The 66,676-nt window shown below is 34.8% G+C and overlaps 3 protein-coding genes and 2 pseudogenes across 7 annotated transcripts; 3 read left to right on the forward strand and 2 right to left on the reverse strand.

Annotated features, from left to right (window-relative positions):
- The first annotated feature begins 3,631 nt into the window (after nt 1–3,631).
- Nucleotides 3,632–8,634, forward strand: LOC124838316 (transcription factor MYB33-like). Of its 3 annotated transcripts, none has more exons than XM_047313885.2 (5): nt 3,632–3,997; nt 4,067–4,172; nt 5,378–5,748; nt 6,778–7,777; nt 8,031–8,634. In XM_047313885.2, exons 3-5 carry the CDS (start codon nt 5,395–5,397, stop codon nt 8,342–8,344), a joined length of 1,668 nt encoding a protein of 555 aa, XP_047169841.1. In that variant the 5' UTR covers nt 3,632–3,997; nt 4,067–4,172; nt 5,378–5,394; the 3' UTR covers nt 8,345–8,634. The 3 variants fall into 3 exon arrangements, with proteins under 3 accessions (XP_047169841.1, XP_047169840.1, XP_047169839.1); XM_047313884.2 differs by having other exon boundaries at nt 4,088–4,172; XM_047313883.2 differs by having other exon boundaries at nt 3,632–4,172.
- Nucleotides 8,635–15,736: 7,102 nt separating this feature from the next.
- On the forward strand, nt 15,737–16,779 carry LOC148196875 (putative disease resistance RPP13-like protein 1; annotated as a pseudogene).
- Nucleotides 16,780–18,839: 2,060 nt separating this feature from the next.
- Nucleotides 18,840–22,715, forward strand: LOC124838319 (putative disease resistance protein At3g14460; annotated as a pseudogene). The gene is made up of 2 exons (XR_015780353.1): nt 18,840–21,996; nt 22,581–22,715. The product of XR_015780353.1 is annotated as a putative disease resistance protein At3g14460 (transcript).
- On the reverse strand, nt 21,937–27,415 carry LOC124838318 (uncharacterized). The gene is made up of 9 exons (XM_088093155.1): nt 26,664–27,415; nt 26,287–26,402; nt 25,960–26,054; nt 25,393–25,541; nt 24,388–25,026; nt 24,127–24,275; nt 23,589–23,804; nt 23,081–23,230; nt 21,937–22,836 (listed from the first exon to the last, which is right to left on the reverse strand). The coding sequence occupies exons 1-9, from the start codon at nt 26,848–26,850 to the stop codon at nt 22,513–22,515; spliced, it is 2,025 nt and encodes a 674-aa protein (XP_087949281.1). The 5' UTR covers nt 26,851–27,415; the 3' UTR covers nt 21,937–22,512.
- Nucleotides 27,416–30,941: 3,526 nt separating this feature from the next.
- Nucleotides 30,942–60,358, reverse strand: LOC148196876 (SAC3 family protein C-like). 2 transcript variants are annotated; one of them, XM_088093153.1, is made up of 8 exons: nt 60,072–60,358; nt 52,555–52,655; nt 43,963–44,184; nt 38,751–38,972; nt 38,565–38,650; nt 38,051–38,147; nt 32,128–32,220; nt 30,942–31,506 (listed from the first exon to the last, which is right to left on the reverse strand). In XM_088093153.1, exons 1-8 carry the CDS (start codon nt 60,301–60,303, stop codon nt 31,342–31,344), a joined length of 1,218 nt encoding a protein of 405 aa, XP_087949279.1. In that variant the 5' UTR covers nt 60,304–60,358; the 3' UTR covers nt 30,942–31,341. The 2 variants fall into 2 exon arrangements, with proteins under 2 accessions (XP_087949279.1, XP_087949280.1); XM_088093154.1 differs by lacking the exon at nt 38,751–38,972.
- Nucleotides 60,359–66,676: the final 6,318 nt, after the last annotated feature.

Below are 66,676 nucleotides of genomic sequence, written 5' to 3' on the forward strand. Positions count from 1 at the left end.
GGAGGACATAAGCATGGACTTTGTCTTAGGATTGCCAAGAACTCAAAGGGGGTATGATTCTATATTTGTGGTAGTAGATCGTTTTAGTAAAATGGCTCATTTTATACCCTGCCACAAAATAGATGATGCTAGCTATATCTCTAGACTCTTCTTTAAAGAGATAGTGAGATTGCATGGCTTACCCAAAACTATAGTGTCTGATAGAGATATGAAGTTTCTAAGCCATTTTTGGAAAACTTTATGGGAAAAGCTTGGAACTAAACTTCTATTTTCTACTACATGTCACCCACAAACTGATGGGCAAACTGAAGTAGTAAATAGATCTTTATCTACATTATTAAGGGTAATATTAAGAGGAAATAACAAATCTTGGGATGAACATCTACCTCATATTGAATTTGCTTATAATAGAGTAGTCCACAAGACTACTAATCTTTCTCCTTTTGAGGTTGTTTATGGTTTTAACCCTATCACACCTCTTGATTTACTACCTCTTCCAGAATCATCTTCTTTTCTTCATAAAGAAGGTGCTTCTAAAGCGGAGTTTATCAAGAAGTTACATGAGAAAGTTAAAATCCAAATTGAAAAACAAACTCAAAAATATGCAGAACACAACAACAAAGGGAGAAAGAAAATAGTTTTTGAAAAAGGAGACCTAGTTTGGCTTCATTTGAGAAAGGAAAGATTTCCCTCTCAAAGGAAATCCAAACTTAGTCCAAGAGGAGATGGTCCATTCAAGGTGGTCAAAAGGATAAATGATAATGCATACATATTAGACCTTCCTGAAAGTTATGGTGTCAGTCCTACTTTTAACATCTGCGATTTAATTCCTTTCACAGGAGATGATCAACAGGATGAAGCAGATCTGAGGACAGATCTTTTTCAAGAGAGAGGGTCTGATGGAAGACCATCTAAGATGCACATTGGACCTCTTACTAGAGCCATGACAAAGAGGATTCAAGAGGAAGAAGGACCACATACTATTTTGCTTCTGTGGAAGGTTACTTATAAAAATCCTTCTTCTCTTAACTAAAGCATTTATACTTTGTTTTGTAGGAATTAATAAATCTTGGAGACTATGATTGAGCCATCCAAGAAGATAAATCAATAGATCAAGCAAAAGAGCCAAAAAGAGGTGCTTACGGCATGCACCAACATTTTCCACGTGAAATGGGCTGATGTGGAAGGAAGCACACACCTTGCTTGATGAGCTGGAAAGAGGCATGGACCTTGCTTGATCAAAATAAATCTGAACCATTTGAGTTTAGGAGGGAATTAGAATTAGAAATTAGGCTCCTCTTCACCTATAAATAAGAGGGCCTTTTCCTTGTATTGATTCACTTTTGAGCTTAATAATATGCTGCAGAAATTGTTTTCCAGCTTTTGTGCTCTTAAGTCACCTTTGAATTACTACTTCTCCTCCTTTCCTCAAGCTTCCTTCCTCTGTATGAAGGCCCTCTGAGCTGTGAGGCTTCACCCATACACCTTTCCTCCATTAAAACACATCAAACACTGCATCATTTCATCCATCCGCTGCACCAATTTTCATTACTGGTTTTCTCTGGTCTGGAACCTCTTCCTACACATTCCCAGCTGGGAATTGGTCTCCATCAGGATCACTGCGATTTTTCATTTGATGATGAAACTTAATGATTCTTTGTGTAGTTAATGTTGCAGATGAGGTTGCATGTGATGTTATGTATTGTTATTTGTTAATCATATCTTGTATTGCTATGATTGGTGTTATTAGTAGCTTACCTCGTACTTGTCTGTGTTTATGTTTGTTATTGGAATTATCAGCGATGATCGTATAATATATTATACGTGAGTAGATGATGTTGTAGATGTTCCAAAGGCATGATGGATTCGTGAGATGATGGGAAAAATTTAAGTTTTTTTAAAAGTTCTTTTGTTAGAATTTTGAGACAATATAATTCAGAATTATCTTTATTCCTTTGAATATTTTAATTCGTGAATAATGTAATTTAGACATTGCTTTTGGAACGTATATGATTTTCAATTATTTTCACACGTTTAAATATTGGAGTTTTTGAAAAATATGTTTCCACACTATGAAAGATTTTGAAATGTTCGGTTTTTGTAACAACTCGACACACCCTGAATTTGGGGCATTACATCGAACGCCTTCATCAAAGTTGTTACACGCTCTTACCACCTTTGCCTTTTGAAGTTGTGGATCTGCTCCCTTTTTCATCATGCATGGTGGCACGTCTCGCAACGATTCAGAGCATTAGACTCTTTTTCCTCTTTTAGGTTCATCGTGCGTGGTCGCATGTCCTATCTCCTCTTGAGACAACTATTTAGAGTATCAAAGTTACTTTTTTTTCTTTTTCATGTGCCTTGATCGAGAATCTTGGATTTATATAAAAACTTAAATTGTTAAATATTAGTTTATTTGTATTTCTAGGGTTAATAATGTAACATTTAGTTTTTATGTTTACTAAAATTATTTTTAAAAGTATAAAAATTAAAATTTCAAGGATTATTTTATAAGTTAAAATTTTAACTATAGTAATTTATTTTACAAAGCTCATAATTGATCTAAATTTTAATTTTTGTTTACTTTTTCTCTAAAATTATGTGATTACTTCTCATTACTTTTTCAAATAAGAGAACGTAATTTAGAAAACAATAAAGTTTAGGATAATTTGATCTGATCAAATTATATTTTTGAGTATATTTTATTTTTTCTTAGATCTTAAATTTATCTTCTTTAGTGTGGTTTGTATGCAGTGAGTTCTGTATCTACATACATGTGATATCTGAACTTAATAGATTAATCTATACTAATTTAGGTCCGTACTTATATGTTTTATTTGTGAATTAGGTTTCATAGGAGCAAGTTAGGAATGCTTACATTTTGAGTTATTTCCTAGGAGAGCATATAAAGTGACGTTGCAAAAGCTAGACTGTAATTGATTCTATATTTTATGTATTTACGAGTTTGTTGTGATCTTTTTTTTTAAAAAAAAAGTTATGTGTTTTATTTATTTGTATTTATTAAAATGTATAGAGATATACATTTATTAAAAAATTAGAAAAAATATGAATATTATTTACTAAAATAAGCAATGAGTATATCTATTTTAACAGTAAAGAAAGTACGAATGTAATTTAGTATGATTTTAAGAGAAGTAAAAATAATTTACATTTTAAGAGAAGTATATCTCTCTTGCATTCCTTACCTTCTTAATGCAATACGTCATGCTCTTTCATAATTTTTTTAATTCCTTAAATAACAGTGGAATATTATATATTAAGATCTTTATTTGTGCAATTTACTTTTTCCTTACACATAGTCTTATGAAAACTTATTGATTATTTACATGATAGTACAAAATTTAGAGTTTTTTATCTTTATAATATACTACGACATACATAAATTATCAAATCACAACCAAATAAATTAATGATGAAAGAGGAGAAATTTGAAATTATACTTCTTCCAAAAAAAAATTCTAAAACCGATTAAAGTGTGTGGCACATTAATTAGAAACCTCTTTCATTATTCGTAGTGCAAACACCCATTAACTAATAAATTAATGAAGAATAAAAGCATTAAGGTATAAAATTAATGCAAGAAAGAGAGAACTGAATAAGGAAGAGTACAAAACACACACAACATTGGTTTTAGAAAACATTGAAATTGAAGAAGTGAAAGGGGGTGTAGTGTGTGGGCGCTACTACCGTTTCGTTCCCTTTCTCTCTCCTACTTCCTCTCTTCACTCCTCATCACACTTTCTCTCTCCACACACATCCCAATGTGATGTCGTTCTGATCTTCAATTTCCATTTTCCTATTCTTCTTCCCAATTCACGCTTCGCTTTTCCCCAATTCTAATCATACTTCCAATTCTCAGATTTTACGATTCTGCCCCTCGCTCCGATCCGAGGCTTGTCTCCCAGGGCTCCTCAAAATCAAACACAAAACACGAATACGAGTTAAACGCGTCGTATTGTGACCTTCGTCGCTTTCGGTAACAACGTGACTGAATTTGGAATTAATTTCGTGTCTTTTTGTTTGTTTGTTTTGATTTCGGGAACAGGGTTTTCACTGTTTCATTCAGCTTCCGAGCTCAATTGGCGCTCCTATATTCGCCGCGCGCAAAACGAGTCGTTTTGGATTCTAGTGTTGCGTCGCGTCGTATTCAGGTATCGTCTCGTAGCGTTTCTGTTTTATTTTATTTTTATTTTATAGTTTTTCTGCCCTTCTTGTTTTGTTTTCTTGCTGGCCTTAATTTGTGTGGTGGGATTTTCCGATCCATTGTTAAATATTCAGGTTAAAATCAAAAGAATTACACGTTCTTTGTTGTAAAGAATTACAGACAAATACTGTCACAATCAGAAACCCCAACAAACTTTGAAAGACAGAATCGCAGTTCGTAATAGATAACGAAAGTATATATAAATGTATTTTCCGTTTAATTTTTATTTTTCTCAATATTGTAATAACTGGTCAGAATCGCAGTTTTTTTTTTTAAACATTTGGCTTAATTAATAACAAAGTATTAAATGAAAAAAGTTTCATTTTTTTAATCTTTGCTTGGGTTATTATCAGTTAATTTGCTAATTTTGTAATAAATGGTCAGAGTCGATGATTGTTTTTGAAGCTTGGGCTTAATAATTGACGGAAGTATTATATGCATTTACTCTTTGCTTGCTTGGGTTGTTAATTATATATTGTCATAAATGTGTACTTTGTTGTGGTGACCGGATTTGGGGTGTTGGGTTGGTGGGAAGAATGAATTCTGTAATAAGTGTGCATGCTTGGTCTTTGTGGGTTTTGAGGGATGAAAATTATGCTGTGTTTTTTCGTGTGCAATGATCACGTGATAAGTGATTGGGTATATTTGATTCCTGATCGGGTATTATGGGTAAGCATGATTAGTATCGTGCTTAAGTGGATTGTGATGGGTTATTTCGCTTTTTATTGGGTCTGGAAAATTTGCATTTCAATATTCAGTGCAGAGCATCATTAAATACTCGGAGTCAGGTTTTGATGAAGTAGAGAAACTTTGCTATTGGGTATTTATGCTTTTACTACTTTACCCGATATAATATGATGCTTGTGATTATTTTCATTTCAATTTATTTACTGTTGTAATTCCTTTTTAGCTTTTAAAGTGTCTTCATCATAAAGAACATTCCTTGTTTTCTGTGTCGTGTGAATCATTTAATGGAATTCGGCTCGTTTTATCTTGATGAGGTTCGATGCTCCTTCCCCTGTGCAAAAGAGATATCTGAAAGTAAAGGAATAAAAATAAAGGGATGTGGAGCAGGGACTTTTCTTGGTTTTACACTTTTTCAATTCTGTAAATTTTAAGGATTTCCTTCGTGGTTGTGAAATATTTGGGCAGGAATCATAAAATATAAGATGGGACGAGTGAATAATGAAATTGAGGATGAAGTGCTTCCCAGTGATGTGAGTGCAGCACAGTCAAATGGTGAGAGTTATGAAGGAAGTACCAGTGTTGTTCTGAAGAAAGGGCCGTGGACATCAACTGAAGATGATATTTTGGTGGATTATGTCAACAAAAATGGGGAGGGGAATTGGAATGCAGTTCAGAAGCACACAGGGTTATTACGTTGTGGAAAAAGTTGTCGGCTGCGATGGGCTAATCACCTAAGGCCAAATTTAAAGAAAGGGGCGTTTACTGCAGAAGAAGAGCGGTTCATTGCTGAACTTCATGCCAAAATGGGAAACAAATGGGCACGCATGGCAGCACATGTAAGCATTTTTTATATAATTTGTTTATATGCCTTGTGTATGTAGTTGTAATTTTTTGAGGTTTTTCTTGAAATATTTGAATTCTATTCTTTATTAGTGATGTCACCGCTGTAATGTCTAGTATTGTATCGAGGAAGTTCTATCTGTGGAGAGTTATCTGCAAATAGACTATAATCTGACGTAGGGGTCTACTCTAACCAATGTGGTAGAATACAGTTTACATGTCTTTTGTTAGATTTCCAATTTTATAACATCGCTCATTCTGTTTAACTGTTATTTAACGGTGTAATAAGTTTGTATGTCAACCTTTTGGCAATATAAAGTCTTACAATATCTTGTAAGCTTTTTTCTGGATATTATCGGGCATGTTAAGGAAGTTGAATAACCATTATTGGTAACATGGGAGACATTTATTTCAACGCAGTTGTTAATTTTATGTGTTTGTAAGTGATTTGTAATTCTATTACATCTACAACTTCAATTTCAAATTATGTTAGTAATAATCTTACATATTAACGTAATAGAATGCGTCATGGTAACTGTTCATTTTTAAGGGTTAGAAGGTTGCCCGTGTCACATTCTATTGGATGTTGTTGGATTTGTGCCCCTTGACCAGGAAAAAAAAGAGTCTAATATTATCATGCCAAAATAGAGAAAAGACAATTGTATTAATATAGTAAACTTGTTCAGTTGATAATGGATAAGTGCGAACTTCATCATCTACGTTAATCATAGTGAACTGGACTGTAACTCATTCATTTTTAGGATTAAATTAATTGCAAAGAAACTCATTGCTTTTGCTTTTTCTTAATTCTCACGGCTTTCAAAATTGAGGGGTTTAAATTATTCAAGCTTCATGAGTACATATCTTAGTATTTTTCTATTGGAACATTTGAAGTATGGCCATCATTCAATGCGTCTAAGTTTTTATTATTGTCGCAATCAGTTTCTTCTACAATTGTTTCGTCTCAATATTATTAGCCCTTTTTCCTCAATCTGTTATAAACGTTTAATTTCTTTTGCTTGTAGTTGCCTGGTCGCACCGATAATGAAATAAAGAATTATTGGAACACCCGGATCAAGAGGCGTCAGCGGGCTGGGTTGCCACTTTACCCTCCAGAAGTGTCTTTGCAAGGTTTTCAAGAGAGTCAGCGTAACCAAAGCAATGGTGGACTTAATGGTGGCAATAGAATGCATCTTGATATGTTGCAGAAAAATAGTTATGAGATACATGGTGCTATATTTGATAGTCTGAAGGATAATCAGGGAATCTTACCTTATGCACCTAAGTTTTCCGATGTTTCTGTTTGTGGCAATATGCTGAAAGGTCTTGATTCTTCTTCTCAATATTGTAGCGTTATGCCACCAGCATCACCTAAGAACAAGCGTCTTAGAGAGTCAACAATACCGTTTAATGGTTCCAAGGATAAGAAAAACAATGGTCTATATCCATTTTGTCAAAATCGGGACAATAATTCTGATAAGATTGCACACTCATTTGGAATGCAAACACTCCTTGATCCTGGTCCCTCCTCACACAACTCAATGTGTTACAGCCATTCACTTTCAAATGGCAATTCCTCTACTTCTAAGCCAACTTTTGAGGCTGTGAAGTTGGAGCTCCCTTCACTCCAATATCCAGAACTTCATTTAGGTAGCTGGGGTACATCTCCCCCACCTCCCATGCTCGAGTCAGTTGATGATTTCTTTCAGTCTCATACACCAATTAGTACACTCGAGTCAGATTGTTCTTCTCCACAAAATAGTGGCCTGCTGGATGCCTTACTTTATCAGGCAAAGACTCTGAGCAGTTCAAGGAACCATTGTTCTGACAAAGGTTCAAATTCTTCTACTGCAACCCCTGGTGACAGAGGTGACAACTCTGCTTTGAATGTGTACGAGACAGAATGGGAAGATTACGCCGACCCTGTATCTCCCTTTGGTGCGACTTCAATATTGAATGAGTGCCCTGCTCTTATAGGCAGTGAGAATTCATTGGACGAACAGCTATCTCTCCAGACATTTACTGGTTAGTAATTTTCAATGTGCTATGGGGAATAATTATTGAGAACATTTCACATTTTATAAATCTTCACACACTTCTTTGGCATAATCTGAAATTTCTTAATTATTTTGGAGATTTCATGTTATAGTATGAGTCCTTAGGTACTTGGTAATACTTGTTTTATATGTTGGAGTCGGTACATCACTTTGAATTCATTTATCAGTTTTAATGAAACGACGCATGTTAGGTTTTCCTTAATTCCTTAATTCATGTGCAGGCAATATTCCAAAATTAGAGTTTGTTGATCAGGTTTGGACTCCGGACAATGAAAATCAAACCTTGTCCTTCTTGAATATCACTCGTCCAGACTTATTGTTTGCTTCAGATTGGCATGAGCTAGGTTTTGGGCATGGCAAGAACCAGGCCATCACAACTGATACAACAACGACCCTTCTTGGAGACGATTTTGCCGCTGACCATAAGCATATGACTTCTGGAACTTCTCAGTCAAGTCAGGTGTGGGGTTTTGGTTCTTGTGCATCGGCAGCCAATAATATGCATGCCCTCTGTCACCTATCCGATCTTGGTTAAGAACACTTCATAGATGTGTGATTCTTTTAACAAGATTGTCCAATGTCAATATTTTCTGGACTGAAGAAGATTTTATGAGTGTGATTTATAGTACCAACAAAAGGGTCAGACTAATGCTTTCTTATGGCTTTGTCAATTCTTTTTGGGTGTTGCATGCATTGTATACCATCATGAATCTTGTGGACACAAATGCTTTTGCAGATTCTGATTAAATTGTTTAACTGCATTGCAGTTGAAACATTGGAATGCATATGGTTGGATGGGTTAAGAATGTTTTACATTTCTTTGCTTATGTTTTTTGTTTAAGCGGATAATTTATCATTTATCCGTATGATTAGGTCAAAAATTATTAATCTGTCTGAAAATATCTTAAGTTTCATTTATATTTTTGGGTCATGGCTAACTTGCAAAGTCTTAAAAATGGGTACATGATAAAAAAAATTGGCATGTCGCCTTTATCATTTAAGCAAAAATTTTCTTAATTCGTTCATCGTTTAGCTGGCTCATAATGGTAGAACTTGGTTGTTATCTAGCTAACAACATTATCTATGTTCCTCTTATAATAAAAATAGTTTAAACTGTTAAATTAAATTTCTGTGACCAAACTCTTTATTACGTGATGTAATATTCCGTCTTCATAATATTTTTCAAAGTAATAAGATCGGCGAACTAATTACTACTTGTGTCTATCTATGTTAGTATCTTTTTATCCATTATAAATCAATATGAAGTATCAAATATAGAATGAATACGTACCTCTTACTGTTATTACTATTATTTTTTAGAAATGAAGCACTTTTTTTCCCTCATCAGTCAAGAAAAGGATAAGACAAAAAATAATTAGGTTTAAATACAACTTTACTCCTTATTTTAGTTTATTTTGTTAATTTGGGTTATATTTTTTTTCAGATCTCAATTTTCATTAATTTGATTATTTTTGGTAATTGTTTAAATTGTTAATGAAATATGAAATATGAAATATGAATAATTGTGTCACGTGTAGTTTTACTAATTTTGTTAATTTTTATTAATTTAGAAAAAGTTATTCATGTATAAATTGTATTATGTGCTTAGTAGCACATGTCAAGTTAGTATCATCGTCAATGTGAGTGCTTTATATTTAGTTAAATCACAATTTTTGATAATTTTATTCAATTAAGTCTTAATTTTTGTTAATTTTATTCAATTTAGTTCTAATTTTGTTTCTAAATTTTATATTAAATATTACATTTTCATTAAATATTTCTTTAATTATTTTTGAATTAATTATGACTATATTATTGGAATATAATTATTAATTTATGTTTGATTTATAAAATAATGTAATATTTAACCGATATAAATCAATAAATAATTTATACCTTTTTTAAGATTATTAGGTATATAAAAAGATTTTCTATATTTATTTTGATTGCAATCGGTATATAAAGATATTTTATTTTATTACAATATTGTCACCATACTTCTTTCTATACATGTTTTTATTATAACTAATGTAAAAAAAAAAATTATATTTACAAAACTGTCATCACGTCATGTTCCATATCTAGTGGATTTTTAACAGGTATAAAAAATCGTTATAAAAGTTATATTTTATGCTAGTGAAGAATTAAAAATCAATTCAGAATTTGGTTTGAGAAACAACTTGGTTCTAAATTTTGGCAATATTTAAGGCTTGAAGGTGGGAAGTTAAGGAAGGTTTAAGGTTAAAACTACAAAGGGTATAATAAGCCATGAAGTGTATCAGAAGGAAATTTTGTAGTGAGAGGCTACAATGAGGCAGAACATTAAAGATAGTTAGGCAAGGTAGAGTTTTCTAAGTAAGAAGGAAAAATAGTCTTTTTGATGATAATGAAGCATACTAAGAGTTATATATCCAGATGAAAATTAGTAGGAGGTAGTTGGATCTTGTCAGCAATAGCACCAATTAAAGTCAAGAATAGAAGGGAGGTTCTAAGTTAAGTGGCTCACATAAGAGAAAAGTTTGATCTTGAACATGAGTTTGAGGATTTCAAGTGCCAAAGGAAGAAGTACATCATTAAGATTGTTCTTGTAAGGAAGTGTAGATAATAATGCCAAAACACAGTCAAAGGTAAAAAGAAGAGAAAAGATTTGGAGTAGTTGGAAGGGTGTTTGCAATATTTAGTGTTGAAGTTGTTAGCATAAATGGTCATGTTCAACATGTATGTTACATAAATGGTGGTTGTGTTAAGCATTCTGGTTTGGTTGGAGCAACACACTCATTTATGTTATATACATTGTAAACGGGTTAGATTGTATACAAAAGGAGTTAGAGTTTAAGAGGGTGGTTTTGTCATAGCTTTAATCGGCGAAAGACTACTTTGGGGTGTGACGTGCCTCATGGTGGTCAAAGGACCTATAAAGTCAATTTTGATGTGTTTCCTTTGAAAGTTTGGGACATAATCTCATGAATGAAATGGTTTCCTCCCAATCTCATTTTGGCATATTGTGGTACCAAAGAAGTGTTGTCCTTGTTCGAAAGGCTAAGTCAGTGGTTGCACATCGAGTGTAAATCAAGCTAAAAGGAAATGTGGATGAGTGTTGTCTAGTAAAGGCCAAAGAAAAATAAACACAAGGGATCACAATGGTGAAAGACTTTTTAGATGTGTTTCGAAACAGATACTAGGACTACCACCTAGAAGTGGTGAGGTTCACTATTGCATTGGTATTTGAAGCAAAACCAACGTCAATAGTTCCTTATTAGATAATTTCTATTGAGAAAGTGGAGTTGAATAAATAGATGAAGGAGTTGTTAGGACGATAATGGTATAATCTTGTGTGTCATTATAGTATCTGCAAGGTTGGTAAATCTTAAGGAGAAGTAAGTGTGTGTTGATCTATTCAAGTGTAAATTTTGGCTAAGGGAAAATTGGTTCTAATGAGTGAAAACAATGTTGAGGAAAGATAATGTTAATGTTATCTATGAGAAAGGAAGTTCTAATGGGTTATCAAGTTTATATAAGTTTTGAATGAAGTTTTTCTAGATGGTCGTTTTATTGTCACTAATAACACAAAATGATCATTCTTTTGAGTAAACAAAGAAATATGGATGTATATGGATCAAAGTTGTATATTGAAATGATGGTAAAATATGTTTATTGACAGTGTGAGGTACATGAGAAGAATTATTTTACTTATGACTTGATAATTGATGTTTTAAGGAGTTTATTAAAACAGTGAAGATGTTGTCTTTATAAGACTTAGTTAAAAGTGTTTAATGATCATCCAAAGCTAGAAGTGTGAGTTATGTAAAGGAAGTTAGACATGAGAAAAAGGAGAGGAATTATGCTATTAAAAGGTAGGTTATAGTTATAATTAATACTATAATATTTTTATAATATTAAGTAAGATTAATAAGTATTTTTATTATGTTTTATAATATCATATTAAGTATAGTAATTATAATAATGAAATCAATATTATATTATTATTATTCTTGCAATAAAAAAGTATTATTATTAATATTGAATACTAATATTTTATAATAAAATATTATTAATAATATATAATAATTATATTATAACTATTACTATTAGAATAAAGCTGAAATAATATAAAGAACTATTACTTTAGTAATATAAAGAACTATTACTTTAGTAATATTATTATCTGATAAATTAATTATAATATTATTGAATATGTATTTATTTATCAAACTATAATAATTATTTAAAATATAATAAATAGTATTAATAGTAATATTTTAGTTATTGTAAGAATAATTATATTATTAATATTAAAGTTATGATTATTAATTTTTTATATTTAATATATAAATTTTTTTAATTTTGAAAAGTTTCAAAAAAGAAAATAAAGGATAAAAAAAATCAATAAATAAATAAAAAGGAAAAATTATTCTTTCAATAGATAATTACTTTGAAAAATATTATGAAGAAGGAATCTTACATCTACGGGTGCGCAGATAGAACTGAATTGCATTGTACTATTAAAATCTGTATTGAACTAAAATCTAATTCGTCTAAATTGAACTGAGCTGTTAAACAGTTCAGACAAACTGAACTGAACTGTTTTTTGTTTTATCAAACTGGACTGAACTGAACTATACTAAATTGTACTAAACTACAATATAAACTAAACTGAACTACTAACTATACTAACTTTAAACTAAATTGTACTAATTTTAAACCGAACTGTACTAATTTTAAATTGAATTGTACTAATTTTAAACTGAATTGTACTAATTTTAAACTGAATAGTATAACAATACATGTTCTTTTTAATTGAAATTTATTTTAATATTTATTTTATTTTATTCATAAGTGTCTTACAAATTAACTTTTTAATTATTTGATATTATTATTTTCTATTTTATTTATATTTCTTTTATTATTATATGTGTATGAAAATTATTTTATTATTATTTATTTATTTTATTTTATTTTATTTTTTATTTTTTTATTTATATTTATTTTGTCATGAATATTATTTTACTTTTATATTTATTTTTTTAATTTTTTATTTATATTTTTTTGTTTTATATGTGTACATAATTTATTTTATCTTTCTATCTACTTATTTTATTTCAAATAATTTTTTATTTATATTTATTTTGTTGCCTCATAAAATTGTTTTATTAATCAATTATTTATTATTTATATTTTATTATGTAAAAATTAAACTAATATTTATTAGTTCTTATAATATAATAAAAGATGATACTAGAAAAGTTATTCTTATAAAACGTTTGTTAATTTTTTTGTCGTTTGATATTTCTATAATATTAATTATTTTTGCTATATTACTATTTTTTTATGATATTTCATTATAGTCATTTAATAAAATTTAATGTTAAAAAATATATTTTAGTTTTAGTATGTAAAATACTATCATTTAAAAATAATAATATTGATATTTATTTTAAAGTAAGTTGATTTTTAAAATAAATAGTTATTTTAGTGTGTGCGCTTACACACATTTTAATATCATTAAAAGTTTTTTTAACATATCTTTACATATTTAATAATATGTTAAAGAATATAATATATTTAAAGTATTATTTTTTTATATAGTCTTTTTTTTTTATGATTTCTCTTACTTAATCATTTAAATATATTTTACTTTTATTACTTAAAATAATATTATTTAAAAAGTAATATATGTTTATTGATAAAAAAATATAAAAATTTGTGATAAAAAATTTTGTGTTAAAAAATTCATTACTAATTTTTTATGTGAACGATTTCTTTTATTAATATTTTATTATTAAATAACGTTTTCTTAGCAAGACGAAACAATTGAACGGGAACTAGAGAAGAGAGAGTAGATACAGTTCTCACAGTTAACTGAACCGAAACTGTTATAAGTTCAGTTTTTAAAAACTAAACCATAAAATAGTATACTGAACTTTTAGTAAAAGTGGATAAGTTTTTTTTAAGTATAATATAGTATAATTAACTATAGTACAATACACATCAATCATTTTTGCCCAACCCTAATTACCATTGCTATCGGCTCATACGGTTATGCAAAAGGAATTATGGGAACCCAACAACGGAACTCAATTCCGATTAGCATTCTTATCAGAGTTAAGTCTTCTTCCCTAAGGAAATTGGCTATTTAATCAAATTCAATCAGGAACAGTATAGGAATGTCAAAAAGAAAGAAAAAAAAAGGGTTGTTAAAAAAATATAGCAATGTCAAAACTCCAAAAAACAAAAAAAGGTTTAAACCCTCGTTTGGTCCTCATATCTGTGTGTCAATCTCAAGTGGGTCATCATATTTTTTTCGATCTCAATCGGGTTCTTAAACTTGTTAAAATGAGTCAATTAAGCACTCTTCGTTAATTTATCAGTAACGCCGTTTGTCTGTGCTGAGCTATAATTTGTTTTAGTTGACGAGGCATTGTTTATTAAATTTGATTGGTGTTGTGTTGTGTGAATAGATTGCCACGTGTGATGTTGTTAGCCCTAAAACTTAATATTTAGAGCAACCCTGATTTCAAAAGTGTTTAACATCTCCGTTTTCGTTAGGAAGAGTTCTGGAAAAAATGGAGGTGGTGGAAAAAAATGGCCTTTATGCAGTGTTCCTTGGAATCCAATACGGTTTTCTCCTTCAACCTCTCATACAATTTCGCAACAAAGAGAACTTCAAGATACCAAAGTAATATTATAAAGAGTATTTCCAGTACTCAACTAGATAAAAGGTATCAGTGAGGTAAGGCTCACCTATCTTTTTTTAGGTTCTTTAGACATAACATTTTTCTTCTTCTTTTATGGACATAAACCACACAATATCTCAAAACTGACCATCAAAAACCAAGTTTTCCTGGTGTGAGAGTAATTTTATATGCCAAAAAATCAGGATTGAATGACCTCATATTCTGTTTTGAAACAACTTGAAGTAACTTGAAATTATTTGATCCTGTGAGAAGTCTGTGTAGTATCCCCTTTCCACTGAAATACCTTCTTCTCTTGCTAGGCTCTTAACTTCTTCTTGTACTCTTTCACCACCAACTTTTTTTTGGATCCAACAAATTATAGGCTACCTCAATGACACCTTCATCATGGGCAAGTGTCATGGCCTATACAGAGGGAAGTCCACCACCTCTTCCACTGACCCGTTTGGTAATTCTCCGAACAACATTAATATCAGAAGACAATAGAGGGATATTGTAGTTATCAACCCAATTGGTGGCTCCAATGACTCAATTTCATTCCTCCACCACCACGTGATTGTCTTCGTCGCAAATTCTTACCAACCCTAATTCTCACACTCACTCACCACAGCAAAATCTCTAACTCATGAAATCCCTTATTCCCATTTCAAATTTTCTATTTAAGTTAAAAAAACCCAATCAAAATCACTACTTCCCTCTGTTCCCTGTCACATATATAGTTTTTTTTCATAAAACTATTATCTACGTATTTAAATAATTTAAACTGAGCTCATAATCTGTGCACCACGTAATCACAGGCAAACGACATTACTAATAAATTAACGGAGATGGCTTAATTGACTCATTTTAACAAGTTTAAGAACCCAATTAAGACCAAAAAAACACGATGACCCATTTGAGACTGACACACAAATATGAGGACCAAACGAGAGTTTAAAAAAAAAAAATATTAAAATTACGAGTATGTCTGGAACTTGTCATGGCTCAAAATAACGTGAGGATTTTTTGTTAAGTTAGCTACTAAAATTGACTAAATGCTTTAAAGTTGCCTGTAGAAATTACATTAATGTAAATGAAGCAAGGACAGCAAAATTTAATGTCTGAACCCACGTTGTGCTGTCGTGAATGATGAATGTCAACTGTTCTCTGCCTGCATTAACTCGTAGCATTCACTCACTTCAGTAAGTTGCACTTGCAATTCGGAATCCTTTCGTCTATTTGATTCGGGCACTTCCTTTCCAACCATGCCAGTGATAGAAACATTGGTGGTGCTCTTTTTGGTGCTGTCCTTCAGGTGCTGTTTGACAAGCTTGATTCTCGTCAAGTTCTGGACTACTTTCGTAGAAGAAAGTTCGACGAGAAGCTCCTGAAGAAGTTGAAGAGGAAACTGGTATCCATTAATGCCGGGGTTGATGATGCAGAAAAAAAGCAGTTCAGAAATGCCTATGTGAAAGCATGGCTTGATGAGGTAAGAGACGTGTTGCTTGATACAGAGGATTTGATGGATGAAATATACTATGAATTCTCCAGATATGGGTTGGAAGTTGAATCCCATAGCAGTTCTAGTCAGGTATGTATTTTTATATCTAGGATTAAAGAAGTCCTTGATGACCTAGAATGTCTACTAAACCAAATGGATGATCTAGGTTTGAAAAATGCTAGCGGGGTAGGGGTTGGGTTAGGGTTGAATAGTAATGTGTCACAGAAATTGCCATCAACATCTTTGGTGGTTGAAAATATTATTTATGGAAGAGATGATGAAAAAGAAATGATCCTCAAATGGATGACTTCAGACACTGAAAAGCATAGCTGTAACATCCCAAAATACAGTAATTACCATAATCAGAATTAATTACATTAAAACAGTAAAACAGTGCAGTCTTTACAAAACTGGATTAAGGTTCCAAAGCCGAACGGCTTATATACAGAAAATACCATTTACGAAACGGAAATAAGGAAAGTCTAGAACGAACGGTTTTACAAAATATTTAACCGAACGTCAAAATGAAAACTAACATTTACAATCCTATTATAACAAGCGTTCTAAGGCTCGGCTTTTACTTCCACCTCGACCAAATTCTCTTCTTCAATAACGTCTTCCAGAGTGGCCTCGCCTTCTGCTCACATCCACACGGATGATCATTGCAAGACAGGACGAACGTACATAGACAGTAGACAACACAAGGAAAAACAAAAGGGTAAGCTTATATAATTTAAATTATACATCAACACATAAAATAAACATATCATTCCACACAAGCGCATAGTTTAAACATATAACAATCATGTAACATTATATAAATATATATATATATATATATATATATATATATATATATATATATATATATATATATATATATATATATATATATATGACGACCGTCCGGACGGTATGATCTGTGTAGTTACAAGCGTCCTTGCACTCGAGTGATGTAGTAACCGGGATACACCTAATCAGCTGCCACTCGAGGTTAGTCCGTTCTTACGTCGCCCATGTTAACTTATGGACTAAGGACCTCCTGCCATTCACACGCATGACTTACCCTCTCTACGTGAGAAGAGTAATCACTGAATATCAGGATGGATAGCGAGTCTTAACTTATCCACAGTCATACTTTACCAAATTTAATATTTAACATATCTGAGACGTTCCTCCTTGGAACGCTCGTTCAAATTCCATAATCGTATAATCATTTAATATAGTGTTCAAACACCTTAACCTTTCATATTTACCACATTTTCATTCTATATTCCACTCTCTTAAAAAGACGAACGTTCAACTTTCTGAAGGAAGAGGACGAACGTTCAAAACCAGATTTAATCAGAACGACTCCAGAATAATAAGACCATTTTCAGAATATTTTAAGTACCAAGAGTTCAGGTTGACTCTACTGGACGAAGATACATCAAGAAGAATACTTAACTACAATGAGAACCTTTTGTTTAAAAGGGGTCGACTGCCAGTCAATGACCGAACGCGACAATATACATTTATTAAGTATTTGGACGAACGCTATTTACGTTCGTTAAGGAATCAAAGATAGGACGAGCGTTCAATCTAAGACCGAACACTTCATTAATACGAACGCTAGGTAGATGACCGAGCATCAATCATGACGAACGCTTGGTACAAGACCGTGCGCTATTCAGGACGAACGTTCGGTATAAGACCGAACGTTACTTAATTTAGTATTATTTAATTTAAGGCGTACGACAACTCTATGCTGAACCGAACGCTCAAACATAGTATTTCAAATGAGGACGCTCGTTCTCAAACCGAATTCTTCCCAAATGAAAGAATTCTACTCTAAGTCTTTTTCAGGGAAACCGAACGGTATAAGACCGTACGATGACGAACGTAATTTATCATAGGAAAATTATCATATCCTGATTTTTCAACTAATTTAACTCAACCTTTCTCATGTGATTCTTACTTCGTAAATTCATATCCAAGATAAATTCTCATACTATACAGATTTCATCATATTAATCAATCCAACTATACTATAATCATACAACTTTCATACGTATCCAAATCAACATGCATTTCAACCAACAGAAAACATATACAATATCAGTGATCGTTCATAACAGCTCAAACAACACACTGTTCATACATCCAAATCAGATCATACAACATGCAGGTATAAATTAAACATATAAGCTTCCCTTACCCGGATTTGTAAGCAACTTTATCCTAAGTGCAAGATTGGTGGCTTCGTTCAACTAACGTTTTGCTACCCTCAATATCACTTTACTCTTTCAAAACAAATCTAGCCACAATAAAATCACAGGACTTAGAATACACTCTTGCATGCAGCCAAAACGCAGTTTTTTTTCAAGAAACCCTAGAACGAACTACTAAAGGAGACTTACCAGTTTCAGCCTTTGAAACTGTTCGGTCCAGTTGGTAGCTTGCAGTTGGGCGAACGTTCCTACGGTTCTGAAACGTGATCGGAGAAGAAGGTGAAGAGTTACAGTAGAGAAAAGTTTGGGAGGTTCTAGAGAGAAGTTGGAGAAAATGAAAGGCCAGAGTTTCGTGAGGAAGAGATGAGTGCGTGCAGGTGAGAGGGAGAGATTTTCCAAAAACTCAGTTTTGTTCAATCCAAGTCAAAATGGACGAACGTCTCCCCTGCTGACACCTGTATCCCACTACTGACTTCCGAAACTTCTAGCGTGACAGGTGGCGCTCGTGCATGTGGTGCGAAGTGCGTTTTTAATGAGACTGTGTGTGTGGCGCAGTGCATTAATGAGAGCAGTCAGGTGACTCATCAGTGCATTAATTTGATGTGACAGAGATTTTTAGTGCTAATTATCTAGGGCCTCACAATAGCCAACTATCTATACTGTCTGTCGTGGGTATGGGTGGGTTGGGTAAGACAACACTTGCTCAACATGTGTACAATGACCCAAGGATAGAGGGTAAATTTGCTATCAAAGGTTGGGTTTATGTTTCAGATGAATTTGATGTTTTAATGTTGACAAAAACAATTTTTGGGGTACTCACGAAATCAAAAGATGATAGTGTAGACCTAGAAATGGTTCAAGGAAGATTGAAAGAAAAACTGACAGGAAGGAGGTTTCTTGTCGTTCTGGATGATGTTTGGAACGAAGACCGAGCCCAGTGGAAAGCTTTGCAAACTCCTCTCAATTATGGGGCTAAGGGAAGTAAAATTCTTGTCACCACACGCAGTAACAGAGTTGCTTCTATCGTGCAATCAAATAAACTACATGAACTGAAGCAATTAGGTGGAGATCACAGCTGGCAAGTTTTTGCTAAACATGCATTCCAAGATGATAATTCCCAGATGAATGCTGAGGTGAAAGAGATTGGTACAAAGATAGTTGAAAAGTGCAGAGGATTGCCTCTAGCCTTGGAAACAGTTGGATGTCTTTTACGCTCAAAGTCTTCTGTTGCAGAATGGAAAAGTGTATTGTCAAGCGAGATATGGGACTTCCCTGAAGAAGATAGCAAAATCATCCCTGCCCTATTGTTGAGTTATTACCATCTTCCTTCCTATCTCAAGAGATGTTTCTCTTACTGTGCCATGTTTCCTAAAGATCATGAATTTGACAAGAAGAATTTAATTCTGTTATGGATGGCTGAAAATTTTCTTCAACGCTCTCAACAGAGTAAGTCTCAGGAAGAAGTTGGCGAACATTACTTCAATGTTCTATTATCAAGGTGCTTCTTTCAACAATCCAGTGAAGGCTTCAAATCATGTTTTGTCATGCATGACCTTCTTAACGATTTGGCAAAATATGTTTCTGGTGACATCTGTTTCAGGTTTGGAATTGATAGAGCAAAGAGAACACTGAAGGAAACACGCCACTTTTCATTTGTTATTGATGACTATGGAGTATCATGTAATGAGTACGAGAATTTATATGATGCAAAAGGGCTACGGACATTTTTGCCTGTAACTAGGATATCTTATTGGTCTTGGTATTGTGAGACTTTGACGCTTGAGTTGATATTTAAGTTGAAGTGCTTACACGTTTTATCTTTTTGTGGTTGTGTTAACCTTAAAGAGGTACCTGAAACTATAGGCAATCTTATACATCTCCGGTTTTTAGACCTCTCAAATACTGGAATTCAAAAGCTGCCCGACACAATGTGTTCACTATGTAACTTACAAACATTGAAGCTGAACAGTTGTGTGAATTTGAAGGAGCTGCCCTGTAATTTACATAAACTAACCAATTTGTGTTGTCTTGAACTTATGAAAAACAGTCTGACAAAGATGCCAATGCATATAGGAAAACTGAAGAATCTTGAAATATTCATGAGTCCTTTCAATGTTGGCAAAAGTAGTGAGCTATGTATCCAACAGTTAGGAGAACTCAGTCTTCATGGAGATCTATTAATTAAGGATCTGCAGAACACTGTGAATCCCATGGATGCATTGGCAGCAGATTTGAAGAGTAAAACATGTCTGGTACGGTTAGATTTGCACTGGGATTTGGAGCAGAACCTTGTGAATTTCATGAAAGAAAGAGAAATACTTGAGAATTTGCAGCCTTCCAGACATTTGGAGGAGTTGTCAATCAGTGACTATGGTGGCATACAATTTCCACATTGGTTATCTGATAATTCATTATCGAATCTAGTGTCCTTAAGCTTGATCAATTGTAAACATTGCCTGTTGTTGCCTTCCCTCGAATTCTTGACATTTCTTAGGCACCTGACAATTAGTGGGCATGATTGGATACGGACGATAGATGCTGATTTTTACAGGAATAGTTGTTCTGCATTTGCATCCTTGCAAACGTTAAACTTTGCTGATATGAAGGAATGGGAAGAATGGCAATGTAGGACAGGTGATTTTTCAAAGTCTTTCTGTGACTAATTGTCCCAAGCTGAAAGGACAATTGCCAAAACAACTTTCTCATTTAAGGAAACTAATTATTGAGGACTGCAAACAACTTGTGACTCTTGCTCCCAGGACCCTAGAAATTTGTGAATTACAACTGCGAGACTGTGGAAAGCTGCAAATTGATTATAATCCAACTACATTGAAAAGGCTCCAGATTGGAGGTGACAACATGGAGGCATCATTACTTGAAAGGCTTGGCCATATCATATCGCATGCTTCTCTTGAATCCTTCACCATTTTTTCTTGTCCGAATATGAATATTCCTATCAACCATTGCTTTGATTTCCTTGAAAAATTGCATATCGGTGGTGGTTGTGACTCTCTGACAAACTTTCCTCTAGATTTCTTCCCAAAACTCTCTGAGCTTGAGTTATCGGAGTGTCCTAACCTACAGATGATAACACAGGGGCACCCTCTTAATCATTTGAAGATTCTGCGGATTGGAAAGTGCTCTAGATTTGAATATTTTCCCAATGAAGGATTATTTGCCCGGAAGCTAGAGAGCTTTTATATTATAGGATTGGAGAAATTGAAATCATTGCCTAAACGCATGTCTGTGCTTCTTCCATCTCTTAATCTTCTGTATATAAATAATTGTCCAGATGTGGAGGTTTCCGACGGATGTTTGCCATCAAATCTAAGTGAAATGTGTCTCTTCAATTGCTCCAAACTTATTGCCTCACTAAAGGGTCCTTGGGGAACCAACCCTTCCCTAAAATCCTTGTCTATTGGCAAAGTGGACGAGGACTGTTTTCCAAGTGACGGATTGCTCCCACTCTCTGTTACTAATCTAGAGATATATGATTGTCCAAATCTTAAGAAACTGGATTATAGGGGTCTCTGTCACCTGCTCTCTCTTGAGAAATTGTTTCTTTATAAGTGTCCTATACTCCAATGCTTGCCAGAGGAGGGTCTGCCCAAATCCATTTCAAAACTTAGAGTTGAAGGCTGCCCGTTGATCAAACAGCGCTGCAAGAAACAAGAAGGTGAAGACTGGCAAAAGATTGCACACATTAAATACATAATGGTTGACAGAGAACGAGTGAACATATAAGACGAAACACAAGTTGGAAATTACCAATGCACCAATTCTCATGTGCCTAAATTGTCGTCAGGTTCCAGTTCTCCACAATCTTTGAAATTTAGTGCAAAATATTCTAATATCTATTAGATCACTTTCATCATGCATCAACTCATTGTCCTTTTAGTGTTCTGTTTTACGTGCAAGAATTTCAATTTTCGATATTCACTTTTGAAGTTGAATAACGATGCTTATATTTAGTTAAATATTCACGTTAAAATCTAATGAACTTTTAATCATTTAAATCGATGATTTAAATTGAAGTCACATGTTCTGTGATATTGGAAAAAAATTATGGACAATTATGCTGTGGTTTTTCGTGTTCAATGATCATTTGCCAAGTGGTATTTTTTTTCTTCTGTATATTATCAGAATGTTGAAATTCAACTTTTCCCTTGATACAAAATATAACCGAGAGCTGGAAACAATTTCTTTAAGGAATTAAGCAACAAGACATCATTTATACTGAAAAGAGGATACTTTTAATTTTACTTATACAGTGGATAGCCTATCTTATTATTATCTTAAGAACAAACAAGACCATAATGATTTAGAGTATCCCACCTTGTTCATTTGCCCTTATACCCTTATTCTTATTATTGGACAAATCATCTATAGGAGATTCACTCAGCCCTGTGAACACGCTTGATGTACTTGAGGAAGTGCTTCCTAGTGGAGGAGATGGTGGTGGTCTAAAGCACATAGAAGCATATCCTGCATAGTTGCTTGTATCTTCACCTTCTATCTCCTGTGAGGTATCTGGGATAAGCAAGTCTGACATGTCATATGATGAATCTGATTGTGCTGGAGAGCAGTCTCTTAGAACAACACTGCATGTGTTGCCTTCCAGTATATGAGTTAAGGCATTCACCACCTGCAACCACATATATATACAACAAGTCGGTATAGAGAATACACTTGACATAATCTCTCCTCTAATTATAAGACTTTATTTTAAAATTTCCTTCTTTCTTTCTGTAAGATATTTTATCTATGTCGGCTTAAATGTTTAAAAAGGAACAATAGAAGAATATAAAATATCTCCAAGAGTATTCAAAGTGTCAATAGAGTGTCCAATAACATCATATCCTTAGAGAAACTCACTGGTTTAGACTTACTGTATCCATTGATAATCGCCTCTGAGAATCCCTGCTGAGGCATTTTTCTGCCAGACGAATCATCCAGAAAAGCTGATGGCAATCGTGATTATCCAACATCCTTTCATCAAGTAGATCTGGATAGTTCCTTTCTTTGAGTAGTGGCCTAGCCTGAAAGAAAGCAAGAGGGTTAGTGATTGAAAGGAACACATACATTGGAATGATGTAAGGAAATGCCAAGTAAAATTGTAACATGGCATGGAAAAATTTATTTTACCTTGAGTTTGAAAACATCAATTCTAGTATTACAGTCAGAAATGGAAACTAAGTTATAAAGAAGAACATAATAGACATGCACACATACGAAGACAGGATTTAACAAGGTTTGCCAAATGTCTTGGGAATCAGAGATACTGTTTTTATTATTTGTAACAATAAGGTTACCTAGTTTTGTCATAAAAGAAAACTCATATATAAAATAGGATATATTTATTAAAATTTTAAAGTACTGTTTTACTTAAATTGTTACCCATCCCACAAGACTTTTTTCGCCAAGACGTTTGTCTGCAGTCCTCATTCCAGTTATTAGCTGAAGAAGAACCACACCGAAAGCATACACATCTGTCTTGGTTGACAGTTTTCCTGACTCTGCATATTCTGGTGCCAAATACCCTATAGTTCCAACAACATCTGTGGAGTATAAGGAGTCCATTTGTTCAGTTCTAGCCAGACCAAAATCTCCAAGCTGATAAATGTGTAAAAGTTCCAGTTACTCGATGTTGCAGAAGCAATAAATATATTAAACAATTCATGGAAGGATCCAAATATAGCTTGACCATTTATCATATTTTCCAAGTTCATTATAGGTGATGCTCACATATACTAGTCATAAAACTTGGTTCATAACTAAGTTTCAAACGAAGAAGTTTCATAATAACATTCTATACAAGAAATGTGAATCATCAATACAAGTTCTCTAAGTTTGAATATCATATATGCTTAAAGTCGGCGAGTCTAAGGTATTTTCAAATGTAATTACTATTCTCTAAAGCTATATGGTTTATTACCATTGCTTCATAATCATGTGTAACAAGGATGTTGCTAGGCCTCATATCTCGGTGTATTATATTGTTCTGATGCAAGTACAACAAGCCTCTTGCAGCTCCAATAGCTACTTTGATCCTTTCTTTCCAAGTAAGTGGCCTACGTGAGTGTTCTGCATTATTGTAGTCTTAGTTAGCATTTCAATTTTAAATAATCATATCAAAAGATTTATTCATTTTCATTCTCCATATAGTAGTATCTATTTCTAAAATCAATTGTCTTACGTGATAAATGTTGGTCAAGAGAGCCATTGCAAATAAATTCATACACCAGAAGCCTGTTATTTCCTTCTGAACAAGATCCACGCAGCATGACCACATTCTCATGTATAGCTCTGCTGAGTGCATTGACCTCAGATTTGAATTCCTTCTCTCCTTGGAGGCTTGCACACTTATGTTGCTTAACAGCAATCCTTAATCCTCCTTGCAGCCTTCCTTTGTAGACAGAACCAAATCCTCCTTCGGACAAATAGTTTTTTGGTGAAAAACCTTGTGTAGCTTCATGCAGCTCTGCGTATGTGAATTCTTTCATCACTTCAAATTTTGGTCTTCTGTTCTTGCACACTGAGCAAACAGAATTTTTGAATTGTTCAACTATTTGATATGCTTCAGGGTTGTTGCTATGTTCTGCTGGTGTTTCTATGTTATACTCTTCAGTATGATTAGTCTTTTGAGTATCAGTAATGGATAGTAGGCAATACCCTCTTTCCATGTCTTGTACTCTATTTTCAGGGATTTGTTTTATTTGAGAATAAAGTTGGGGTTGGGGGCAACCACCCTTTGCAAGAGTAGGAAAGGAAGAGCTGGTATTGGAGCAGGAATTTGTCACTTGCCGTATTCTTGGAGGAGATTTAGAATTAGGACCTGCTTCACACACCATTGCATCAACTTTTCAATATCCTTGAATTCTCCTTAAATGAATTGAAATATGGTGGACATACTCAAAAAGAAATAGTATTTTGTAAGTTTTCAACTACATAAATGAGTATTCTGTCTTGAAGATTTGGAAAATTACAGATTTGAAAAAATAAAAGCGAAGAAACTCCTTTTATTTTTGATCTTGGAATTGATAAATGTATGTTATGACTGGATGCTTTAACTCTCGTGTTCTATATATATCATGATTTCATTAAAATATGGTTCAGTGATGATGACTATAGTAGAACACAATTAATTCACAAATTGGAAATCAAGGATTCTAAGATGAACTATATGGAGTAAGTTCCTTACATCTAACACATCTTGCATTTCCATTGCTTCCATCACACAGATGTGTTTCCCTTGGCCCTCTCAAGTGTTGCACAGAGTTGTCACGTTTCGTTATTAGCAAAGAACAAAAGAGACTCTGCTTGAATTCCTTCTTATATTTCTTCATCTGTCTGCACATCAACCAATTCAAACACAGCAAGGAAGCTTGAACATGCTTTTATGTTTTGTGACATTACAATTTGTATGAAGCAATAAAACATGATCACATTTATGCCACAAAGACAATTATACAAAAACTTGAGCTGTCAATTTCAATGCTTATGATGTTAGCAGCATAAAATAAATAGCCTTTACAAATTATGTAACTCAAGAAACACTTTCCTTCTGAAAGTAACAAGATGATGAAGAGCTGGATAGTTTCTCTCGACAAATACTTTCACATACAACCATGAACTCCTTTTGTAGTAAGTTTAATTTTTATTTATGTAAGAAGGGTAAGAACAAGAGGCCTTTCTCCTCCATATTCTTAGATTTTGATATAAAGAAAATTGAAAATAGAAAATGGAAAATTAAAATAATATGACTAACCTATCAATTATCACTGATGTTGCCTCCAGACGGATGGCAGCATTTACCGCAACCTCTGGTAATTTACCCTGCAGAACTTCTATCCGGAATTGAATCTGAGTAGTTTCGTTCATAAATGGATTCTATTAGACAACATATCTTTGTCTAGACAACCAAATTATTAAATAACAAATCTAGTACAATTTATACTGAATTTCCTGTGATATAAAAAATTGACCATGACATCATTTTCAGGGAACCTATTCCATAATTCATATACAATATGATGATGGATTTTATCAGCTACATGGATTGCTGTTATAAAGACAAGAAGTTTTATAATCTAACCATGTCTGCTTCACACAACTCAGAAATTTCCCTTAAGCTTGCATTATTAAGAAGCTCTTCTTTCTTCTTAGCAACTTCTTCCTCAACAATTTTGTGATCAGTCTCAAATAATCCACCTGAAGACAAGAAAGCCAATACATAAGAAATTTATGAGAAACACCAAAGTACTATATCTATAATATTAATTATCTCTCAAGACTAAACTATGTGAAGAAAAAAGTTATTAATAAGAAAAGGGGTAGCCAATATAATTAAAGAACTTGTCAGAATTCAAGCTCAAATCCATGTAACAAAAAGTCATGGATTGTTTCTTAAATGAATACACAACAAGAAATTGAATTTTGAAGAAGGGAAATAACAAAGAATGTGACACTTACGCAATTTTGCAGGTGCAATGAAGGGAAGCCTAGTGGGACTATAAGCTTGGCGAAGAATTACAAGAAGTGTAAGCTTGTCTCCACGACCGAGTGAAAATCCCTGCATGACCACTTTTATGGCCCTTGTGTTGAAGTCTCTTGATGCATAGTGGATCACCACAATACTCAGTGACTCTTCAGACATCATCTACGTACACTCTTGTTTCAGTTCTCCTCAACTTTCAGTTCAATATGTTGCAATTTGTTACTTTGTCTGTTTTTCATGGAAATTGATGTCATACAATTAGAATCCAAGAGCAACCAGTTGCTAAAGAATTGGACAGCTATGAAGACTCAATGGAATATGAACTATAGTGAGAGAAGAGTACGGAACATGAGGAGATTCAAGAATAAGGTATGTTGGAAAGGCCAGAAACAAAGGACAAAATGTGGATTTAGGAAGAGAACAAATATGAATGAACTCTCAAAATCAGAACAATGGCAGTGACCAGTAATGCTCACTTTGAATGTTACTGAATCCAGGAGTGCATATCGCATTGGAATGCTCATCAATCTTTTGAAGTTTCGTGGAGAAAGAGGACTTATATCAACAATTTTAATGAGTATTTTTCATAAAAATTATATTTATATTGTTTTGCCACACTTTTACAACAGTATTGTTTCTATCTCTGTTTATCAGAGTGACATTTTTGTTTTCTCATGATTCTTTCTCCTTTATTCTCTATCTTTTATTCTATACATATTTTATTAGAGTGACATATATATTGTATTATGTGTGTGGTATTTATATGTTCTTTTATAGTTGTTGTTAAAATATTCAAAAAAAATAATTCTTAAAGAGACCAACTTAACAATAAGTTTGTTACCATCAACACATAGAGTCAATTTTAAGTACCTAAAAAGAAAAAAAAAAGTCTAATAACATTAAATAGTTAATATCACTTTTAATATAATATATAATCGTTTCTATCTTTTATTTAATTTTTTAACATTTTATATATCGAGAGTAAATCAAACTAACATTTTTTAGAATTCTACACGAAAAGCAGTACATTATATCTGCTTTTTAGATTACACAAAACCCCTTCAAATTTTAAACATGTTACATGTGTATCTCCTTCTTAGATTACATTACATTACACATGTACTCCTTAAGAGACATAATTCTAATGATGAAAAAAAAGTAGGAGTGTTATAAGTGTAATTGTTTTTTAAAAAAGAAGTTGTTCTACCAAACATGTAAAATCCAGGCAACTAGAACATCTAAAGAGTGATATGTCATTTTCTTAGCATCATTAGTCCTTTATCCTTTGTTTTCCTAATTTCTTAGCTTCCTCTTGCCTTTATTATTTTCCAATGTCCAAAACACATAAAAAACAAAAAAACATAAATTTCATACGTCACTTTCTCCTAACTAAGCCTACTGGTCCAACTAACACAAATTGACTCACCTAGTAAATTTTAATATTATGTAAAATTAAAATAAAATTACAATATACTTAATTTTTTAAATTTTATTTAATTGTGTTCATAATCTTCATGTTTTTTAAGTTCTTTCCTTCATAAAACATTATAAGATTAAAGGAGACATGGTTTTATCTTTGATCTTGTTTCTTAAATTCTTCTTATATATGTTTAGAAAATAATCTTTTATAAACACTTTTACTGTTGTTGTTATTGTTGCTTCTGTCACAACTGTTGTTGCAATGGAAGAAGAAAGGAGACAACATTATAAAAGAAGAGAGAAATTAAAGAAAATAACTTGTTTCGAATGTTTTTTTCTGGAATATATTTCATGTGTTTCAGAAAATTCTTTTCTGAACAATTTCATGCAGAGATGTTTTGGAAAACTCGTTTCAAAATACATTATATGTGTTTCGAAATTTTTTTCCAAAAGTCCTATTTAAACACACCTATTTCAAAATGCATTTAATGAATTTTAAAATTTTTATTTCAAAAGTTCTTTTTCAGAAATCTGATTACGGAAATTTTGTTCCAAAAATCTTATTTCAAAAGTCTTGTTTTCCAAAAAATTTCCAAAACATATATTCCAGAAGTCAAGTTTTTAGAAGGTAAAATAGTCATTTCGAAAATTTTGGAGATGTGCAAAGAAATTGTGGGAATGCAGGGAGTAAAAGCCTCCCGATAGAAAATCTAGTTTGGTTAATCAAATTGGATTATTTTATTTTTAATTTTTTTTGTTAAATCTTTTCATGTATTTCCCCTTTGAACTTATTTAAGGAATTGTGTTCATTTCTACTTTATCTATGTATTTGTGTTATTATTAAAACTTTATGTTGAATACTAGTTATTTCACCACAATGTTTTGAACTTTTAGTTGTTATTTCATATACTAAATATTAGAATAAAAGAATTAAAATGTTTTCATCAAATTACATTAGCTGTATATGATATGTTTTTAGTTTTTTCTAATGCAAACCGGCCCAGTAAATAATCAAACAGTATAATTATAGACTCATTATCTCAATGTTTATCACACAACATTAATCAGATAAACGTTTATTTTTCTCGACAGCACCGATAAAGATATGAAAATGAGGACAAAATAAAATGAACAATGCCACCTTTTAGATAAAGATTCATTTCGTTCATCACATTGCAAAATGATTAAGAAATGCTGAAATGTGTTGATAATAAGGGGATAAAAACTATAGTTTGAGAGAGTCTAGACAAGATTCATATTGATTGATCCACCCTCTTTTTCCCTTTTCACAAAGGGTTACTACAAAAAAAATGAAGATATGTGGTAGAAAGAAGAATCCTCAAATCATAGGAAAAATGAGAAAAGTGATGAATTTAGTCTCTTTTTTATGGGATGTTCATTTCTATTGAATATGTCGAACACCGAACACAACGTCATTCTCTTGACTGTTGAAAACACAGATGGAATAAAATATGAACAAAAAGTGCAATAAAAAGTAGTGTGTGTGAACAGAAAGTAACGACAGCAAAGGTGATTGGGATGTGCTATTAAAAAAATAAAAAATTGGTGATTGGGATGTGCTATTGAAAAAATAAAAAATTGGTGATTGGGAAGTAAATAAGATTAAAGTTTAAAGAAATTATATGATTAAGAAGTGGAAAAGTAAAGATTTGAGGAATAGGATTAGGAGTAGATAAGATAAGGTATGTTAGTGGTGAAGATAAAATGTGATATAATAGAACTAAAATATAATCTGACAATAGAAGAAAATTAATTTTATTCAATAGTGTTCTGTACATTAAATAAGATATTAAATAATAATAATAATACTAATAGGATATAATAAGTTTATTTATGCAGCCATTTTTCTTAAAATTAAAAATGATATAATATTTCTAAATTTATCATTTTTATTCAAGTATTTTTCTATGACGAATATATTTACTTACTAATTAAAGATGAAATTTAATTTTATGTATCAAATATTATATAGATGTGATATAATTTGCTGAATAATATATATATAATATTACTTAAGGAGAATGTCTATTTTTTCGTGAACCCTTTTTTTAACTATTTTTTCATTTCACTAATTTTCAAAACTATCCACAATCCCTACAATAATTATATAAAAAATAATTTCTTATTTACAATTAAACAAATATTTAAATGGTAGTTATATAATTTTAATATTTAATTCATAATGTAATTTAAATTTCTGTCTCAAAATTATTATTATCTCAGATAATTGTATATACTATTAATAAAGTTATATCTATCTTTGGTCTACATAATTTTATTGACAATTTTTCCGTTTACTAATTTTAAAAAATATACCACAGCATTAGACAGTTATTACAGAAAAAGTTCAACTTTGAATGTTGTATTTCACCATAAATACACACTGAAATCTAATTTTTGCAATGAAGTTAATTTTGTTTTCTATTCTTCATGTTTATTTTTTTGTTAAATAGTTTAATAGCTTTTGAGTTGAATAACTCATTCAATAAATTGTCAATAAAAATGCACCCAATTTATTTTGACACTTAATTTTTTATTTATGTACAATATTTTTAACATATGGATATCCCTACGATGCAAATAAAGTTGTGCTATGATAACAAAGCTACCATAAATATTACTCAAAATCCTGTTTAACTGGATCACACAAAGCATGAGAACATTTACAAACACTTTGTCAAGATTGAATATGATGTTACTAGTATTCTATCGATGTGTAATTTTTTCTTATGATTTGCGAGGAAGAATTAAGTTTTATTTCATAAGCATCAATAAATCTTACCATAATAATGTTATACTTTTACAAATAGGAATTTGGGACAAATTTCATTATTTCATACTTATTTTGAAAAAATATATATATTTTCATCCTCATACTCATATCCAATACTCATATCGAATACGTATAATATTTTGATCTCACCATCATCTCCACCGGGAAGAGGTATACATCCATACCCATTTACAAATAGCTTAATCTTACATTTATCATGTACTACGGTTACACACAATACAGGCACAAAGGTGCAAAAATTGTAATGTATAATACAATTTGTTACCATGTTAAGCACCACAAAGAGACACCTGAGAATGATCAGTCACATTGCATCACCAAGCATGATCACAATAATACCAAGGTAAGGTGATGAAAATAGGTTCTGTCATCCAGGATCATGCTTGTTCCAATTTTCCAACATGCAAGATCAACAAGGTCTAAAACTGACTTTCATATTCTTGCAAGCCCAAGAAACTATAGCTTTGGAACCTCCCTTTGGGATGACTGAATGTAGTTTGCTTTGTGGGAAGTAACTTATTTCCAGATTCATCTGTACAAATTTCTAGACCACAAGAATGGCAAAAGGATTCCAAATCTGATTCCTGTCAAACAAAGTTCAAGTTAAAGTGTATAGCCAGAATGAGTGTAAAGATCAACAGACGCTGACATAACTAATTTTAAAACGTTGGTTAATACTATGGGTGTCCACAGTTTAGTTTTAGAGAAAAAAGTAAACTGAACTAAACTAAACAACAAAATAGTTCTCAAAACTGAACTAAACTAGTTACTTTTAGCATTGAACTGAACTAAACTTTTTATGTTTAGTTAACTATTTCAATATTAAAGAACTAAACTGAAATATTAAAGTTACTATATTGTTTTTTTCTGAACTGAACTAAACTAAAAATTAATACTTCACTAAACACACAAAGTGTGTGCGTTGTGTGTATTCTTAACAAAATAGATGCTGCAAGAAAAATAAGTAAAAAGTGACTAAGATAAAGAATTTACATCAATAGCCTACTAGAAATTAATGTTTTGAATTAAATTAAACTGTATGAAAAATTAACTAAACTACAAGAATAATTTGGCAGAACTAAAAAATAGTGCAGGCAAGATGAACTGAGCTACATGAACTGTCTTTTAGTTTAGTTAACTGCATCATACACTTTTTAACTGAACTAATAAAGACATAACTTTAAATATGATTAATTAATTCACACCTTTATCATCAGATGTTTTGAGAGGTCCAACAGAGGATATGGATGAAGTTTGTAGCCACCAAAATTTATACAAGATAAAGCCAGCGCACGAACCTTTTAGCATAAAAACAACCAAACATTTATCAATATATGATAGGACTTAAGATTGAAAAGAAATAATTCTTGAGGGCTTGATTGATCCCTCTCACAATCTTCTATTTATAAAAATAAATTGATACACAAGTACATGATAAATAGGGTAACCCTAGACACAATATAATCATGATAAATAGGGTAATCCTAAACACAATATAATCATGATAAATAAGGTAACCCTTGACACACTATAATGATGATAAAATAGGATAAATATCCTAACACTCCCCCTCAAGCTGGAGCATACAAATTGTATGTACCAAGCTTGGAACAAATAAACTCAATCCGAGGACCCCTTAATGATTTGGTCAATACATCTGCGAGTTGATCGTTTGACCCAATAAACTCAGTACATATTTCTTTGGTCAACAACTTTTCACGAACAAAATGACAATCAATTTCTATATGTTTAGTCATCTCGTGAAACACTGGATTTGATGCAATGTGGAGAGCAGCTTGATTGTCGCAATACATCTTCATAGTATGGATGTCACAAAATTTAACCTCTTGAAGGAATTGTTTCACCCATATAAGTTCACATGTTAATGATGCCATTGCCCTATACTCGGCTTCCGCGGTTGATCGGGCTACTACATTCTGTTTCTTACTTTTCCATGAAATAATGTTTCCTCCCAGAAAAACACAATATCCTGTTGTAGACCGTCTATCAATAGGTGACCCTGCCCAATCTGCATCACAATACCCAGAGACATGAATGCTTCCTTTATCTTCATATAACAATCCTTGCCCAGGAGCCTTCTTTACATATCTTAGAATGCGAATGAAAGCATTCCAATGGTCAACACATGGAGCCTGCATGAACTGACTAACCACTCCAACTGCAAAGGATAGATCTGGCCTTGTAATAGTTAGATAAATCAGTTTGCCAACTAGCCTCCTATACCTCTCTGGAACGGAGAATAATTCACCTTCTTCTGTCCTTAATTTCTGGTTTGGGTCCATGAGACTGTCTACCGGTCTACAATCAATCATGCCTGTTTCTTGTAATATATCAAGAGCATACTTCCTTTGGGAGATTACAACTCCATCTTTTGATTGCGCTACTTCAATGCCTAAGAAGTATTTGAGACTTCCAAGATCCTTGGTTTGAAAATGTCTACACAAGTACTCTTTTAGTTGAGATATTCCAACAGCATCATTTCGTGACAATATCATCAACATATACTATTAAGTAAACACATTTCCCGAGAGAAGAATGACAATAAAAAACTGAATGGTCTGCTTCACTGCGTTTTAGCCCAAATTTTTGAACAATGGAGCTAAACTTTCCAAACCAAGCACGTGGGGATTGCTTGAGGCCATATAGAGATCGATGCAATTTGCATGCCATACCAGACTCCCCCTGAGCAACAAACCCAGGAGGTTGCTCCATATAAACTTCTTCCTCAAGATCACCATGTAGTAAGGCATTCTTGATATCCAATTGATAAAGTGGCTAGTGACGAATTGCTGCCATGGCAAAGAAGAGACGAATAGTAGTTATCTTGGTTACAGGAGAGAAAGTGTCACAATAATCAAGACCATAAACCTGAGTGTAACCTTTTGCAACAAGTCGAGCTTTGAGCCGATCAATTTCACCATCAGGGCCAACTTTAACTACATACACCCATCGACAACCAACCGCCTTTTTTCCTGGGGGAAGGGGCACCAACTCCCAAGTATTACTGTGGTCAAGAGCCTGCATTTCTGCAATCATAGCTTGTCGCCATCCAGGATGATCAAGTGCTTCTTTCACATTCTTGGGTATAACAACAGAGGACACTGAGGATAAAAGAGAAAAATAGGAGGGCGACAATCGATGATAGCTTAGAAAATTATAAATGGGATGAGGGTTCCGAGTGGAACGAGTACCTTTTCTGAGGGCAATAGGCCATGCTAAATCATTTGCACCAGGAGGCGTGGGAGGAGGTGACGAGGGAGAAGAATCTGAAGTAGGAGATTCACCATTGTCTTGGGGAGGTGTCCATTGGGGCCCTGTGTGGGATGATCTCAGTATGTGAAGAAACAGGTGTAGAAGGATTGTGATCAAGACTTGGAATGACAGAGACAGTGGAGCTATTTGACTCAGCCATTGGAATAGGAAGGCCTGCTGGAGGATAGAAACATCCTGAACAGATGGAGAGAAGTAAGGAGTCTGTTCAAAGAATGTGACATTGGCAGACATGTAATACTTCTTAGTTTCAGGAGAGTAACACCAATATCCTTTTTGAAGTCGAGAATAGCCTAAGAAGACACATTTGAGAGCGCGAGCGGAGAGTTTGTCTAGACCTGGAGACATGTCATGAACAAAACATACACAGCCAAACACTCGGGGAGATGTATGAGAGAGAGGATCATTAGGAAACAAAATGGAGAAAGGGACTTTATTATCAAGAGAGGAGGAGGGCATCCTATTAATAAGATAACATGCAGTTAAAATGGCATCCCCCAGTGATGGACAGGAATATGGGCACCAAGCAAAAGGGTACGAGCAGTTTCAACCAAGTGTCTATTTTTTCGTTCTGCTATACCATTTTGCTGTGGTGTATGAGGACAAGTAGACTGATGTAAGATACCATGGGAACTCAAGATGGCAGAAAAGGAGGATGAGAAATACTCTTTTGCATTATCACTTCTTAATATTTTTATTACTTGACCAAATTGATTCTTGATTTCATTCAAAAAGGATGTAAAGATAGTAACAATTCAGAACGATTTTTCATAAGATAAACCCAAATACATCTTGAATATTCATCAATAAAGGTAACAAAATATCTAAAACCAAAGGAGGAGATACGACTAGGTCCCCATATATCAGAATGGATGATGGAAAAACGAGAATTACATATTGATTGAGATCTTTTAGGAAAGGAAGATCTAACATGTTTTCCTAATTGACATGACTCACATTCTAAGGTTTGGAGACCACTAAGTTCAGGACACATCTTTTTTAATTTGGACAAATGAGGATGGCCAAGTCGATCATGTAGCACTTTAGGATTAGGAGCAGCAACACACGACACCCTTGGACGAGATCCAAAATGGTATAATCCGCCAGCTTCATATCCTTCTCCAATCTGTCTCCCCGAACCACGCTCCTGTATAACAAAAGATTTATGATCAAAGGTTATTGAACAATTTAACATTTTAGTCAACTGGCTTAAGGAAATTAAATTAAAAGGACAATTAGGAACAAAAAGGACTGAGTTGAGATTGAGAGAGGGAGACAAAGAAACATGACCAACTCCTTTGGAAGAAGTTTTAGATCCATTTGCAAGGGTTATGAAATGAGGTTTTTCTCGAAAGGAAATAGATGAGAACAAAGAGGTATTACCAGAAATGTGATCAGAAGCACCTGAGTCAATTACCCATGAATTTTGACATTCCATAGATTGAGAAATGCAGGCTATTGATGTATTGGGAGATTGAGATGGTTGTGCCAAGCTGTTAGACTTTAACCTTAAATACTCTTGATATTCTTCCTCAGAAAACATAGAAGTGGAGGTTTCAGTTTTCGAAGTGGAAGTTTCAGTCTTCGAAATATTGGCGGTTTTGGAAGGGAAACCATGTAAGGAGTAGCAATTCTCTTGAGTATGACCCATTCTTTTACAATATGTGCATTGAGTACGTCCCTGACCTCCTCGTCCTCCTCCTCTAGTGCCACGTCCTCCTCTTCCTCGTGTGGCAACCATGACAGATGGTTCCACTAGTTCATGCGCTTCTTGAGTTTGAGATACCGGGACACGCAGAAGGCGAGTGGTCAATGTTTTCATAGAGGGGACCTCATGACTAGTTAGAATTTGATCTTTGAGATGATCAAAATCGGGATGTAGGGCACGAAGGATCAACACCATGTAAAATTTGTCTAGTTTCTTTTTGATATCCTCTAATGGATCTACTTCCAAAAACATCCTAAGTTCTTCGACAGCAGATTGGGCTTCAGCCATGAAGGACACCATATCATGGTCTGCCATTTTAAGAGATGCAAGCTTGTTCGTAGTGTCATAGAGACGTTGAATATCGTTGGCATAAATGCTTTGGGCTTTCTTCCAAAAGGAGTGACAAGTTTTGAAAGCCCTCAACGATACAAAAAGTTTGGGTTCCACTGATTGCCATAACAAGGCACACAACTGGAAATCTACTTGTTTCCACTGATCAGCTTTTTCAGATGGCTTCCATCTCGCTCAAGGTGGCCATAATGCCCTTGGCCAAGGAACCACATTTCAACGGCAGCAGACCATGATAGATAATTTTTTCCATTTAGCTTCTCGGAAGTAATTGATGGACTTCCAGAGAAGGAAACAGTACTGCCAGACGCCATTTTTGGAGAAGACAAATAGTACTAGCAAGGAACAAGAAAACCCTAAGGGTTTAGACAAACGAAACTGTGACAGTGATGGACGACGGTGGCCGGCAATGGCGGGCGGTGGCCGGCGGCCGGCGGCGACGGTGGCCGGACGGTGGCCGGCGACGGAAGACGGTGGACGACGGTTGACGGTGGCCGGCGGCGGACAGCGGCGGGCAGTGGCGGGCGACGAAGAACTGTGGCGCCGGACAGATATATATTACGAGACAGAAACCGGGATCGACCCGCTCTGATACCAACTTAAGATTGAAAAGAAATAATTCTTGAGGGCTTGATTGATCCCTCTCACAATCTTCTATTTATAAGAATAAGTTGATACACAAGTACATGATAAATAGGGTAACCCTAGACACAATATAATCATGATAAATAGGATAATCTTAGACACAATATAATCATGATAAATAGGGTAACCCTTGACACACTATAATAATGATAAAATAGGATAAATATCCTAACAATAGGATATAATGTGATAGGTTATAATGGGTAATGTGTGCATAATAAAAGGAAACAGTTTAGAATTAGTTGAGTTTTGGTTAGTTGGTTGGGGGGCCATTATAAGAAGGCAGGGAGCTCTTGTGTCAAGGCACTTTTTGATAATCTTGTAGATTGAGCTTTGGTTCTTTGTGAAGGGGAAACCTTTGGAGGAGAGAGTGCTCTCCTATTCTTTGTGTTCTATAGAGTCTATACAATAAAGAATATTACTCTTTTGTCTCTTCAATTTTGGGTTCCTATCAATATATGTAGAAACAAATTATATGAAGGAATTAGTAAGTTTTGGTTTCTGACCCAATGTCATCAATAGATCTATGTAGCCCGCAGCCCACTTCACATTGTAAGATAAATTATAAATAAAAAGTTGAAGTTCTAAATTTCTGGGAAAGGGGTGAAAGGTGAAGGTATTTGTTTTCTGAAACATACTTTCTGTTATCAAGACCCTCAATATGCACAAGAATATTCCTACAGACAATGACTAATAGCTCATGCAATTTTGCATATGGTGTGCACACATGTGGTTTGGAATTGTTCAGATGCTGAGATTTGTCTAAGATGTTAACTTTGGCAAGCGTTAAAGTTGTAGGCATATTTATCCTGTTTATTTGGAATATGGGATATAAGATGGACCAGAGGAGTCAAGTTTTCATAAAACAGTGATAAATGGATAATCCCTATATAATGTTCCATGTCTTTCCCCTGCAGTGCACTTATTCTGTAGATCTTTAATATTTTAATCATAGCCTATTGAGATTATTCTTAATATTGGCTATTACAATAAAAAAAGATTATTCGTGCTAAGCTACATATGAAGAAAGTAACAAGAACAACAAAAGCATGCATCAACTTAGACACAAAGGATATCTGAATAAATGAGTTATAAAATATTATGAGAATAATGAATTCTCTAGTTACAGTAATTACTTCATTGATATAAGGCATCATAATGCAGAACTGCAGATATGTTGCCTGAGCTGCTGCAGTACAAAAGAAATCCTTATAATTTCCAAGTTGGAATGATCTGTCACGAGAAAAGATAATATCAATAATTGAAAAACATGCAGTTATCATTTAATAAAACAAATGACCTGATAGAAAATCAAGAAAAAAAAAAACCTGTTTAATTGTTAAAATCACGAATGTTAAAAGTGTTAGAGATGTATCATGTGCTTTTATTTAAGAGTTTAAGCTTTTGGGCAGTTTGTTCATGATATAGTTTCAGAGCCTGTATGACTATGCAATCAAGAATTTTGGTCCTTGCTACTCCCATTCTTTCAACAAGAAGTTGAATTTCAACAAATTATAGGTGGTCCTGTGTATTGTCTATGTTTTAAGCCGAAAGGGTTCAAGTGTGACAAGGCATGTTAGAAATATAATATAAAACTATTCATCTGCCCTGATCTAACTTAAACAGATAAATGATTACAATAAATGTTACCGTAATATTCTCCTAGCAAAGCACATTTCTTTTGACTTCAATACTGGAGTTGATACTCGTCTAAACCACACAGAAAGTGGCTCTCCCTGTGGATTAGAAATAGTTACGTTGCATAAGTTGCAACAAGACTAGAATTAACATGAAAGGAGAAACATAATTAATCACACCAATGATGTAGAGATTAACCATTGGTTGGCTGTAAGAACCAAGATGAAGCAGCACATATAATGAATGGAATTCAGCTTCATTTTCATGCACATGATTTGAATTTCGATTTGCTTCATACAGATTGAACAAAGATGTCAATGTCTTTGTGAGCTGTTCCAAGTTGAGATGATGCATTGATGCAGTGTTTGGATCAGACATAGAACGCCAAAGGCTGTAATGTGATACAACATGGAATTTTACCTGTGTGATTAAATATATTGTTCTGCTCATTATTTGAATTTCATAGCTTGTAAATCCATGCTTCCAAAAAACTAAAATACAATGCTATATGATCACGTGATCCAGGTTGACTGTGTACAGGAGGAAACAATAGCCTCCAAGAAATGATATGCAGACCCAAATAAAGCCATCTTTATTACAGTCCAAAATTGGATGTTCAAGTCCTTTTTTGCAAGTATCCCGCCATTATAACTACAACTCCCAGGCTTGCTCATGACCATGCATTCACCAAAACATGGTTATCAGAGTTGCATGAATAGAACAATTCAATACAATTCCCTTTGCAACTGATACCAATGGCAAAGTTAAAAGATTAGAATGAAAAATTACTTTTCACTCCTACAATTCCACTTGTGCTAATGATTAAACATCTATAGTTTTTTTTTTTCGTTTTTTGTTTGTCATAAATATCTTCTTTAGAAGAAAGCCTATTCAATGCACAGTCAGGCACTAAATTCCAATCCTTTTTCAGTTTAAAGGCCAAGAGTTGGTCCCCACTCTCTGCCTCTTAGTATTTGCACATGTTCCCCAACATATAGTAATTTTTTGCACTGTTTCCTTTCACATTGCTACACGAGTGTTGGTGTCCCCTTTTATCTTTTCCGGTGGAGTACTTTGGACGAAAGAAAAAACAACATTGACTTCATGAGAACCAACTGTGGAATTCAATGTCTCTTGAGGGTTGAACTGCTCTATGTGGAGACTCTTTTTTGTCAATTTGAATTGATCAACTAACCCGTTCAGGTTCATAAGGAGCAGCAGATGCAATCGTTCTAGGACTAATATTTGGATTTAAGCACATATATTGATCAATTTCTTATAGATAATCATCTGTTGAATATATTGAAAAAGTATGTATAAGATTAATCTCCCTAGGGTCCTCTATTTATAATAGAAGAAATATGGGTCAAGCCCAAAATACAAATAATGGGTAATAGGTGTGTAGGAAAGAGAAAACAGTTTAGGAATTAATTGTTAAGTTTAGGAATTAATTGTTGTTGGGTAGCTAGAAGTGGGTTGCCTTTATAAGAAGGCAAGGGGGGTCTGGTAGAGAGGAGAGTTTTGGGATATTGATTGTAGACAGGTTCATTAGACCTGTGAAGGAGATTATGCCCCTGGATTGTGATTGTATAGACAATTTCTTACTGTGAATAATACATATTCATTTCATTCTTTCCTATCTACTGTTTTGAGAGAGTGTGAGGGAGTTCTTGGCTAGGTTTCTTGTTCAGAAACCTAACAAATTGGTCCGACCTGCTGGATCCGCTTGGGTGAGGCCTGCTGGATATCCTTAGGAGGGGAGTGTTGGATCTTTGGGAGAGAAGCATGATGGAAGGAAGAGACAATACCTTGGAGAGGAGGACCAATTAATCGAAAATGAGAATGGCAGAATGGAGAAGAAATATGCAAGAAATGGAGAAATGCTGCAAGAAATCAAGATTCACATAAAGGGCTTAGAAAGAAGTGAGAAATCTGTCGTGAAAGGACAGAAAGAGGGTTCAAAAGAAGAGCTAGAGGAAGACAGGGGTGAACAGAATTGGAGGCAGCGGGTAGAATTGCCCAAGTTTGAGGGGCTGGACCCGTTGGGATGGATCTCTCAGGTTCAGAAGTTTTTTGACACCCAAAATGTCATAGAGAAGGATAGGCTCAGGTTGGCTTAAAGCTGCATGGAGGGAGGCACAATTTATTGGTTCAGGGCCTGGAAAAATAAAACCAAGAACCTTTCTTGGAAAGGGCTGAAAGAGTCATTGATAAGGGGGTTTGGAGAAAGAGATAGAGGCTCTGTTTTTGTGAAGTTAGCCCAAACTGCAGGAATTACAGAAGTTGTTGTTGAGAAAGTTGCAGAAGTTTCTACTGCAAGGGTGGATAGCGTGACAAAGGTTGGTAGGGAAAATAAATCAGGTGAAGATCATGATGGGAAGGTTGTGACTCTTGTTTCTCCAAGTAAAGTTGCAAAAGTTGTTGTTGGTAGTGGAGATAGGTGGCAGGTTGTGGTGGGAATGTCAAAACAGTAAAGAAAGGGGAAGAATTGTTGAGGCCTGAGGTTAAAACAGTGGTGTTAAAGAGCAACCCAGTGGAGTCTGTTTACAGGGCAAGAGGGGACCTGCTGCAAGATATCAAGAAAGGAAAGAAACACTCAGGCGGAGGAGAAAATTCAAGCAATTGGGAGCAAAAAGAAGAGGATGCCATTGACAATAATGGACCTAGGAAGAGTGAGGAGACACCAGTTTTTTCGTGGGTGAAAAGAGAAGAGTTGACCACTTATGAAGGGATTGACACCAAAGATCAAACAACAGGGGCAGCCAATGCTTCTGCAGTTCAAAACACCAAAGGAGCAACAAAAGCACACCCAAACAGCAAAGAAAATGTAGTCCAGGGCTGCAAGACTTGGCATCAAAAATCCAAGAACCTTTCTTGGAAAAATCTGGCCACAATTCTACTAAAGATAGTTGAAGGGAACATAAGAAGCATTCTATGTGAGAGTTGGGTAGCAGTAACACAGATGGGGAGTGTGGAAAATTTTCATGAGAGTTTGCAAGTGGATGGAGCAGTTGCTAAAAGTGTTGTTGCTACAAGAGCCAATAAAGTTGGAGTTGAGATTTAGAGGACTTCACAAAATTGGGCTAAAAGAATCCAAGAGGAGTGGAAGTCATTGGAGGAGGATTTGCCACCACCCAAGCCTCCAGACCTGAATTGGAGGGCAGCATTCAGTGGGTTCCCTTCATATGGTAACACGATGATGAAGAGGAGCCATGAGATCAAGCTTTTCAATTCCAACCTTGAGGACAAGGTTGTTTTGTAGCGGGGTGTAATGATATAATATGATAGGTTATAATGGGTAATATGTGTGTAGGAGAGAGAAAACAGTTTAGGAATTAATTGTTCAGTTTAGGAATTAATTGTTCAGTTTAGGAATTAATTGTTGTTGGGTAGTTAGAAGTGGGTTGCCTTTATAAGAAGGCCAGGGGGGTCTGGTAGAGAGGAGAGTTTTGGGATATTGATTGTAGACAGGTTCATTAGACCTGTGAAGGGGATGATGCCCCTGGATTGTGATTGTATAGACAATTGCTTACTGTGAATAATATAGATTCATTTCATTCTTTCATATCTCCTGTTTTTAGAGAGTGTGAGGGTGTTCTTGGCTAGGTTTCTCGTTCAGAAACCTAACAAAAATAATAACAAACTAACTAAAGATAAAAGATAAATATAAAATAAAGATAATAGATCTAACACTCTCCCTCAAGCTGGTGCATACAAATCGTATGTACTAAGCTTGTTACAAATATAATCCATAAAGACTTAGTGAAAATATTTACTTCTGCACTCGAGTGACACCAAAATGCTAATGATTTGCAAGACGATATAGAAGACGAAATACCAACCCAAAAGACTCCCCTGAGTAATAAATTTGGGAGGTTGCTCCATATAAATCTCTTCTTGCAAATCACCGTTGAGGAATGCCATCAGTGGATAAAGAAGTAATTGTTGGAGAGCCACCACGGCTATAAACTAACAAGAACCATCTTTTCCATGGGAAGAAAAGCATATATTGTTAGGGGTTGGAAGGTGTATGAGAGAAAAAGGTTTAGGAGAGAAGGAGAAGGCCGAACGTTGGAGGAAGGAAGACCAAGCCGAACGGTGGGCAGACGGGAAAGGTCAGGCCGAATGATGGAAGACGGGGAGGAGTCGAGCCAAATGGCCAAAGGTGGAGAGAGCTCGAGTGGAGCGATGGGGAGCAGAGAAGACCATGAGCCGATCGGTTGAAAAAGACTATCCTAACTGGGACAACAATTAGGATAGGCGGGAAATATTTAGTAGTAATTACAGTAATTAGAGCTATATCCTAGGAAAATATTCAATATAAGTTAATTACAGTAATATATCCTAGGGAAATATTCAGTATAATATAAATAAAGCCTAACGCTAGGGTGGAAGGCATGCTTTTTTATTATTGAGTTTTGTAAAGGAGGTTATGCTCCCAAGTGACTGACGGAGGTTACGCTCCCAGTTATTGTTTGCTTTTGTTAAGTTAGATTTTATCATCCAATAAAAGAATTCCATTTCTTCATTATTCTTTCGGTTTATTACGAGTGTTGAGAGTTCAGATACGTATCATATATGGACGAGTCAAACGCAATGGTGACAAAAAAATGAGGTCAGAAGAAACACCAGCGGAAGAAGCCATGGATGAACAAGAGAGAGAAACCATAAAAAATCCAAAATTCTCCAATCAAGACACCTGAAAAAGGAAAAGAGCAACCTTAATGCTCTGAATAGATGCCTGACAAGACGTGTGATGATGAACTTGAAAGCGGAAAATGAGCGACCTCGACGCATTGAATTACTACTAAACATGCCACCATGCATGACGGAAAAAGGGAGCAGATTCACAACTTCAAAAGGTGTTGAGAGCGCAAAGAGCTCCGATGAAGGCGTCGTTGATGACATGGTGGTTGCCTGACCGAGACGATCAAAACCATGTGATCGTCGGTCGAAAGTTGAACTCGGATAGTAGCAGCGTTAGACGACGACGCAACGGAAGTGTGGTGGGCCCATAACTCATAGGTCCCAGGATCGGAACCTGGCTTTGATACCATGTTGAATATATTGAAAAAGTATGTATAAGATTAATCTTCCTTGTGTTGAATATACACATAAAGTCCTCTATTTATAATAGAATAAATATGGGTCAAACTCAAAATACAAATAAGAAATAATAACAAACTAACTAAAGATAAAAGATAAATATAAAATAAAGATAATATATCTAACACATCTAATACGTCAAAAGTAATTTGTGCATATGAAATAAGTGGACATTCAACGTTTAGCTAAACCTAAAATTGCAAACCAAGTATAAATAATGCAACTTAAATCATCTACCATGATGCAGTTGCAGGAGAATAGAATAAAGTACATAATCAAAGAAAATTGAGACAGAAAACTATACCATTCTCTCGTACAGGTAAATTGCTTTGCTGTTTACAATATTTTGCATAGTGATATCTTGGCGTATGGACCTTGTCCTATCAAAGACAAAGTCGTGAACTTCTTCAAATGAGTGCTCTTTAGATTCCAGCAAACTCCAAAGGTAATTTAAAGTATCTTCCAAAACATCAACTGGCCGTAAATCTGATGCTTGAACATATTTGGTGGATATAGTTCTGCAAAACTGAAGAAGAAAAACTCTGAAACCAAAAGTTATTTAAAGACAGAGGTTATCCTTTAACAAAAGCCATTTAGGTGCCATAAAACCATGAGTCAATGAGGATACGGGATATATGATGTTAAAGAAGCATAGGGACAAATAAATAACCTACGATATAAATTTTACATTATAATACAGGAGTCTGTTTGAACAAATTTCTCCATTAGGACTTCTAAGAGATAAACAAGAAGGAAGAGAATGAAATTAGTTTCTCCATAGGCTAAAGTTACGTTATGCATAAACTAATTTGTAGAAGCTCTCTTACATAGCTTCTTTAAAATTGTTAATTTTAACTTTTGTATAAGTTAAATTTAGCTTATGAAGTCGATCTAATTTTTTTCTTATTTTCTACTCCTAGAAATCCCTATAGACAAGGTTGTCCAAACAGGTCCTATATCACAATGCAGGTTGCTAGCATTAATCAGGTGTTTAGCTATAACAGACAAAGAACAACAAAACACTAGACATTAATTTAGTACTGTTGTAATTTGAGATAATATCTTTAAAATCATTAATTGGTAATCTTTTATTTTATTTTATTTTCCTAATTTTCCTATTTCTCTTTTTAAGAGAATTAGATTATTACATATAGAATGTATCATACTGTATTTTTTATGACTGAGAATAATAAATCAGTCTTATTTTCAACTTGGTATCAGAGCTCGTCTGATCCGCTTCCGCTGTTTGCTGGCAGCTGGCCGCCAGCGGCCCCCTATAAGTCTCTTCTTTATCATGTGTTTTTAATGGGCTCCAATTTCCCTAGTCAAGTTCTGCCTTAGAATTCTAGCCTTTTTTTCCAGTATTACCAAATACAGAGTTTGAGTATGATCAAAATGGGATTCGAACCCATTCCCTTTCGGACCAGTAGCTGAAACTAGTGCTTTAGATCTGTTGATGCCATATGAATTTTGGCTCCTTTTGGCATTTTATTGACTGCCAGTTGAATCAAAGAGACTGAAAGTCTCTTCTTTGAAGAACCCAAGAAAGGCCACTGCCTTCGCTGCTTACTCTATTGTGCACTGCCGCTCACCGCCGCTCACCGCCGCCGCTCACCGTCCGCCACTGGCCTCCGTACGTCGCCGGTCATCATCGCAATTCCGACCGGTGACCAGCAGATCTAGATCGTCTCTTTGAGCACGACCTAACCCTGGTGGTCGACGTCTCAGACTCCTCCTGATACAAGAAGGCCTAGCACCATTGGACCTATCACAAGAGGGATGAATATTCTCCCCAAGGTCAAGTACTATTTGCTATCTTTGGATGGAAAATTGGAGAACAAGAAGATATTCCAAATCTGCCAAAACATGGAGAAGGGTAAAGTGGACATTTCCACACAAGAAGGGGTGTGCTTATCCTTCTATGGGGTGGCATTAGTAATTGTTTTCCTCATGTAAACTCATTTCTCACGTGTTTCATAAGGCTTTCCAGAAGCCACACATTTAGCACATGGTTAGCATTTCAGATCTAGAAAAAACGTGTAAAAGGCTTGCTTAAGCTTTGAGATTGATCTATAAAATCTCAATAGCAAAGCTTGTAGCTCACTTTTGAATATATTGAGTTTTACTATGCTGAAGCATTTTTCCAGCAACCAGAACTCTGCCAAAAGTCACCTCTTATTGAGCTTTCCTTCTCCTTCTAGCTTCCTTCCAGTGAAGGCCTTCTGAGTTAGATAATCCACTCACCATAGAGCTCTTCCTCCATCTCTGCCTCCACTGAATTCACTATGCCACTACTGTTAAAAACACACTTCATTCCGCTGCCAGCTGCCTCTCGGGAGCCATCTTCAACACTGCTCATGATCCAATTCTTCATTTCCCTGCCTTCATCCCACACCTCTGCTGGAGCAACTTCATCAAGTGGTATTCAGAACCTTGGTTCTGCATCACGCTCCAGCTGAGTATCTGTTTTCATTCGCTGCATTCTGTCAACATTTCCATTCTTGTTTTCTGTATTCTGTTGTACTGTTACATTGTTTTCACAGTTCCAGTAGATTTCAATTGAGAAATTTGTTGTTTCCAGCTTTTAATTGCTTTATTGTTCATCATTTTAATCGGTCAATTCTTTGCTTTGAGTCTTTTAATTTAGAAATCTAATTTTGTCATGTCTAGTACTGTGTTTTGGTTTATTTTGTCAAAATTCTGAGTTGAAACTGGTTTGGGATAAATCTGTTGTGTTTGACTGGATTTTCAATAGAAGCACATCGGATGAGCAATGATTAAAGAGCTCAGTGCATCTTGAAGTCCATCACAGTGCAGTGCCAATGGATGCCTATCCAATTCTGTGTTAAATCTGGTTTTTCATGTGTTTTTTCTCTGAAACTGCACCTGTGTTTTTCTCTGAAACTGCACTGTATGGAAACATCATCCTTGTGCTGAATTTGCTGTATGTGCAAACCATACGAACATCATTAAAACTGGATGCACCATTCTGCAGAATCTGGAAATCCTTGTGTAAGCAGCTTGACCAAACTGCAATCATCATTGTTTGAGTCATTGTTTCTGATTTTGAATCTGTCCAGATTAGAACTCATATTTGGATATCTTTTCAGTCATTCCTAGAGTCTTGTTTAAGTTTGATTTGCTGTCCTAGAGTCATTTTAATTGATTACATATCAGTTTGATTCTTTTGCTAAAAATTGGATGGTGAATTGGCCAAATTTGGTGTGAAAGAGCAACTGCAATAGTCAAATTTTGATTTAAAGGCATTTAGCCTCTGCTGGCAGTTTGCACAAGTCATATTTGGTAGAACAAATTTGCTCAAATCATAAAATTAAGAGTCCAAATTTGTTTGTGCAAAATGACCATTCAAACCACCAATTTTTAAGCATCTTTTTCTGGTATAGTTGCAGAATTTTTAATTTGAAAGCTTGTTGTGATTACTGCATCAAATTTAGTTCAGAATTGGTAGCAAAAGCTTGGTTCAATTGAATTAAAAGAAGTGCACAATTCAAATCTTACCATAAAATGCATTGTAAAAAAGCTGTGTGAACCAGTGCCAAGCAAAATTTAAAATCTGATGCACATTTTTTTAGCTTTCTTCTAGGCATTTTATCAAACACTTTGCCTAGTTTACATTTGGTTTCGAAATTGATCAAAGCTGCAACTTATCTTTGTTTCTTGCTTTTCAAATCTACTCTAGATCCTTTCCTAAGTTCATTTTGAGTGCCACCATTCATTGGAAACCGATTAATTGATTGATTTAAGTTGTTTGAAAATCCTGCACATAAGCTGTTTGATAAAACTATAGTTGTGCATTCTGGTTTAACAGTTTCTGGCAGCAGCAGTGTTGATTTTCTGGCTTAATAATTGATTATTGGTGGTCTGTATGAGCTCTTTGTTGGGTGCAGAATTATCTCAGGTGGTCCTACAACACTGGTAGCATCTTAGGGAGTGGATTGGAGCAAGGAAAGATCAACCTTGAGGCTGATTTTTTTTTGGTGCAGCAGAACCAAATTCTTCACTGGTCTGCATCAAACTGGTTGCTGCAACAGCAGCATAATTCACTTGCAGCTGAGAGAATTGCATGAATCCAAGCTGATTCATTACTTGTTTGAGAGCAACCAAAGCTGCCACATTCAACCACATCCTTGTTTTCCCAAATTTTGTTGTTTCCCTTGTATTTTTGGTGTTTACTTTCTTTTTCAATTTTGTAAGTTGGCCATTTCAAGCAAGTGAAGTGGAAGAGCTCATAAGTGTTCTTCCCTCATTTGCTAACTTGACTGAAAGTCTCATCACTTTAAAATTGGTAGACGGTGAGTGTGTCTTAGATCCAAAGTCTAAGCCTCACCTAGGAGACCTCACTTTAATTGCTTTTCCCATTCTTGCCTATATAGCATATATCTTGTACGAATAGGAAGCTCTCTTAGGGGTCCGAATTTAGAGTTTAGGTTGTGTCCTTTGATTTTAAAAGTGATTTTAGTTTAAAGGGTAACTAGTAGTAACCTAAGACATTTCTGGCAAGGCAAGACTTGGTACTTAAGCAGTCTTCATGACTCACCTCTCTTACCTGGGACTTGTCTAAGTGTGAATCTTGTATATCTTTTACACTAGAAAAACTTTTAGAAACAAAGATGTATTGTTATTCATATAGGTCTTCTAGGAATTTTAATTTTGATAAGCAACTTAGTTACAAAGACATCAAAAGAGAACATGATAAAGCTAGAAGGAAATCTTGTTCATCTTATGAATTTGATAGGATTGAAGATGATTTGTATAAACAAGCTAGTGAAAATATTCCATTCTTTGGTGATGATATTGGTGCATTAACATACCTAGCTTGGGAAAAGGAAATTGATGACATGCATTCATTCATGGTGAGAAAAAGTAAATATGAATCCTTCTATTCTAGAGATAATGAATCTTATATTCTTAGTCTTTACACTTCTAGTTTTAAAAAGCATGCAAGAGAGTGGTGGGATGATAGGCAATATCATGTTAAGATAGGTAGAAAATATCCTATTCATGATTGGAATGAATTGAAAGCTTGTATGAGAAGAAAGTTTGTGCCTCGAGAAATTGAAAGAAACTTAGAACTTATGAGAGAGCTTATTAGAAAAGGTGAGTCATTCATTCAAAATTTAAGTGGGTTCTCTCGTAGGGAAAGTGAGTTTCTAGAAAAACTTAAGAGGCTATGGGAAGAGACAAGCAAATATCGAATTGAGAGATTAAAAAGAAGAGAGCAAGAAAGAAGAAAAGAGGAAGAAATAGAGAGAAGAGAAAAAGAAAGAAGAGAAGAAGAGAAAAGAAAAGAGCAAGAGAGAAGAGAAGAGGAAGAAAATGAGAGAAGAAAAGAGGAAGAAAAAGAGAGAAGAAAAGAGGAAGAGAGAAAGAGAAGAGACGAGGAAGGAAGAGAAGAAGAGAAAAGAAGAAAGAAAGAAAGAAAAGAAGCACAAAGAAGAGAAAAGGAAGAAGTTGAAAGGATAGAAATGGAAGCAAAGAAAAAAAGAGAGCAACTAAGGGCAACATATCCTCCTACATTAGAAGCTAGAATCTTAAGGGGAGGTTTTCTATCCTCTCACTTTTCTCCATTTATATTGGAATTTCCCAAATTTCACTTTTCTTTCAAAGAATTTGCCACTCAATCTTTAAAAATGTTATCACTTTCAACACATGCAAAGTCACAACTTGGGTTATGATTACCTTTATGGTTACCAATAACTCAAGATACAAATAAAATTTCAAATGAAGAAAGGTTTCTTTATTATATTAAAATTAAAAATTTCAAAATTAGGAAACCTTCTTCTACACATATTCTTTTATATATCTTATTGGGTCAAAGAAAACTAATTAGAGATATGTTTGATGCTTATTGCAGATGGATATTTGACCCAAGAGGAACCCTTGTGAAGCCAACAAAAATAAGTCTTCAGAAGCACCATCGGATTTGAGGACAAATCCTTTCCAAGGGGGAGGGAATGATACAAGAAGGCCTAGCACCATTGGACCTATCACAAGAGGGATGAATATTCTCCCCAAGGTCAAGTACTATTTGCTATCTTTGGATGGAAAATTGGAGAACAAGAAGATATTCCAAATCTGCCAAAACATGGAGAAGGGTAAAGTGGACATTTCCACACAAGAAGGGGTGTGCTTATCCTTCTATGGGGTGGCATTAGTAATTGTTTTCCTCATGTAAACTCATTTCTCACGTGTTTCATAAGGCTTTCCAGAAGCCACACATTTAGCACATGGTTAGCATTTCAGATCTAGAAAAAACGTGTAAAAGGCTTGCTTAAGCTTTGAGATTGATCTATAAAATCTCAATAGCAAAGCTTGTAGCTCACTTTTGAATATATTGAGTTTTACTATGCTCAAGCATTTTTCCAGCAACCAGAACTCTGCCAAAAGTCACCTCTTATTGAGCTTTCCTTCTCCTTCTAGCTTCCTTCCAGTGAAGGCATTCTGAGTTAGATAATCCACTCACCATAGAGCTCTTCCTCCATCTCTGCCTCCACTGAATTCACTATGCCACTGCTGTTAAAAACACACTTCATTCCGCTGCCAGCTGCCTCTCGGGAGCCATCTTCAACACTGCTCATGATCCAATTCTTCATTTCCCTGCCTTCATCCCACACCTCTGCTGGAGCAACTTCATCACCTCCGCACGCGCCGTCACACGCCTCCTCACTTCGTCAGATCTCGTGTGTATTTGTCACGTGTCGTTGTCCCGGTGTCGGAATCACACCCCGCCGCTTCTGGTTGACTCGCCGGACCTCCTCTACTTTGTTCTAACCTTCCATAGCAGAATCTTCGTCTTCTTTGCTTCTCACTATTCGCCGCAAGCTTCATTTGTTTTTTGTCTCTCGAGCAACAATGTTTTGTCTCCGCTGCTGACGTCGTTGATGTGCCAGCTCCTAGTACTACTTCTCCCGCTTCCTTCATCTTCTTCTCGATTGAGAAGGATTCTCTGCCTTGACGGGCTTTCTGCAACCACCAATGGGTTTCTTCTTCCTCTTTCTTGTGCGGCACTGATTGGTGCTTCTTGCCGACGTCTCCGTCGCTTGTGCCGCCGAATGCACCGACACCTGTGGCCAAGCTTGTCTCCACCATCTGGTTACAATTTTTTGATTCTCTCTTGCAAGTGTGACGTCCCCGTTGGCCTGTGGCATGAAGGGGAGTCTATTTCTGTAGCTGTGATGATCCAGTCAACAATTCATCAGCCTTGTTGGCAGGTGCTTTAATGTCCCTGTTGCTGCAGTCAGTTGTTGTAACCTCTACAGTTTGTCGATGCTGCCTCAATAAGCTGCCACATTTTCTTTGGTCAAGATTAAGAGTGTCTTGTGAAGTGCATTAGTCGTCGTTTCCGCTGTTTGTCGTGAGGGGAAATATTTTCAACTCCTGCAGAGAACTTTCTTCTTGGGCTAGAGTTTAGCCCGTACTTTTGTGATACAGTGTAAGTATCACCATTTGGGAGTAGTTCAGTAGAGAACTTAGGACCTCCAAAGTGTCTTCGATATTTGGTGTTTTTTGGTTTTTACCATCACTAATGTGAAAGGCTCTCTTCACCGTCAATGCTTTGTTATAACATCTAACTGAGATTTGTTCTTTGAGACCGCCTGCTGAATTGACTCTTTCGAAGTTATAGGATTCAGATTTGTCCCTCGTACCGATAAGTTCTCACTAGTTCTTCCACCTACACGTTCTGTTGTTCAATCGTCAGGAGGAGAAAGTTCCAGCCGCTGCAGGGTAGTGTAGTCCCTGCAGGTCTGTTGTTGTTAGCCTTTGCAAGACAGATATTTCTTGAAGGCTTGTTGTTGTTCAGGGCAGTTAAGTCCCTGAAGGTTTGTTGCTGTTTAGGGTAGTTAAGTCCCTACTGGTTTGTGGCTGTTAGCCTTTTAGTTCCAGCCGCTGCAGGGTAGTATAGTCTCTGCAGGTCTATTGTTGTTAGCCTCTGTAGGACAGTTGTTTCCTGAAGGCTTGTTGTTGTTCAGGGCAGTTAAGTCCCTGAAGGTTTGTTTTTGTTTAGGGTAGTTAAGTCCCTACAGATTTGTGGTTGTTAGCCTTTGAAGGCCTCCCATATGTTACTCATGGAAATCATGTTCTTGAAGTTTTTTAGTTGTTCGCCACTATTGATGGAAATCCAGTCCCTGTAGTTTGTTGTTGTTCGCCACTGGAGGCCCTTCGTCTATTCTTGTAGTTTGTTGTTGTTTGCTGCTGGAAGTCATCATCCATTTTTTATGGAAATCTCTCTCGTCCATTGTTGTCCAAGTTGAAGCTTCATGGTGCTAGTTCGCCATCGTCCATTGTTGTCGAAGTTGAAGTTTCATTGTGCTAGTTTGCTTTTGTCCATTGCTGTCCAATTTGGTTTATTAACGTTCTTTACAATTGAGTTTGACTATTCCAAGCTTGGTTCATACAATCTTGTATGATCCAGCTTGAGAGAGAGTGTTGTAATTTGAGATAATATCTTTAGAATCATCCTAATTAGAGGAAATAGATATATAATCTTTATTTTATTTTATTTTCCTAGTTTTCCTATTTCCCTTTTTAGGAGAATTAGATTATTACAAATAGAAGGTATCAGAATGTATTTTTTATGACTGAGAATAATAAATCAGTCTTATTTTCAACTAGTGCTTTATAACGGATTATATTAGTAAACATAAAAAGAAATCCACTGCAAGTTTCAGCATACAACTTATGAACTTAAAATTATGATATCTGAGTATATAAAACTTGACACAATTTTTTATGGGAACAATCAAATTTTGATAGAAATGCTAATATTGGTATAATAAATTTCTTCACAACACTACCCTTCAATGCACTTATAATTGTCAAAAGTAGATTAAAAGTAAATTCACAATGGTGCTTGAGGAGAGCAGTTTGGCCATACCTTCTTCACAGCAAGAGCTGGGGATGATTTTCTAGGATTTCCATTTAGCCTCTCAAAAACTGCCAAATCTCGCAGTTTTTCGCGCTGGATCCTCTCTCTTTCTATGAAGAAAGTGAAAAAATTTTAAAATAGAAGTGTCGGGACATATATTAAAAAGAATGAAATAATACAAACAGAAGGTGTCTTAATATTTTTTATAGATAAAATTTTATACTACCATGAATCAACAAAGCTAAAATTGGCAACAAAAGTCGTTTGCATACAGAGTGCAGTTAACCACATACATCAACAGAGAAATTCCACCACTTTGTTTTGTCAAAATCCAAGTCATTGGAAAGGCCATTAAAATTTAGTGATTTCTCCTACAGCTTTTCTTGGCTTTCCTCTACTTAATAAGATGGGGCTATCCTCCATCAAACTAACTCTTCTTACCTAAGCTGCAATTCTACAATTGATAGGATATAATATGATAGGTTATAATGGGTAATAGGTGTGCAGGAGAGAGAAAACAGTTTAGGAATTAATTGTTCAGTTTAGGAATTAATTGTTGTTGGGTAGTTAGAAGTGGATTGCCTTTATAAGAAGGCAAGGGGGGTCTGGTAGAGGACAAGTTTTGATATCAATTGTATAGACAGGAACCTTGATCCTGTGGAGGGGGATTATGCTCCCAGTTACTGGTTGTACATGACATTGGTTGATATGAATACATATTTTCATTCTTTTCTTACCTGGGTGCTATTGTGTGAGTGTGTGCTGTGAGCAGTTAGGTTTCATACCCAGAAACCTAACAACAATGTTTTCCTCAATAGATGACTAGATGCTACTCTTTCCAATTCCTACCTAAATTCTTAATCCCAGCTATTCTTGCATGTCTACCTTTTCATTGCAAAATTCTCATCTATGTGATACTGTTAGAGGATTAAAAGTGTATGAGAGAAGAAAGGAGGGAACTAAGAGCGGTGGTTAGTTAGTTAGTAGAGGGGTCAGGGGGAGTGATACTAGAAATAAGAATTTGTTTGCTAAGGGGGGGTATTCTTTTGTACATTTGAGTATAGACTGGATCATCGTTCACTAGAGGGAGAGAGGCTCCCTTGATAGGGTGATTCTTGCATCTCAATATTGTTAATATCAATAATGCGTATACATTCAATCTGTTTGTGTGTGTTTTGGTGAGAGGAGAGATCGAATAGACTTCTTGAATAAAGAAGTCTAACAAGATTGGTTTGACCTGCCAAATCATTCAAGGAGGAAGGAAGGACGAACGGAGCGTGTGAAGGCAAGAATGGAGGAAAGACTAATTGCGATTGAGTCGACGGTGGAAGAACTTAAGACGAAGATGAGAGCAGTGACCCACGAACTTCAAGCATTTGGGTGCGCACTCGGAAGACGAAAAAGGAACCAGGAACGAAGTTCGGAAGGCAGTCGCGATTTTGTTAATGCAGGTCGGGAACGGCGACAGAAGAGTTTGGAGGACGACAAAGGGGAAGTACAACGCAGTTGGATGAAACACGTGGAATTACCCACTTTTGAGGGTACAAATCCCATGGGATGGATCGCGAAGACAGAGAAGGAGAAAATGAAGCTTGTCTTATTTGCATGGATGGAGGGGCCAGTTATTGGTTCCGTTTTTGGAGCAAAAAAACCAAGAACCCATCCTGGAGAACGTTCACAGAAGCTCTGATGCGGAGGTTCAGTGGACTCAATCAAGGCATTATTTTTGAAAAGATTGTGGCGGTGTGATAGAAGGGGAACGTCGAAGAATACGTACAGGAGTTTGAAGTCCTGGTGGCACAGGCCATGAGAGTGACTGAAGAGCAGCTACTTGGATATTTCTTTGTTGGGTTACAGGAGGGACATCGAGATCTGGAACAGGCTGGGATAATTCCCCGAGGAAGTGGCGGAATGGTTAGTAAAGGGGGTCTGATGTGGGGGAGATACCAAACGAGTTATGGGACGGTCGCAAGGACCAAAACTTATAAGGGTCAACGAAGGGATCAGTTAACACTAGCAGGGGACAAGGATCGAAGAATGAAGGAATTCCTAGTACTCTAAGCTCCAAAGTAAGCAGCAACGCAGGGGGGAACACCCAAGGTAGGGGGTGAAGACATTGCCCTACCCGGAGTACATAAAAAGGCGAGAGGAGGGGCGATGTTTCCACTGTGGAGGACCATCCAGCCTGGGCAACAGATGCGCAGAAAGAAGCATGAGAGTTATAGTTGAAAATAGGATTGATTTTATTATTCTCAATCATGAAAAATACATTCTCATATCATCTATTTGTAATAATCTAATTCTCCTAAAAAGGGAAATAGGGAAACTAGGTAAACAAAATAAAATAGAAGATTATATATCTATTTTCTCTAATTAGGAAGATTCTAAAGATATCTTTTCTAATTACAACACTCCCCCTCAAGTTGGTAAATGAATATCAATCATTCCCAACTTGCCTACAAGATCTTGATATCTACCCAGAGGAAGCCCTTTTGTAAAAATATGTGCTATTTGAAGTTCTGTAGGAACATGAGTTGTAATCACAAAGCCTCTGTCAAGATTATCTTTGATGAAATGTCTGTCAATCTCAATGTGTTTAGTTTTATCATGCTGTACTAGATTATGGGCTATGCTCATGGCAGACTTATTGTCACAGTGTAGTTGCATCGGGTTCTCCACTTTGACTTTAAGATCATCTAAAATGATTTTCATCCAGAGTCCTTCACACATTCCTTGAGCAAGAGCTCGAAATTCAACTTCTGCACTAGAACGGGATACTCTATCTTGCTTTTTGCTTCTCCATGTTACCAAACTATCTCCAAGAAACACACAATACCCAGAAAAAGATTTTTCGTCAGTAATAGAACCTACATAGTCAGCATCAATATATATCTTCATAGTCAATGTGTCTTCCCTTCTGAATAATAGCCCATTTCCTGGACTTGACTTCAAGTATTGGAGAATTTTGTCAACTACTTGCATGTCTCTCTCTCTTGGATCATGCATAAATTGGCTCACTACACTAACTGCATAAGCAATATCCGGTCTTGTGTGTGATAGATAAATCAATTTTCTTGCAAATCTCTGATACTGGGCCTTCTCTAAAGGAGCACTTTCTTCACTTCCAATTCTGTGATTCTGTTATATAGGAACTGTTGAGGTTCTACATCCCAACTTTCCTGATTCTTTGAGGAGATCAAGTACATATTTCCTTTGGGAGATGAAAATTCCGTTCTTGGAGTAGGCAACCTCTATTCCAAGAAAATATTTGAGTTTTCCTAGGTCTTTCATTTCAAATTGAGCTGCCAATTTATCTTTTAATGCCAATTTTTCTGTTTCATCATCTCCTGCAATAATCATATCATCCACATAGACAAGCAATAGAATGAGTTTACCTGTAGAAGAGTGCTTTATGAATAGAGTGTGATCTCCTTGGCTTTGTCTATATCCCAAGGAAACCATTGCTTTTGTAAATCTTCCAAACCATGATCTAGGGGATTGCTTAAATACAATGCTTTCTTCAGGAGGCATACCTTGTTTCTTTAATTTTTCACCTCAAAGCCTGGGGTATCTCCATGTACACTTCCTCTTCTAGATTTCCATGAAGAAAGGCATTCTTCACATCCAGCTGGTGTATGTTCCATCCAAAATGAGCAGCCAAAGCAAGAATAACTCGAACTGTATTCATCTTTGCCACTGGGACAAATGTCTCCTCATAGTCAATCCCATATGTTTGGGTATATCCTTTTGCCACCAATCTAGCTTTATATCTTTCTATTGTCCCATCTGCCTTATGTTTCACTGTGAATATCCATCTACACCCTACTACCTTCTTGTCTCTTAGAAAGTGAAAAATGTGACACTTCCAAAAGGGACATATGTTAAGTTACAGCCCCACACAAAGGACTTCTTAGATATTTCGAATCCAAAAGTTATCTTAGAAACGACACTGAGGAATTTTTCCTGCTTGACTACTGGAGATAGCATTATGGTGGCTTACAACAACAAAAAATATTACATAGATATTATAGAAACTAAGCCTGACAATGCCATAAGCATAATTGAGATTGACTGCAAGGTCGACTTTGCTCCTCCCTTGGATTACAAGGAACCTGAAAAGCCCATTGCACCGCATTCTACTGGAAAGGCACCAGCGGCTGCTGAGGATACCCCTGTCGAAACTGAGCCCAAGTTCAACCCATTTTCGGGAACTGGAAAACCTTAGAAGTATCAGCCTCCTGATAACAGTTGAAAAACTATTATTTTCATGCTTAAATTTGATACTAAAAACAACCTTTAACACTTAGAAACTAGCTTGGAATCATGCTTTTGTTTATATTTTTGGAAATAAGAGAGTTGGACAGGTTTATGCTTGATTTCAGTGTTTTATGCAGGTTTTAAGGTGAATTTGATGAAAGAAGTGAAGAAGGATAGAGATGGAATCAGAAAAGAACTCAAAAGGTGCAAAAGAAGAGAAGCCGCAAGTACCGCTCAGCGCCAGTTTACCGCTGAGCGGCACTAATGAACTCCCGTTGGCTCCGCTGAGGGGTGAAAATGCCGCTGAGGGGAAGAATCAACACACGCACTTACCGCTGAGCGGTAGTTTGCCGCTGAGCGGCATTATTTTGGGCTTAGGCCCACTTTTTTGTAATATTTCGAATAAGTATATAAGCTTTAGGACTTCCTAGGGTTTGTATCTTTGGCTGGGAGAAGACGCAAAACACACTTTTCACCCCTTGGAGGTAGAATTGGAGATGATGACGGCTCTCCTCTTCTCTTTTTAGGGTTTTTCTATCTCTTCCATTCTTTCATTATTGTTCATCTAGTTTCACCATGAATATGGTGAACTAAACTTTGTATTGTTGTTGGGGAATCAATGTAATCTTTTGAAGCTCTCATATATGGAATTTTGTGTTTAAACATCATATTTATGATACATGCTTTCTTTCATCATTAGTTAGGGTTTTTCCTCTTTGCTCAAAGCATGCATTCTTTAACTCATTCGATGTCATGATTATTGGTTTTATTGATATGGACACATACGGTAAAATCTAGATCCGGGAAAATTCTCCCAAAAGTAGTATTGCCTAGACATAGGGATATGAGGGTTGGTTGCCTTTAAGCTTCTGTGCTTCCGAATTAATTATTAGGGATGCTAGGAATTGTATGAACTCGTAATTAAGGATAGGCTTTCTTCACCAAGACATCGGGTTTAAGGTAATTTAGAGAGTGGCATTAACATTGATGAAAAGAATGATGAATTCCTAAAATATATGAAAGTGGATAAGATGAAATTGATTACCCCAACAACATACTCATCCATATAATTCGTTCAGTATTTGTGTTCTTCTTTCCCATTGATCATCACATGCATACATGTTTACTTTTTGTCTTTTGCTTTTGAAACTTATAACAATTTGTTCTCAAGTCTTAAATAATCAAGAAATCATATAACTAACTAGGCCGTGAGTCCTTTGGGAGAATGATACTTGGTCTTACCGAGTTTATTACTTGATATGATTCGGTCACACTTGCCGAGGGGTAAACAAATTTTTGGCGCCGTTTTTCGGTGTTCATAAATTTGTCATCACCTCCTCCAGTTTCTTCTTCCTCAGGGTCAAAGGACAAGAAACCTGATGTTCCAAATGTCAATTCGCAGTCTTCTACAACTTCTAGCTCACAAAGTAATGCTCGTCAATCTCAGGGCAAGCTTGTGTTTGGGTCAAATGCAAACTGTTCTAAAGAGACAGGAAAGGCAAAAGAGAAAAAACCAGAGCCACCTAAAGAGAACGAAGAGTCGAAATTTCAAGATTTTACAAGGAAGAAGTATTCTTTATGGGGTTAATTTTATATCAGTCAATTAAATGATCTTTTACCTTCTGCATGGATTCATGTCTATTGCAAACAACTTGTATTTTTTTTTACCTCACTTATATATTATAAACTAACCTTATCTCTAGTCTTCAACAGTTATGATTACAGCAGAGGAAGATAAGGAAGAGGAGGCAGGGGAGAGCACAAAAACTGCATGATAAGTACTTGGGCTTTAAAGGAAAAGAAATTGGGCTTGAAGTTTCGGGTTATAAAATTGGGTCATGCAACCCAACACAAAAACATAACCTAGAAGCATAGGCAGTGCCCTCAAAGATGCCACAATGTGCCCAACAAGAGATGCTAGAAGATGCATCACGAAGAGCACACCACGAGGCCACGAGTAAGATACACTGCCTCTAGGCCGTTAGAGGCACCACCACAAGGCCACAAGCAAGAAACACCATGAGATGTATTGTCCTGAGAAACATAGAGGCCTGAGGATAGCTGCTCTGACACTCGTGAGAAATGCTGCTGCCAAGTAAGTTTTGATGCACAACGACAATTTGACGTGATCGACAAAAATCACAACCTTGAGGTTTCATGAAATCAGATACGGGGTAGGAAATGGTAGACGTGTATAATTTTATGCTCCAAAACACAACTCACAAGCCCAAGTATCGAGTTTGAGGTATAAATGGAGGCATATAAGAACATTATAACAGCACTTCCAATTTAAAATATGGAATAACAAAATTACCAAGATTTTAAAAAGACAAACCCAATTCCAGATTGTTAAGAATCAAGAGAAACCTATTTGGGATTGAACCTAGTATATTGATACCTACGCATACCTCTCTTATAAAGAAAGAATATCCTATTAACAATTAACCAAAACATACACTTAATAGTTCACCCATAGCAGCCTTTTATAGTTTTCTCCCTTACATTTTCTCACCAATTTTACAATTAGTCCAAACCTAACACCCATGAGCAAAGACAACAAACATTACTATCGGCCCCAAGTATTGTCCACTTTGAATCCTGTACTCTGTCACAGTTTTGTTTTTAAAAAACGTCTCGGAGAGTGGAAGGAGGAACAGTATCCTTCAAACTGAATAACCTCACCACTGCAATATAATTATAAAGCTATACAACCACAACAATCATCTAAAAATAGCTTCTTCCCATCAGCACTCGACAGTGGTACCTTTGAATTCTGCATCATTTTTTTTCTGCACTCTTAACCTTCACTAGCTCAAACATTATAACTCCATATGACCTAGTAACCTCGATGTACACCAGAAAGGGTTTAACCCCGCAAAGGAAACCATTTATTGATATTTCCTTCATTGACCTCGCAATTCAATTAACACTAACTGCAAAAGGATATCTCTACATTAACAACAATTCCACTCATTGCCTCTCTTTTAGTTTCCCATATATACTCTCCACACATACATTCCTATTTGAAACACCATCAGACATTGAATGTTAACATCTCTTTCATTAAGATTTGAACCTTGATTCATTAAATCATGGGTGACTAACCTCTTCTATTAGACTAGACTGCCGTTGATAACAACCCCACTCTTCACCAACCCCTCTAAAAGGACACGTCATCACATGAAAAATTCAACATTGCATCTATGCTACCATGAAATTGATTTCACTTTCATACATTAGATACGTTACTATTATAATAATATGTTCACCTGGGCACATGTAAGGACATGTTCCAACAATATTGGAAGATGGTTGTGCGTCCTCTTCTTGCCTGTTACTGAGAACAGAGTTGGAAGCACTGCTGCCACTAGTGGAAGAAGAAGTGCCCTTTTCACCAAAGCTTGAAACTTTGGATTGATTTGAAGGAAATCTGTGACCTCGACCACGACCACGACGTGATTGGTAGAAAGAGGAGCCACGGTTTCCGTTCCCACCCTCCATTACTCTCTCTTTCTGCACTCTTCACGGCTTCACTCTCCTTTTCCTCATTTTTACTTTGACTTGGTTTTAAGCTCTATTTGAGTTGAAAAAGTATTAAATTTATATTTTTCTGAAAATGATTTTAATTTTCTCTTTATGTTTACTAACAAAGGTCAATGTATATTATTGATATTTAACTTTAAATATTTTCATAAAAGAAAAAAATTAAGAAAAGCTGAAATTGAATTTTTTATAAATTAAATTAAATTACACAGTTAAAAAATATAAATAAATTATATATATAAATAAATTATATTTTTTACAAATTAGCTTATAAAGTTATGAATTACTCTTTCTGCAAGTTATTAAAAGTGTTTGCAGAAACATTTATTTAATAAATTTAGATCGTTTCTTGTATTCAGTTATGGGAGTTCTTTTTTTTAAGGAACTTCAAGAATATGTTTATTTAATAATTTAGATCGTTTATTGTTTTAATGGCATATATTGAATATTTAATTATTTTATAATATTTTATTTATTTATTTTAAATAATACTTTTCATTATTTGACTTAGTTAATGACTAGTTAAAAAATTTATTGATCATTATTTGACTTAGTTAATGACTTATTTTCATAAATTTATTGATCATAAATTTTAAAAAATCATATTATTTTTCTTCCTGTAAAATATAAGGTGTTTCTCAGGTTCTTGTTAACTAAAATAAAAGAAAATTGATGGGTAAACATTTTTAATATATGAATTCGAATATATGGATGGTTTTTTTATTAAATATATTATTAATAATAAGTTACGATTTATATTTGTATAACTTTTTCATTGCTATTAGTAATAATGAACTAAAAAAATGTTCAAGTTTTAGTGAAATACCCATTTTAGTAATTTAAAATCATTAAAATAAGAGTTACAAAGAAGATAACTTACAACAAATTTGAGATTTCAAGAGAAGAAAAATCTACATTTGAAAAGCAAAAGAGACAACTATATTATTGCTTCACCACCAACCTTTATGTTGAGACAACTGGAAAGATGTCTTCCCTAAGCTTACACACATCAAGGTGATCATTGCAAAACAGAAAACACACAGACAAACAAAAACAAAAGTAAGGGTAAGCTAATGATAAAACAATTTAACATGGAAAAATAAATTTCAACATAAACTATCAATCACACAATTAGTAGAACATCGTTCACCATTCACAAATATCAAAACATCTTTCCATTTCACACCACTAACTCGAACTTGGCCAAACCCTTTACAATATAGTATAAATGTCAAGCCATGGAAAGTTCTACACCTGTGTGGTGGAACAGCTGATTCACTCAAAGCTGCCACACAAGCTTAGTCCTTAAAATGCCCTTTTCCACCATGAAGAAAGGCTCCCAGGCTAGAACCTCCTGCTCCTCTCAGGACATGACTCATCATTCTCTAATTGAGCATGGATGATCACTAGAGTGTCAGGATAACCCCATATCGGCTTCTTACAATTTTATACTATTTATACACATGAATTCCCTAATAAGATATTGCTCCTTAGAATTCTCTTTTATCAACCTTGAAAACCATTTAAAATCATACATATGTCCATACACTTTCACATTTGAATAACCCACCAATACATGACAATGTTGATCATACATTAAAGAAATAGAAACACTCATACAAGTCATTAGACATCACCCAAAAAAACATAATTTCTTCATGGTGATACTCATTTTTACTTCAGGAAAACAGCTCTGAAAACCTCACCAACAGCTCCGGAAGGATCCAAAACCCCTAGACGACCTAAGGAACGTCAAAAACCAATAACTGGAATCCCAAATTTGAGATTAAAAATTGAAAAAAACCAAAATTTGCTGAGTTGTTGATAACAGTTGAAAAGTCGTTATTTTTATACTTAATTTTGACATTAAAACAACATCTATGACTTAGAAACTAGCTTGAAATCATGATTTTGCTTAAGTTTTGGAAATAAGAGAGTTTGATGGGTTTTATGCTTGGTTTTCCTTGTTTTGACAGGAATTAAGATGGATTAGATGAAAGAAGTTGAAGTAGTAAGGAGCTGGACTCAGGAAAGGAAGTAAAAGTGCACAAAAGAAGAGTCGCATTCACCGCTCAGCGCCACTTTTACCGTTGAGCGGCGTTTTGAAGCACTGCAGTCATCCCTGAGGGCCAAAAGTGCAGTTGAGCGTCATTCTGAAGAAACACACTTACCGTTGAGCGGCAAAAGTGTCGCTGAGAGGCATTTAATTGGGCTTGGGCCTATTTTCTGTAATTTTTAATAAACTAGGTCCAAATACACTTGCTAGTACACCCCAACACCTCAGTTTCATCCCAGTCCTCATACTTTCAATTTACAACACTTAAAACCTCAAAAATGGACTAGAAACTCATCCTATGAAGCAATTAACACTTCCATGATAGATTTTTCTGATATGAAGCTCTAGACAAGTCCTAATGGGTCTCAAAACATGTTTTAAATTCTTCAAAACAATTTACACCACTTATTTCAAAATCTCACTACTCAAAACCCCCTTTTTACACCAAAAACACTTGAAAGTTTCAACTATGAATCCCCCTCTTTGCTACAAATCAATTTTCAATCATCCAACACTTCTAACAAGTCCCAATTAACCACAAAACAATGCTAAAATCAGTTACCTTCTGACTCTCATACCTGTTTCTCAAGTTCACTCATCAAAACTCAACTTTTTAGACTTAAAACTTAGGAACTTAACCCTTTCACCTCACCACTACTCTAAATTCAGTTTGCAACAGTAAAACATCATTATCACACTCAATCATGACATTATCAAGAATCACAATCACATACCAAATATACACAACATCATACTATTAAAATCATCCATGAGACATACATAACATACACAATCATATCAATTTCTCAAAATTGTCTATAACTTATAATGATACCAAAATTTATAACACAAACACAAATTAAGACAAGGTCTAGCTTCCCTTAACTCAAAATAATAGTTCAACCCAAGGAAGCGTCCCATCGATCGCTTGAAACGCAAGAAATTCCTAAACAGACCTACGAGGCACCGAAATTGAAACAGACAGAGTTCTTAGAACTCTAAATTCACCAAGAGCAAGAAAAGATAACCAATGATACATGCATAACAGTTTTGTGCATGATCATTCACCAAAGCAAAGAGGACAGAAAAACGAGTAAACACTTACTTGCTCTAAAACAAAAATTGATCGGATGTACTTGTAGACCTTGACGCCATGATCGTCTAGACACCTCCTGATCGTTAAAGAGATGACTTAAGACTTAGAATTCGTAGAGAGAAGATAGAAACTCTAGAAAAGTGGTTTGTATAAAGATGATACGTTTTAAAATAATGAAACTCTTTTATAACAAAACTATTTATGATAAAACCATTTAACATTAAAATAAGGTTTAATAGGTTCGGAGGTCCCTATATTTGCGGGTTCGTTTCACTTGGGTCCTCCAATTTTAAAAGTGATCAATTAGGTCCCTAATTTAACAAAATTGAGTCAATAATACCCTTTTCGTTAAATGCAAGGGAATCTGAATGCAAATTAAAAATTGCAGAAATTGCCACGTATTAAGCTCAAACTCTGCCACCTGCAAATAAAATGATGCCTCAGCATGCCACCTGTTTAATTTGCATTCAGATTCCCTTGCATTTAACGGAAAGGGTATTATTGACTCAATTTTGTTAAATTAGGGACTTAATTGATCACTTCTAAAATTGGAGGACCCAAGTGAAACGAACCCGCAAATATAGGAACCTCCGAACCTATTAAACCTTAAAATAATTGAGTCACTATTTTTAAACTATCACCATTTCTAAAATATCATTTTTCTAAAGTTTTACAAAATAAAAATAATATGGTAATATGAGACATATTTAATATTTTAGGAAACTTAAAAGGTATTCTAAATTTTAAATCAGTTTTTATTTTTATTTTGAAAATTAAATTTAACATTTGTTAATATATATATATATATATATATATATATATATATATATATATATATATATATAATAAGTCAATTTAAATATATAAGTTATAGTATAGTAAATAAGGCAATTAATATTTTTAAATTATAAATTATAATTAGATTTATAATAAAATAGAACCCAAAATGCGAATCAAAAACCCACCATCAATCAAATAAATATTATTTTTATTTTTATTATTATTATTTGAATTACTTTTATTTTTATTTTTTAATAAACTATTATAAAAACGAAAGAGAATAAAATAAAAATATTTTTATTAAAGTTAAAATAATTTTTTTAAAAAAGTTGTAAACACTCTTATAATTTTTGTTCTTTGTTGTTACAAATTTCAAATATGCCCATTAATGGGTCTTATACCCAACAAATCCAACTCAAACCAAGGGACTCCACGATTAAGATCTCTACTACCATCAAGCTAAACAAGGTGCTGCCGCCATCGCCAGCCACCGTGACCCATGGCCGCACCCACCAGCATCTCCATTAACGCCACCACCATCAACCACAACTGAGAACCCGGAATCACGAGAAACAGAACCCAAAATGCGAATCAAAAACCCAAATCTCAATTCGAAAACCTAACCCCCCAAATAGAAAATCAAATTACAAGCACGGAGTATCCTAAATTAAACCCTAGCCCAAATCACGGAATCAAAAACCCAGTTCGGAATAAAACCCCAAGGTCACGATTTTGAATGAAATTAGTGTTTTCCCTCTAGCGAAAACACAAAACCAGAAGGAATTTTGGAAAGAAGAAGCGTTCCTGTAAAAAGAAAACGACGAAAAAACCAATCGCGAGTCAAGAGAAATGCGAGAACAGAACCCCCTGTGCTGCATAGTCGCTATAAATGCTACGGTCATGACCACTTCGCCCGCGAACCGGAACAGAGAACGAAGAGAACCCCAATATTCCTTGCACACAAGGAGAGTTTTCCCTAGGGCTGGGGTTGTACGCGAACCCGAAAACAAAAATGGGGAAGAATAAATGCTGCCCTAGCAATCCTTTTGCGGGAGCTCAAAGAGTCCTTAAGCTGCCTCAAGTTGGGGTTTCCGCGAAGAAGAGGAAGGCAAACAAAATTGAGGAAACAAGGCTTTAGATTAGGGTATTGGGATGAATCAACATTTGGGATTTTACTAGAGTAATTAGGATTAAATTGGTTTAATTAAATTCTCCGATTAGAATTAGAGAAATAATTAAAATTTATCACTTATAACAGAAATTAACAATCCCAAATTATTTTAATTAACGTTAACAGGAAAATCAAAATCCTTACTTTATATAGCAACCCCTAATTAATTTTAATTAACATTTAAAAGGAAACCTTAATTTTTACCTTATTCGAAATTATAATTCTAATTATAATCAAATGGAAAACCTTACTCTTGCTACTGCTATCTTCTCTTCCGATTTTCTCTTTCCAAATTTAATTAAAGTTAACCCATTAATTACATTATCAACTTACAATCACCATGTTTTCATCTTTATTTAAACTCCTGTTACATATTTACGTTCTTAAAAACTAAACTAATATTTATTGGTTCCAAACTCAATTTTTTCTTTCATGGTTACAAAAGCCAAAATAAATTTCAAGAATCATTCAAACAAAATAGAAGTATCCAATCACCATTCAACCCATTCACTAACATACTAACAATTAAATAATTAAAGAAAAACATAGAAGGTGAGATTCTCGTACCTTAATCAATTATAAAACTTTAAGATTGAAGATCAATCAATCACATATGTATGTTTATGCTATCTTCTAAAAATATTTTCTCCTTTATCATAAATTTATGTCCCTAAGATTTGAACTCACATTCATTCAATCCTAAACACACATCTCTATTAACAAGTCAACACATCACATTGAAGATATAGAACATCATAAATTTAACAATCATACAATAACACGTGTTACACTTATATCCACAAAATAAATAAATAACATAGAATTTTATATTTTGTTCAAGACTTGCACACCAACTAAGCTACACAACACCTTGTGAACTCATGAAGATTTTAATAAAACATACTCAAATCTTATTTATAAACTCTACATTTTCTCAGGTCTTACAATCACAACCATTTCATACTTGAATCGACACCATACACACTTAGACATACATTGTAAATTCATTTCAAATAGTCATGGAATAACATAAACTCAAACATGTATAGTGGCACTTAGAAGTGAAACCCAACTTTAGGTTTTTTGTAGAAGGTGGCGCTGAGTGACAATCCAAGCACCCAACACTAAACCTTTTGTAAAAGGTGGCACTCAGCAACGATCCTAAAGCTCAATGCCATTCTTTTTTCAAGAAGGTTGTGTAATGCCTCAAATTTTAGGGTGTCACGAG

The sequence above is a fragment of the Vigna umbellata genome, chromosome 6, assembly GCF_029865625.1.
Source record: "Vigna umbellata cultivar VRB3 chromosome 6, Vumbellata_1.0, whole genome shotgun sequence".
Classification (NCBI taxonomy): domain Eukaryota; kingdom Viridiplantae; phylum Streptophyta; class Magnoliopsida; order Fabales; family Fabaceae; genus Vigna; species Vigna umbellata.

What these genes read in the sequence shown, in the direction of transcription:
- LOC124838316 (XM_047313883.2), top strand. Translation starts at nt 5,395, where the DNA reads ATGGGACGAGTGAATAATGAAATTGAGGATGAAGTGCTTCCCAGTGAT. An exon ending in GGGCACGCATGGCAGCACAT is followed by an intron (nt 5,749 to 6,777) that starts GTAAGCATTTTT and finishes TTTTGCTTGTAG; the next exon opens with TTGCCTGGTCGCACCGATAA. An exon ending in ATCTCTCCAGACATTTACTG is followed by an intron (nt 7,778 to 8,030) that starts GTTAGTAATTTT and finishes ATTCATGTGCAG; the next exon opens with GCAATATTCCAAAATTAGAG.
- LOC124838318 (XM_088093155.1), bottom strand. Translation starts at nt 26,850, where the DNA reads ATGATGTCTGAAGAGTCACTGAGTATTGTGGTGATCCACTATGCATCA. An exon ending in AGTTGTGTGAAGCAGACATG is followed by an intron (nt 26,055 to 26,286) that starts GTTAGATTATAA and finishes GAAACTACTCAG; the next exon opens with ATTCAATTCCGGATAGAAGT. An exon ending in AAAAAAGTCTTGTGGGATGG is followed by an intron (nt 23,231 to 23,588) that starts GTAACAATTTAA and finishes GCTTTCTTTCAG; the next exon opens with GCTAGGCCACTACTCAAAGA.
- LOC148196876 (XM_088093153.1), bottom strand. Translation starts at nt 60,303, where the DNA reads ATGGAGGGTGGGAACGGAAACCGTGGCTCCTCTTTCTACCAATCACGT. An exon ending in ATGTCCTTACATGTGCCCAG is followed by an intron (nt 52,656 to 60,071) that starts GTGAACATATTA and finishes CTTTCTTCATAG; the next exon opens with AAAGAGAGAGGATCCAGCGC. An exon ending in CAAAACATCTGATGATAAAG is followed by an intron (nt 31,507 to 32,127) that starts GTGTGAATTAAT and finishes TTTGTTTGACAG; the next exon opens with GAATCAGATTTGGAATCCTT.